Below are 72,089 nucleotides of genomic sequence, written 5' to 3' on the forward strand. Positions count from 1 at the left end.
TCACTCCCAATGCATGCAATCTAAACTTCCCAACATACCCGGAAACCCCCGAACCTCGCCAATAGCAAGTAACCTAGCAATGTCAGTTGGTGTCGGAGATCTCAGATATTCTACTCCAAAGATTTCAATCACTGAATAACAAAATTGTTGCAAACTTTGAATCACAGTGCTTTCCCCAATACGTATGTAATCATCAACTGCATCTGCTGCAACACCGTATGATAATAATCTCATCGCTGAAGTCATTTTTTGTAGGGCAGATAATCCAACTACATGAGTTGCATCTTGTTTTTGAATAAAATATGAATTGTGTGTTTCGATTGCATTCAAAATTCGTAAATACAAAGGACGACGCATTCGAAAACGTCTCCGAAATATTGTAGGTGAATACATTGGATTTGCAGCAAAATAATCTGCAAACAATCTGTCATGACCTTACCTTCTATCTCTGCGTATATACTTGTGACCTACAATAGAACCCCCTATTTTCTTTGAGCTATCACTTGACTTAAGAATCTGAAGCATTCTACTGGTATTCTGCTCATAAGCTGCTAAAAGTGTGATCATATATTCATCATCAGACTCCTCATCAGAGGAGGAGGAAGAAGAAGAGGATGAAAATGAAGTAAATATTATGGATTTCAAAGTATCCATTACCCTCTGTTTTTGTTTAAGATATGATCCTTGTGTAGTTGTCTGGCATATAAATAATAATGTGTTTATATGAGATTTTGGTAAACCAATGGAGGGAAAAACAAATAGCAAAATAATTAGGAACAGAAACGGAGGGAAATCAAAAAAAAAATAATAAAATAAAATAAAGATTACCGGTCGACTGGTCGGTTGACCGGCCGGTCAACCAACCGGTCGCCCCCTACCAGTTCACATCGGTCAGTTCACGTTGGTTGGTTCAAACAGTTCAGTGGTTGGTTCAACACAGTTCAGAAAGGTTTAAAAAAAAAAAAAAAATTCCTCTACCCGGTCGACTGGTCCGGTCGACCATCCGGTTGTCCTGACTGAGATTTGATGAAGGTGAACCATTGGAGCGTGAAGTATCAAATTCAAGAAATGGCTATTTTTTAACTCAAATTTAATGAAATATTAGATTAACCGTTGGAGATGCTCTAATATATGGTTCTCAGAATCCAACTAGAATAAAATATCCTAGTTTTGTTCTATTTATGTCAAGACGTTTGAACCTCCCACTTGTAACTAGTCAGAGAGAGTGAGCAACTAGTCGGAGAGAGTGAGAGAATCTAATATTTAGTTCTATAATAACTCTCAAACTCTGCAGAGTAGTTGAATTCTTATTAGCATTTAAACCATCATGAGCTGTTATAATAAATACTATTAATTATATAACAACTTTAGTTAATTATTATTTAGGGCAAATTACAAACACCCCTTCGAGTTTTGATAAAAATACAATTTTTCCTCTGAGGTTTAAGAAATTACAAATTGCTCCCTAAGGGTCAAATTTTCATAACAAATTAGGAAAAATTATGGGAGAATCTGTATGAAAATAAAAATCTCATGGGGCAATTTGTTATGAAAATATAAATTTCAGGGGGTGGGATGTAATTTCTCAAACCTCAGGAGAGAATCTGTATTTTTACCAAATCTCGAGGGGATGTTTGTAAATTGCCCTATTATTTGTTTATTTATTTTTGTTTGAATTCTTATTAGCATTTAAACCATTATGAGCTATTATAATGCTATTACTATTTAATTATATAACAACTTTAGTTAATTATTATTTATTTATTATTTATTTAGTTATTTTTGCCAGCGACTTGTTAAGACTTCGTTTAGAACATCTCCCATGCATCCTCTATAACTTTAAATATGAAAGATTTGTCCCTTCAACCCATCTTCTAAATCCATCTCTATTTGAGAGGAGGATGACTTGATCCTCTATATTTGGAGGGAGGATGAAAAATAGAAGATTCCCTCCAAAATACTATTCATTGTATATTTTTTATTATATTACAAATAACTTTTAATATGTAAATTTAATTTTTATAAAATTGGCATCATTAAAAAGTATGAAATCATACCTTTAAAATGAGTATAATATTAAATATATTTTACAAAAAATCTAAAATTAAATATTTGTTAATGAACAAAAATTACTTTTTGATGAAGGGATGATGAAGGGTTGTGGTTGGAGTTTGAATGAATAGTGACATGCTCTATATTTACATTTTGAATAAAAAAAACTATTTTCATCCCCTTAGTGAGAGGATTGGGTTGGAGATGCTCTTAGGAAGTGAAGTTTGAGACTTTTTTGATTATTTTAGTCACAAAAAATAAAATAAATTTTTTAATACAATAAGACAAAGCATCACATCCAATCTATAAGTATTATATTATTTCTCTCACAAAAAATAAAAAAACCCAAAAAGTCCAAAGTCTTTCCAAACGAGACATTTTAACCCTAGACTAAAAAAGAACCAACTTACTTCCCAAACAAACCCCAAAAAAGCACGTTTTTTTATTTTTTTGGTAACTGTCTTCCGCCTGACGTTGTTTTTGTCGTGAAGGATATAAATTATAATAAGTGTCCCACACACAGACAAACTCACTCTCTCTCCCTTCTGTCAAATTTCACATTATTGTGATTCATGTCACTATCACATTGTGTATTTGTATTGGAATAATGCTTGGGACCCTTTTTTGGGGGTCACCCCCTCACCCCCTTTGTCACGTGGCGGGTGGTGATTGAAGGAGCAGGAAAAAAAAAGAAAAAGAAAAAGAAAATGTAACCAATAAGAGAGAGAGGGGATCAAAGGAGGTGGGGGAAAAGGGAATGAATCATTGTTGATTTGTATTGAGGTCGTTCGTAAGCCGTGACGCTTGCATACCCTTTTTTTTGGTTTTCTCACTTTGTCGTCAACTCTTTTTTTTTCATTATGGGTTGGTTTGGGAAGTGAATTAGCTTTTTGATTTTTTGGTTTTTTTTTATTATTTTAATCTGGGTTAAAAAGTTTAGTTTGGGAAGGACTTTTTAACTTTTTGATTTTTTTAACTTTTTTTTGTGAGAGAAGAGTGTAATGATTATGGATTGAATGTGATGTTTTGTTTTTTGTAATTAAAATAACCTATTTTATTTTTTGTGGCTAAAATAACCAAAAAAAACCTCAACCAAGGCTTCGTTTTATGTGTTGTTGTTCTTCTCTCTAACATTTTCCTTATATTTCATAGATACATACATACATACATGCTCTTTCTTCTTTTTTGCATATACATTCATATTAGAAATTTTGGCTCCGTTTGTAAAGCTTCTCAAATTATAGTTCTACTCATTGATTTGAATGTGTTGTTTGTTTTGAATTTTTAAATCATAATTTTACATTCATTTCTCAACAAAATATAATCATTACTTTTCAAAACTCATAACCAAACACATAATTCAAAACTCTTTTCAAAACTCAATTCAAATCAATATTTTAATTTTTAAAATATTTTAAATATTTTAATTTTGTTAAGATTTTAAATATTTTAATATTTAAATATGTTACGATTTTTTAAAATTTTAAATTTTTTTAATATTTTTAAATATTTTAATTTCAAAATATTTCGATTTTAATTTTTTAAATTTTAAAATATTTTATAAAAATAAATTCAAACTCTATTTTATAAAAATATTTTTTAATATTTTAATTTTTTTTTGTTATGTATTTGGTTACGATTTGAGTGTAGAGTTGTGAAAATAGTATGCAATTTCGAGTTATGTATTTGGTTATGAATTTTAAAAATAACTTCTTAATTGAGTTTTGTTTTATGTGTTTGGTTACGATTTAAGTGTATAGTTGTTTTTAAATTTAAAATATTAACATTTTAAATTATTTAAATTTTTTGAATATTTAAATTTTTACGATTTAAATTTTTTGAATATTTATTTTAATTTTTTACTTATTAAATTTTTTAGATTATTTAAATATTTATGATTTAAATTTTTTGAATATTTATTTTGAAAAAAATTATTTCTTTTGTAGTATTTTCAATTAAAAAATTGATTAATGTTATTTTCTGTTAATAATAAATTTTTTTAATTGAATTTTAAAAAGAGTTTGGTTATGAGTATTGATTAGAATTTTCAATAGTGTGAAAGTAGTGTGTTTTGTTATGAGTTATAACAATTTAAATTAAATTTTGAAAACTCTTTCCAAAACTCATAACCAAACAAATTTTCTTACTTCACATATCAAATCAAACTTTCAAAACTCAATTCTACACTCAATTCAAAACTCAATTTAACACTCTATTCAAAAATCATAACCAAACAAATTTTCTACATTCAAATCATAATTCCACAACTCACAAACTCAAAATACAACTCATACTCTCAAATTATATTTACAAAACTCTATCAAACGCAGCCTACAATTTTATCCTACACAGCTAACCTATGTTGCAAAAATGTGATCTGTGGCCTTAGCATATGTGAAATTACCTTTTTACCCCTCATTTTCAATTTTTTTATAATTGTATTTCTGTTCGAACCCAGCGCGTATGTCAAAAGCTGCATGTAAGTGGACTGGTATGACAGTGTGTAGTTGAAGAGTGGTTCCATCAATGAAGAAGAATAAAGAGTGGTTTCATTAATGAATCAATGAAGATGAATAAAGAGTGGTTTCATTAATGAAGATGAATAAAAAAATATACATAGTTGACATTAATGCAGGGGCGGAGGCAGCATAGGGTCATCGAGGGTCATGTGTTCTCTCAGTTTTGAATTTTTTATTATTATTATGTATAAAATGTTTTTTTTTCTTAATATATTTTTTGGTTAAAAATTTATTATATTGTTTACAATAAATAATTATTTGATATGGTAAAAACACTATATGGTATTATCCGTATCGTAGTTTAAATTAATAATGTAGTAAAAAATATTATAAATTAGATATAATGAACTAATTATTTTTAAGTGGTTGACATACCACTTAGTGTGATTTGTGATTTTTTGTGTTTTGAGTATCACGTAGGTAACGTCATATGATTCTCTAAGACTGTTTAATAATTTTCATTCAAAACACATCATTTATAAGTAATGTCATCTCTTTAATATTTTTCTATCAAATAAAAATTAAATAGATTTTATAATAATTTGTGTTATAAATGATGTGTTTTTATTTTTTAAAATTAAGAATTTTAATCCATAATTTTTTGTGTTAAAATTACAAACTTACATCATTATCCCACATCGAGCTATTCCATATTATTATAGAATTTTGATTTGTTCTTATTAATAATGAATATGTAATTTTTATGTTTAAATTTATCTCATAAAATTACTGTGTTTGGTTTGAGTTTTCTGTATTAAGTTTTTTGAAAATTAAGTTTTTTTATTTTCGTTTTTTTTTTTTTAGTGAATATTTTAAAAATTTTAAACATTTTTTTTACTTTTTTAGATGCACATTACTTAGATGTGTCTAAAAAGTAAAAAAATTGTGAAAAAGTATTTTAAAAAATTAAGAAATATATAAAAATATAAAAAAATGTACTAAATTCTTATATTTTTTTATATTTTTGATATTTAGTGAATTTTTAAAAGATTTTTTATAATTTTTTTACTTTTTAGGTGTATTTATGTTAGGTGTGTCTAAAAAGTAAAAAATTTACATAAAATATTAAAAAAATTCAGTAAAAACAAAAAAACACGAAAAATAAGAGTGTAAAATTTTTTAAAAATTGTTTTTAAAAAATGAGAACTAAGCAAATCACTAACCTAATTTATCTTAATATTGCTCATGATTTTTTAGTAAAACACGGAACCTAGTTTATCTTAATATTGCTCATGATTTTTTTTAAATAAAAAATCATGATTAATAAGTGCTCCCTAACCTAATTTTCTTGCTTCCGCTACTGCATTAATGTTTTCACCAGTTTGTAATGAAAATTTCAAAAGAGTTTTGACATATGTACAGTTTGTAATAAAGATGTCAAAAAATTAATAAATTTATTACTTTTCACAAATTATATCAAAATATTTTCGTCAATCAATTTTTCCGAATTATTAAATTGGTGAAGTCCAAATTATACATTTTTTTTGGTACAAATATTCTCAGATATACACTTCCGTGAAATCGTTTATATGCAAACCAACAGTATGTGCCAATAGTTTCAGAGTCCGGATCCTCTACCGTGTTAACCTGCAGTGATTCCAGTGACACTTTTAAAACGACGTCGTTTTGATATTTTTTTTAATTTTTTTTTCCAATCTTCTCTTTTCTCTGTCATCTCTCAAATGTAAGAGACCACAAACCCTAACAAACAAAGAGACGAAGAGCAACGGCGATGTGACGGCGGCGAACTTGAGCTCGATAAAATGTTAAATATACCTCTTTAATGACCAAACCAACCCCTAAAACCAATCACCAGTGAAAAATTTTAAGAAATTTCCCGGGCCCATTTTCTTGTATGTAAGGTGTAAGGCACCAAGTTGATGTCCACTTCCGAAGGACATGGCTGGCCCTTTATCACAGCAAGGTGGTCTACCCATATATCTGTGTCTCTCTCTCTCTCTCTCTCTCTCTCTCTCTCCAACTATTTCACACTCAAGTCTTTTGGTCTATCAACAAAGATCCTCTCTTTTTCTCTTTTTTTCTTTTCAAGATTTTCTTATATTCCTGTCTATTTTTATTTAGGACTGATTTGTCATAACTTAAAAAAGATAAAAGGTCAAAAAATTAAAAAGTTATCATTATTCACTAAAAAAAATAAAAAATCAATTTTCTAAACAAAAGTACAACTTTGGTTTGAGTTTTGTGCAGCTGCTGTGCTGTGTTTGTTGACAAAAATGAAATGATTGGGTGTAATTTTGGATGGTTGTTGTTCGGCCCGTGGGGACCATCACGGGTCCCGTTTTAATAATCTGAACCGTTCAATGTGTAGAACTCGTCGAGTACTATATATCTATAAAAAAATGACATTGATCGGATATCGATAACTGCATGATCAAATCAGTTATGTACAACAAATGGATGGTGCTATAATTAACGATTAAAAATAAATAAATATGATCAGATAGCTATCGATATCCGATCAATGTGATTTTTCATAGACATATAGTACTTGACGAGTTCTACACATTGAACGGTTCAGATTATCAAAATGGGACCCGTGATGACCCCCACTGGCCGAACAAAACCGTCAAGTGCAATACTCGAAAAGTAGCCAATAATTTCTTACTCCCATTTCACTTGTGCAGATTGTACGACTGTGGCCCACACCTCTCCAATCTTCTCCTACACACTTCTTTATATAATTTTTTAATACACATTTTTTCATAAAAAGTCAAAAAGTTAACCCAAATATCTATATTTTTTTCCTCAACTTTTTAGTCCAAAAAGATAAAAAGTGCACTTATTTAGGACACCCCAAACAACCCCCTTAATTTGAAAACAAAAACAGTAAATTACTCAATAATAAGCAAGGTTTGTTCCTGGCTTTCATGGCAACCAACAAGTTCTGGGTTTTCTCTTTCTCTTTGAGAGTTGATCTTGGGAATAACCTCATCGCCTCCTCCCCTCGCCTCACCACCGGAGTCATCGTCGACCACCCTCCTCTGCATTTCACCTTCGACTTCGCTCTTCTCTGTTCGTCTCTCTCAAAGATGGGTTAGGTTCTGGAACAAATGAGAGAGAAACGAAAATGAGGGGGAAAAAAAACTTATCAAAATGACGTCGTTTTGAAATCACCGCAGGAAGCGCGGCAAGAAGCCACGGCAGACGATCTGAACACAATAGTTTCATGTTTCCCAGGCATATAGGTGACTTGCTACTTGTACTGTTGTTGCATCGCTTAACCTGATAGCATGTCAAGTGAAGTCACTTGCTCACAAATTACACAACAAATTTTGAAAGGGTAAAATTGTCACTTTATTCATGTTCACTTTATTTATATTATTTCTTTTAATATTTTTTCGTAAATAGTCAAAAAATTCTTCCCAAACATGCTAGTTTTTTTACATCATATTTTAACTAAAAAGTTAAAAAATTACTAAAAAAAACCTATTCCCAATAGGTTATTTGAGTTTTTAGTTATTTTAATCTGATTAAAATAATTGTGTGTAAGAAGATAAGTGGGTTTTTTTTTATAGCTGATTTAAAAATTGTGAGAGAAAAAATAAAATAATTATGGGTTAGATATAACATTTTATCTTATTAACTATTTTAATCTATTTTATCTTTTAGTAAGTTATTTTAGGCTAATTACCTTCCCAAAACACATCCTAAACTCTTAACTCATGTATTTACTTCTTTTTATTTAACACTATACAATAATCAAGGGGTGGTGATAATTTGGCAAGTTCTTGAGATAGAAACTTTAAGATCCCATGTTTTACTTTTCTCGGAGCTAGCCATTCGAGCGAGAGTACATATGAATGGTAAGTCGAATTTTCTAGGCCTGAACAAACAGTATCGAGTGTTAGGAGTATGAGTTTGAATTTCTGCCTGTGTACGAGTCCAGGACTTACTGCTACATGGTTGAGTAGCTCTGTGGGTGAACCTCAGAGGTCACATCTTTGTAGTTAGGCCTGTAATGCTATATAAACAAAAAAATTCATACATAATGATGTGGTTCATTGTGAGCCTTTCATTTCAAAATAAAACACCATCGAATATGAATTTATTTAGGATAATGCTATATGAGACATTTAGTTATTTGTTTGGTAGAAAATTTAGAACCTGTACGGGGAGCAAATATTCCGGCAAGCCCGTACTCCTTTCTTCCGAGCTCCGTTTATGTCCGATCACCTGCGCGCAAATAATGGTGAGCTACCCGGCGGTGTGTGGCCGGAAAAACCCTCCGACGATCAAGTTAGCACACACCTTAGGATAGAGAGAAAGAGGGAGAGAGGTGTTTGAGTGTAAGAAATTCCTTACAAAGTGTTCATCTGTCGCGTATGGGGGGCGCAGACATGCTTATATACCCTTTGCGCCCTATATCCACTCTCAGTCATCTCCTGACGCGTGGCTCCGCTATCCCATCTGTCAGCATAAACCTTGCCGATCATCACCTAATCTCAACTGCCTGCCTACTCAGCAGGAGCTCGGCAGCCGGGCTGCTCTATCCACGGCCGTGCTACGTTTCATACCCAAGCATCTCACTGGATAAACCCAAGGAGGACCGGGCTAGGCGGCATCTCGGCAGAGCCTAGCCCGGGCACCTCCTGGGGTCGGCCTCCCTGCCGATCAAACGGTCTCCTCGGTTGACCACGCCTTTCCGGGCGCCGGTCACTCAGCTTGTCTGACTTCAGCCATCCCCTGATCAAGCAACTCGGTCCAACCGAGCACTTCCTTGCCGAGCTTCTTTTCGGTCCGGGGCGGCTCACACTTGGCCCAATTCCTACCCAGGCCAAGTTCTGGCAGCCCATCTCCGGGCGGATAGTCGATCATCTCGGCCCCATGCACGGTTGGGCTCTCTTCCTGCTCAGCCGTTGCCTCAGCCCAATTCCAGATCATAAATCACCCTCTCAATTGCCCCTTAATTCCGTCCGCGAAAGCGTGACTGGGATTACTCACTTCGACCGAGATAACATTTCTCCGGTCTTAAAGATGCCAAAGCTCGACCGGGCTAGTTAACATAATTGTCTGCAAACTTGCCCGGTTATATTCCTCGGCTGACATCCTTTTCCTCGAAAGTAGCTCGGTTGGCTCTTCGACTCTTCAACCCGTCGCTTCAGTCCTGACGTCGCCATAAATGGGGACACGTGGCGGGCTGCCATTGGTCATCGAGCAGCCAACCCGCCGTTTTTGCCAGAATTTTGAATTTGGGCGGCCTCTCCCGTCTATACATACAGGGCCTCCCAAACTCCATCTCCTCTTACTGCCATTCTATTATACGACCTCAGAGCTCTTGCATCCTTGCCTTGGCCTCGTCTGGCATTCTTCGTGTTCGAGGGAATAGATCCTGCCCTTCACTGTTGAGTTCTTCTACCCCTATTTTGTTGCTATTCTCTTTCATATTACATACATTAGGGCACAAAAACGTAGCTCTTAGGGCATAGGCCATAGAATCCGTCCCAAACCTCCCACTGTTCTTGGTGTTCTTCATCTTCATGAAGAACACTAAAGAACTGGGGCGAACCGGGCTCCTGGTCCTCTTTTGATCCAAAAAACCAATCTAACCGAGCAAATAACAAGTTCGTCTCAACCCCAGCAAAAACCGAGATAATAAAAGGGCTTGGTCACTCAACCGGGCTAACATCTGGTCTGCTTGGGCGACCGAGCTCCTTAGTTAGAATAGACAACCGAGGTGGTTTGGCATTCTTAATGACCGAGCTAAAGTCCAACTCCTTTTGCGCGACCGCGCTTACACTTACACTTGCCATCCTTTTCCTGCAGAGTCCAAGGGGACCACTGTCATTCCTGAGGCTCTCAGGACCGAGCAGCAACCAATTACTACAGTGCCAAACCCCTCAGCCGGGCTGTACCAAGCCGGCCACAAATGGGAAAATTCCGCTTCCTAGTGGATACTCCGGCCGCGCTGGCTGCGTTCAAGGAGGAGTACGGTGTCCCGGCCGATGTCCACCTGGAGCTCGCAGAAGAAGAGACCACACCTTGGGGTAGAACAGAACAATGCCCTTTCACCGTGCTGTCAGTCGTCGAAGGAGGGCTCCGCTTTCCTCTGAACCCACTCATCACCGAGTTCCTACGCCGAACCGGGCTAGCACCCACCCAAGTGTCTACCAACACTTACCGGATAATAAACGGCGTGCACAAGCTAAACAACCGGTTAGGCATTAGCCTAGGTTTAGCCGAGATCCTGCGCCAATACACCCTAGGCCACACCGGCGACGGTCTTGCCTATTATCTCAAGATTAGACCGGGCAGAGAGAAAATCGTGACCGGCACACCAGACAAGGATCTTCACGACGATGATTTCTTCTGGGTGTCTGGCAATTATGAGACAGCCGAGGTACCGGGCTGGATGATTAGCAAAAACTTTGGCAGCACATGTAAGCCGCGCAAATTACCTCGGTTAATACACTTTCTTAATGTTTCTGTACCTTAATCATTCTCTTCCTTGTTTCTTTTGCAGCCATCCAAGCCTTGCAAGCCAACTATAACTTTCCCAACGTAGAAGCAATCAGGACCGCGCTTCGCTACCGTGACCGAGATTGCAACCAATTGCTCGGCTACAGTCCCACATACAAATACTCCGCTCCCCGCCGGAGTAAAGTTACTGATTTCCTCCGAGCTCCAACGCCTCCACCAGATCCAACTCTGCCAGACGTTTCCCTCATTCGCCTGACAGAGGAACAAGAAATGGCCAAGCGCAGCAGAATCAAGAACCTGCTCACCGCCACATCCACCGAGCTGCCGAGCGTTGTAACTCGCTCGCCAGCCGTCGGTCAATCCAGTGGCGCTGTGGTCGCCCTTGCCTCTCAAGCGACCGGGCAATCCAGCCGAGAACCCTCTGCACGACGTGCCGGTAAAAGAGCTCGGGCAGATCCATCCGCCGAGCTCACTACCGAGCATCCATCTGACGCCCCCGTCCCAGTGCTGGCCTGGCGTCCACAGTTGAAGCACCGGGGTCAAGACATCCCGGCAACGGCTTCGATCAAGGCTGACAAAGAGCATCTGCTCACCTTTCGATCTATCCAAAGCTTTTCTACTACCGAGCGACGTGGTCGGCAGCGACCACGTCCCTGACACTCGCTTGGTCAAATCATCAGTGAAGTCTATGGCTAGGGTAAGTCAATGTTCCTCTGAAAATTTCACAAGTGTTTGCCCGGTTCCTTTTCTAATCAACTTTGCTTTTTGCAGGCCATTCAAAAACAACACCTGGTTTTGGAGCGCATCCACAGACTTCGGCCAAAGGCCAATGACACAGCCAGCCAGGTCGAGAGCCTCCAAGCCGAGCTCGGCCGGGCTAAGTCTTCGCTTGAGATGGCCAATTCCGATAACAACAGACTGCTCGGTCAGCTGGATGCGGCCGAGAAAAAACGGGATGAGCTCTAGACCGAGGTAGACGAGCTGAAAAAGTCGAAGAAGAAAGCTTGCCGGGCTGCTAATAACGCCGGCTTTAACGAAGCCGAGCAGCGCTACAAGAAGCAAGTCTTTGCAACACAAGACATCTACTTCAAGGCTGGCTGGAAGTCCGCCTGCGAACATCTCGGCCAGGGCTCTGACACCGACGTATTTGCCAACCCTCCTCCAGCTTCGCTACTGGTCTACCTCGTTCCTTATGCAAATGACGTCTTCAGTGCTTTGCAAGCTGAGGCCGAGGAAGGACTTGAAGAGGAAGACGGTAAGACAGATTCTGAGGCAGAGGAGGCCGAGGTGCAAGAGCAGCCCGGCAATGATGAGCCCGGTGCCCAAGACGCAAGTCCAACCATCAACCTTGATGCTGGCGAGGACGAGTTTACCAATCTCTCCCCCCTAGTTTAGTTTTCTTTTCTTTTTTGTATTTTTGCTTTCAACGCTTCTGATGTAACCGGGCTCTGTCCCCTCCTTTTGTATTGATTTTCTTGTCAATGAAAAATTCAAATTTTGCATAGTGTTTGCACGGTAGTCATCAATTCCATCTTCAGCAAAATATCTCGGTATAAATCATTGTTTGAACAAAACACCTCGTCAACCGGAATTCATAACTTGGTTGAAGTACTTAAGCAGAACAAAACAACAAATTTATAAACCAAAATAAACATCTCGGTTGGTAATAACAAAGTTGAACAAATCATCAACACTTCCAACCGGATTAGATCATCTCGGTTGGGAATCCGAAGTTGGCCGAAACACCAACTTTTCCAGCCGGAGTATATCATCTCGGTTGGGAATCCGAGGTTGGACAAAACACCAACTCTTCCAACCGGAGTACATCATCTCGGTTGATAATCCGAAGTTGGACAAAACACCAACTCTTCCAACCGGAGTACATCATCTCGGTTGGGAATCCGAAGTTGGACAAAACACCAACTCTTCCAACCGGAGTACATCATCTCGGTTGGGGATCCGAAGTTGGACAAAACATCAACTCTTCCAACCGGAGTACATCATCTCAGTTGGGGATCCGAAGTTGGACAAAACACCAACTCTTCCAACCGGAGTACATCATCTCGGTTGGGGATTCGAAGTTGGACAAAACACCAACTCTTCCAACCGGAGTAAATCATCTCAGTCCTTAACATTAAAACAACAGTCCAAGTGCTAAAGCAAAATTACTTCTATAAATTGACAAAAAGAATTACATGCTGTAGTGCAAGCCAAAAAATTTCTTTGCACAAGAAAAGAAAGCAAAAGCTTAAAAATAATACAGTTTTAAGTTGGCCGCATTCCATGGCCGGGGTATTGCTCTTCCCTCTAAGTCCTCCAAGTGGTAAGCCCCCTTGCCTGCCAGACCGGTGATCTTGTAGGGTCCTTTCCAATTTGCCCCTAGTTTGCCTTCTCCTGGCACTAGGGTGTTGCCCATAATCTTCCTCAAAACCCAATCACCAACCTTGAATGGTCTGGGGTGCACCGTCTTGTTGTATTTCTTGGAGAGCTCTTGCTGGTAGGCGGCCACATGGATGAGGGCCTTCTCCCGACGCTCGTCCACTAGGTCCAACTCCAAGGCAATAGCCTCGGCATTCAGTTCGGGCTCGAAACTCTCGCTTCTTAGGGTGGGCATGCCAACTTCTAGGGGTATGACCACCTCCATGCCATAAGCCAAAGCATATGGAGTTTCCCCGGTAGATCGTCGCGGGGTTGTTCGGTATGCCCAAAGGACACTGGGTAATTCCTCAGCCCATTTTCCCTTTGCCTTCTCCAGCCGTTTCTTCAACCCATCCAGTATAGTCTTGTTTGATGCCTCGGCTTGACCATTGGACTGCGGGTAAGCCGGGGTGGAGTTGTGGAATTCTATCTTCAAATCTTCGCAAAATCCTCTGAATAGGCGACCGTCAAACTGGGTGCCGTTGTCAGAGATCAAGATCTTGGGGACACCAAACCGCGTGACCACGTTCTGCCAGACAAACCGCTTCACGTCTTTCTCTTTGATGGTTGCCAAGGGCTCAGCTTCAACCCATTTCGTGAAGTAATATGTGGCCGCGATGAAGAATTTCCGGTTGCCCGGTGCTGTTGGCAGTGGTCCCACTATATCTAGCCCCCACATGGCGAAGGGCCAAGGACTGGTGAGGGGAAGAAGTTCCCTAGTGGACTGATGGATCTGATGGGTGAATTTCTGGCATTTTTCGCACCTGCGGATGTACTTTTGTGCGTCTGCCTGCATGCATAGCCACCAGTATCCCTGCGAAATAGCTCGGTAGGCCAAGGACCTGCCCCCTATGTGACTGCCACAAATGCCTTCGTGAATTTCGTATAAGAAAGGCCTCCATACTATTCGAGTGCACGCACTTAAGATAAGGGCCAGTGAAGGACTTCTTATACAACACGCCAGATGGAGAGAGCCAAAACCGCTCTGACTTCACCCGAATTTTGTGTGCTTCTTTCTTGTTAGTTGGTAGAGTCCGGTCTCTGAGGAATAAGATCAAGGGGTCCATCTAGGAAGGACCTAGCGCGGCGCAGAGTACATCCGTCTGTCCGGCGTTTTCAATGCTTGGCCGTGGAAGAAAGTCAATTAACAGGGGGTTTGGAGAAGTACTATCTACCATGGAAGCGAGGCCGGCCAGCTCATCAGCTCGGCTGTTTTCTTCACGGCCAATCTGTTGGACTCTGATTGCCTCAAATTGCTTGATGTGTTCCCTGACCAGAGCTTGGTACTTCGCCATCCTGTCGTCCTTTGCTTCGTAAATCCCAGAAACTTGGTTAACCACAAGCTGGGAATCACTGTACACCAGGAGCTCGGAAGCCTTCATTTGAATTGCGCTCTTGAGCCCGGCGAGAAGGGCCTCGTACTCGGCCTCGTTATTAGATGCTGGGAAGCCAAGCGCGATAGAATGTTCAATGGTTAGGCCATCCGGGGAGATAAGAACGATACCTAGGCCGGCACCATGACGGTTGGACGCTCCATCAACAAAAAGCTTCCACATTTTCCCCACAAAAAGCTTCCAGCAGTCTGATGGGTCCTGAGAGTTGCGAAGGGCAGTGGGATCACCACTGCTCGGCTGTGCGGTTTCAAGTGCTGTGTTGACCGGTTCCAATTCAGTCCCCCTTGGTGATTCGGCACCGGACTCAGCAAGTTGTTCTATAATGCTCAAGTCCGTGGGCGAATCATCAGGTTGCGGTGTTAAGCCGGCCGCAGGTTCTGGGCTGTGTGGGTCAATTGCTTCCCCCCTTGGTGATACGGGACCGGACAAAGTGGATGGGTCGGTGATACTAAACTCCGTCATCGCATCCCCGGGTGGTATAACCGTGCAAACTGAGGGTGCTTCAATGATGCGCGCAAACTCCGCGTCGCTACCTCCTCTAACAGGTTGTACCTCGGTTGGCCTTGCGTGCATCTCATCATCTGCCACAGTAATATCGACCGGGCATACCGGATGAGTGCCAGGTGAGAACTCGGTGATGAAGTCGGCCAAAGTCTGAGCTTTGATAGCAATGCGCGGCTGGAACTTCACATCAAACTGGCCCAACTCGACCGCCCACTTAAGAATCCGACCGGAGAAGTCTGCTCGTTCGAATAAAGCTTTGAGAGGGAACTCGCTCAAGACGATGACGGTATGGGCGTGAAAATAATGCGCCAACTTCCTTGAAGCCATCATCAATGCCAACGCAAGCTTTTCCAGTGGCAAATATCTCGTCTCAGCTGGCAGCAAGGTCTTGCTGACATAAAAAATTGGGAAGTGCTTGATTCCTTCAGTGCGGACTAGCACCGCACTGACCGCGTGCTGGGAGACGGCAAGGTAAAGGTAAAGTTCCTCTCCCGGCTTTGGCGTAACCAACAGTGGCGGAGTAGACAGATATTCCTTGAGCTCGGCCAAAGCTCGGTCACACTCTGCATCCCATGTGAACTTTAACTTCAATGCTTGAAAGAAAGGGCGGCAGCGATCTGATGACCGACTTATAAACCGATTAAGCGCGGCGGCCATCCCGGCTAGATGCTGCACGTCCTTAGCCGAGCTGGGCTGCTTCAATTCTTGCACGGCTCTGATCTGAGTAGGGTCTGCTTCGATGCCTCGGTTCGTGACTAAGAACCCCAAAAATTTTTCGGATCCCACGCCAAAGGCAAACTTGGACACATTCAAGCGCAGCTTGTGCTTCTTTAGAATGGCAAACATCGCGGCTAAGTCGGACAAATGGTTTGCTTCATGCCGGCTCTTTACCACCATATCATCGATGTAAGCCTCCATTGTCCGGCCGAGCAAAGGAGCAAACATTTTGGTTACCATCCTCTGAAAGGTTGCCCCGGCGTTCTTCAAACCAAAAGGCATGACTCGGTAGCAGAAGAGTCCCCTTGGAGTCGTGAAAGAGGTGATCTCCCGGTCAGGCCCGTGCATGGCAATCTGATGGTAGCCGCGGTAGGCATCCAAGAAACTGAGCCTATTGTGTCCAGCCGTCAAGTCCACTAGCTGGTCAATGCGCGGCAAAGGGAAGCTGTCTTTGGGACAAGCTCGGTTGACTGTCTTATAGTCGACACAAACTCGCCACTTTCCATTCTTCTTCGGCACCACTACTGTGTTGGAAATCCACCGAGGGTAATGCACCTCCTGAATTGCTCGTGCCTCAAGCAGGTTTTTCACCTCCTCTGCAACTACCTCGGCGTGGTGCAGTGCCGATCTCCTTGTTCGCTGGATGACTGGCTTTGCTCCAGGGAAGACATTGAGGTGATGGCACATAAAACTTGGATCGAGGCCAGGCATGTCGTAAGGCAACCACGCGAAGACCTCGATGTTGGCCATCAGAAACTCAACCATCTCGGTCCTCTCTACGGCCGTGAGACTTGAACCGAGCAAGAAGAACTTGTCCGGCTGTTCTGTATCAATTCGCACCTCAACCAATTCCTCAGCTGCCTTGTCTTCAGCCTTGGTACCCACGTCGTCCAAGACACCCTGGTCCTCCGGTCCCTCAATCATTTGAACGAATCCTTTGGCAGCCCGGCTCCCGTTGACCGCCACGATGCACTGCTTGGACATGACTTGATCGCCCCAAATCTCCTCGATTGCCCCCATAGCCGAGGGGAATCTCATCACATGGTGGTAGGTCGACGCTACGGCTTGTATAGCATGAAGCCATCCTCTTCCAAGGATAAGGTTGTACGTCGAAGGCACTTGTAGCACCCAAAACTCAACTTGTTTGACCACAGATCCCGCTTTGACCGGCAGGATAATCTTTCCCAAAGGCCATTCTGGTTGTGAGTTGAATCCAACCAGTGGCGAGGTGGCCGGAGCCAAGTCTGTCTCCCGGAGTTTAAGCTGCTTGAACGCATCATAGTACATGATCTCGACCGAGCTTCCCTGATCGATCAAGATCCGCTTAACATCAAAGTCCTTGACTCGTAGTGTTACTACTAGGGCATCGTTGTGCGGCGTTTGGATACGCTCTAGATCCCTTGAGGTGAAACTAATCACGTCTTTTTCGTCAGTCTTCCCCCTTTTGATGGCAGGCTGTACCGACAAAACTTCCCTCATATGCTCTGTCTTTTTTATCATGCCCCGAAGTTCGCAAACACGCTCCGGTTCCACGATGCCGTGGATGACATTAATAACTCCCTGTGGTGGCGCGTCTCGGTCATCCTGTCCCCTGGGATCGACCGGAGCCTGATTCGGCTTTACGCCACCATCAATGTAAAGGTCTAGATGCCCGGCCGCAACCAGCTCTTCTAAATGTTGCCTCAAAGGCAGACAATCCTCAGTCCGGTGGCCTCTCTCCCGGTGGAACGTGCAACGATACCGCGGATTATAGCCCTTTTGTCCATCGCCCAACTTAGCAGGAAACCAGACATACTCCTCGTCTCGGATTTCACTAAGTATGCGATAAATTGGAATCTTGAAGACCGTGGTTATGCCAGTCCTTGCCTTCATCCTTCTGTTTGCGTCCGCTACATCATCTCGGGGGTAGTTATCCCGGTCATTCCAACGTCCACTACCCCAGTTTTTACGGTTCGAGCCACGGTCCGATTCCTCTGCTCGGTCACTTGAGCGGCTGGACTCTTGCCCAACTGCGTGCACTTTGCCTGCTGTCTTCTTGTCTGTTGCTACCGGAGTGGCCTTCACGGTAGAAGCTGACGCGTCATCCTCTACTCGGATGTGTTCATTGCTGCGCTGCATGAGTTGGCCCATGGAGGTCGGCTGGTGCATGGTAAGCGTGTCCCGCAGTCTATGTCCGACCGGGAGACCACGCTTGTATTACGTGATTGCAAGGTTGACCGAGCAGTCCAAGATCTCGTTGAAGGTTTCCCAGTACCTTGAGTTGTATACCTTCAGTGTGTCGCTCGGTTCCATCTTGACACTCAGCAAATGATCGACTTCCTTCGGTGTCTTAGTGTTGGTTTTGAAGCGTGTAGCAAACGCCTCGGCCAGCTGATGCCACCTTTGTATGCTCCCTTCCGGCAACCTCTCGAACCACTTTAAGCCCAGCTCGCCCAAACTTGACGGGAAGATTAGGCACATAAGTCCGTCATTGCGCCTATGTCCGGCCATAACCTGTCGGAAGTGGCTCACATGCATATATGGATCGGTTTTTCCGTCGTAAAGTGTGAACTTTGGCTGGTGGAAGCCTGTCGGGAGCAGTGTTGTTTCTATTTCCAGGGAAAAAGGGGTGGCACTCAGCCTAGCCAAGTCTGTATCTTCAAAGAGTGGCACTGCTTGGCGGGGTGGAGGCATTCCGACCTCCTCGCTGGTGTGAACCCCGTAGGATAGCCGCTGGAAAGCAGGTATTCTCCGGGCTTCGCGCCGACGAGCCCGCTCCTTTAAGACCGCCTGTAAATCCTCCGACTGAGCAGAGTAAGAGTACCTCGACGTCGTCACCGGACGTGAGGGTTTGTAGGTGCTGTCTTGCACGCTAGACTTTTCTGCATGCGCGTCGGAATCACCAACCTGGTAACTTCTGGTAATAGATATGGACTGAGTATGCCGCTGACTCTGGCCGCCTGAACGACGGGATGGGGTGCGCTCACTGTGGTCTCCCACTCCAGCTACACCCTTCCCTTTGACATGTCGCTTCAGATCCTCCATCTCCGCCGCCATTCGCCGGATGACAGCGTCCTGATCCCTCAACTTATTTTCCAAATGTTTGGCGTGTGAGTCTCTCCTCCGCCGGTGACCGTCTGGACTCCGTGAATGTCCATGACTTCCTCCACGCTTATCCCGCGCGTCTACTAACTGTCCTCCTGTGGGTGTCCCCAAGTCCGCCATTGGATGGATGGTGGGAGGACCTTCTCTCCTTCGGGTGAACTCCGGGGTAGCTCCGTCTATGGCGGACAACGGAAACTCGTCGTTGTTCGCCATGGACGGCGATCAGATGAACCTGGAAGACAAGGTTTTGTCTGTCAAGTTTCCCACAGACGGCGCCAATTGTACGGGGAGCAAATATTCCGGCAAGCCCGTACTCCTTTCTTCCGAGCTCCGTTTATGTCCGATCACCTGCGCGCAAATAATGGTGAGCTACCCGGCGGTGTGTGGCCGGAAAAACCCTCCGACGATCAAGTTAGCACACACCTTAGGATAGAGAGAAAGAGGGAGAGAGGTGTTTGAGTGTAAGAAATTCCTTACAAAGTGTTCATCTGTCGCGTATGGGGGGCGCAGACATGCTTATATACCCTCTGCGCCCCATATCCACTCTCAGTCATCTCCTGACGCGTGGCTCCGCTATCCCATCTATCAGCATAAACCTTGCCGATCATCACCTAATCTCAACTGCCTGCCTACTCAACAGGAGCTCGGCAGCCGGGCTGCTCTATCCACGACCGTGCTATGCTTCATACCCAAGCATCTCACTGGATAAACCCAAGGAGGACCGGGCTAGGCGGCATCTCGGCAGAGCCTAGCCCGGGCACCTCCTGTGGTCGGCCTTCCTGCCGATCAAACGGTCTCCTCGGTTGACCACGCCTTTCCGGGCGCCGGTCACTCAGCTTGTCTGGCTTCAGCCATCCCCTGATCAAGCAGCTCGGTCCAACCGAGCACTTCCTTGCCGAGCTTCTTTTCGGTCCGGGGCGGCTCACACTTGGCCCAATTCCTACCCGGGCCAAGTTCTGGCAGCCCATCTCCGGGCGGATAGTCGATCATCTCGACCCCATGCACGGTTGGGCTCTCTTCTTACTCGGCCGTTGCCTCGGCCCAATTCCAGATCATAAATCACCCTCTCAAAACCTATAGCATTTTTTATTTATTTATAATAATGTAACATCACATCATTCTTGTTAAATTTTTCGTATGAATTTTATATATTTAAAATTTTCCGTTTATTTATTTAAATTTCACACAACTAGCTCGTCGATCATTTATTTTTATTGCAAGACAATCATAAAAGCATAAATTAACGAAAAAAATTATCAATAAATAATTTATATTTTTTTTTTCTTTCATTAAAATAATTTATATTTGGACAAATTAGACTAGTTGATTTTGTACTTTGTCAGTTGTGCCAATTTTAATTTCTATAATTTTAATTAGTTTGATTTAATCCTGAATTTTGAATTTTGTCTTAATTTAAGCGAATTTTAATAACATTAATTGAATTTTTGACCAAATATGGCATCAATTTTTTGGGCTAAATTAGTAACAAAAAGACAAAATAGACTAAAAAGTTATAATCATTTCATTTTTTCTCTCAAAAAAAAAATCGAACAAATTTTTTAATTTGAGCAAAAATAGCCAAAAAAATAAAAAAGTGAACTAAAAAAATCACATGCCAAACGACAGTGAATCTCAAGTAAGCTTATTTTGATGTGTAAAATGATAAATTCACTGCAACTCTCCTCCTCCTCCTCCTCCTCCTGCGGGAAGCGATGGACCTCGTACCATTTAATTTCATGCAGCATAGGTACACAAATAGCTCTCCTCCTCCTCCTGCGGGAAGCGATGGACCTCGTACCATTTAATTTCATGCAGCATAGGTACACAAATAGCTCTCAAGGTGGAGCAATGTGCAATTATGACTTTGCGACAAACACACTTATGTTGATGTGCACAATACCTAATTAATTCACCACAACCATCATCCTCTTTCTCCTCCTCTTGTAACCAGTGATTCTTGTACCATTTCATTTCATGTAGCACAAGTACAAAAATAGCCCTCAAACTCAAGCTGGAACAATGTATGACTTTGTTAGAGACACAAAAAATTACAGAATAGTTGATGCAAAAGAGACTTTCTAGCTCTTTGTAGCCTCAAATTGAAAAGTTTCGTGTGTGATAGACTTTTTAACTTTTTTGACTTTTGTAAGAGAAAAAATAGATTAATTATGGTTTGAATTTGATGTTTTGTTTTATCAATTTTTTAACCCATTTTATCTTTTTGTGACTAAAATAGTCAAAAAATTCAAAAAGTTTGACATGCCAAACGAAGGCTTAATTGGTTCTTTTTGTGACCGTGGACTTTCACCTTGAGTGGTGTTCGGTACCAAGCAAAGAAGAGATTTCTCTTGGAGATAAGAATCCTATGAAAAGGCAACAAACATGAATTATTAACATAAAACTTGTAACGGATTCGTAGATTCGAATTGAATCAATTCAGTCCAGTGTAAGCTCCACGTGTAATACCATTTACTTTGGAGTCTCCAAAAAAATGCTAGGTGAGAAACTAACCCTTCATTTGTGTTTCTCTCTCACACACACATATATATACCATTTTAAAGAATGAATGTGTTGTCTCTATAACACCAAATTAAATGAAGTAAAACCTGGTCCAAACACCACAACTACAGACATAGGATCCATTCACTCAATCAATTTTTGTTATGTTGTTCTTGACGATGATGATGGTTGTCATTTCCTTTCCCCTGTTAATTGCTGGCCATCAATCACAAAGGTAATTTTTTTTGTTGCAACAACGCTAAAGACTCATATTTTGCACCCACAAATACATCTATAATGATGTTGTAAAAGTAGTAAGTCTCATATAATTGAGTATATAATCAATTAAAAACTAACACTTTATCAAATCATATCATTGTCGGTTAAATTATGAGAAATTTTTAACGGTCTCAAAAATTTTCTTTTTTTTTTTTGGAAAAATAACCATTGCCATGTTAGTTGTAGGCCATCAGTCACAAAGGTTTTTTCTTTTCTTTTTTTTGAGAAAATCACAATACAGTGAAATTTTTAAAAATTAATTATAAATTAATGAAAAATTTATTATTGTATACTTTAATATTTATAAAATTTATCATTAATTTATAAATATTTTTTTAAATATACACTGACATTTAATCTTCTCTAATTTTTCACCAAAGAACAAACCTAACTTGTGAAACATACTTGTTTTCATGAATCCGTTTTAGTGTAGTTTTTGGTTACCATTGATAATTTTATAAAATTTTCAAAATTTTCTTTTTGATAATCTGTGAGATCACACATTATTGGGCTCAAAACTCTCGTTGTCAACTTAAATAGGAGTGCCACCTTTGATTTGAAATATATTGGCTGTTTAGTATAATTTTTTATAAATTAAGAACAAGTTATTTTAATAATTTTTTTATTTTTTATGAAAATATATGTAGAAAAATAGAGAGAGTGATGTGACAATTTATAGTGACTTTTTCACTTTTTGACTAAAATTAAAAGTTACCAAACAAGGCCTAAAAATTGATAATAAAAAATAGAAATTAAATGTATTTCTCTGTCTGCTTCCCAGTAATTAGTTTATTTAATTATTTTTATCTTGTAAGATGTAAGCATAAATTACACAAAACACTTTAGTACAGTTTTCAAAAATAAAAGATATACGATACCAAACAGTCACATAGTTGGCCATTCATAATGGCATAGATAGTTTTTGATAAAATTAGAAATTAAAAAATATGAATTAAATACTATAAAAATTGAATATTAAACTTTTTTAAGTTGACAAATTATTTGATAAAAATTTCAGTGTTAAACTATTGCAAGTTTAATATATATATATATATATATATAAGATAAAATTTGAAATTTATTATTTATTATTTTTTAATTTTTAATTTTTTCTTTCAAATTTTATATTATGTTAGTGAGGTGACGATAGCGGTGACGTCGGCAATGGTGTAGTGATTGTAATGTTGGGATAATGGTGGTGGCTATGGCAATAGTAGTGATAGTGGTGACGATAGTGAGTTGTGATAGTGGCGGCGACAACATATGGTGGTGGGGTGTGATGATGATAGTGAAATGATGGCAGTGTATAAGGGAGTGCACAGTGCAGTTCAGTGTGGTTTAAGGATAAAACTAAAACTAAATCGTGGATAACAGATTGACAAATTTACTATCCGTAACCAAACCGTGGTTTACGCAGTTTCAACCTATTAGTTGAATGACTAGTTCCCAAAAAAAAAAAAAACATGTTAGTTAAATGAAGAATAATCTTAAATAATTATCAAATATTTACATAAAATATAATACTAATTTACATAATTTTTTTTTTTATATATAAAACACTAATTAACTAATTTTACATAATATTTTTTATATATATAACATTGATTTGAACTAAATTTCACATCTCAAATCGCTCTCACACTAATTTTTACTTTGAAATTTGATTAGAAGTATTAAAAAAAAAAATATGTATTAAGTATGAAAGGACAGGGCGATTTTCAAAGCAGATTATAAATTTCAAATCACAGATCAAACCAACCAACGGTTAGCGGGTGAATTGGTGTGGATTAGACGGTGTTAGTGGACTGGGCGTGTGTTAACAATGGTGGTGGAAGTGCTGATAATAGTATTGGAGAGATAGTGACAGTAGTAGTAGTTACAATGGTAGGGTAACGGGGTGACAACAATGGTGACGTGATTATATATAACAGTACTAGTCAATACTAATACATAAACAGTTACACGCTAAGAATCCTGCTGCTTAAATTTTTTTTAACTTTTAGGGTTGGGATGTCCTAAAAAAGTGCACTTTTTGACTTATTGGTGGGTTTGGGTTGAGTTTGATGTGATGTGTTAGAGAGGTGATGTAATTTAAATAAGATGATGTGACTTAAATAAGATAGTGACTTTTTAACTTATTTAGTACATGCCAAACTAGCCCTTAATCTATATTTTAAATGTTACTTAAATTTGTAAGTCATACATTGTGATTATCAAATGACTTTATTAATCTTCACTTCACAAATTTAGTTTTGGATACTGAATGAATTATCAAACACCAACTTATTAGAGATAAAATGAAGGGATTCATGATGAGAGAATTGGTAATGAGGGGATTAAGGCCTCGTTTAGGAATAGGTTATTTTAGTAATTTTTTAACTTTTTGGCTAAAATGTAAGGAAAAAAAAACCTAGTTGCTTCGAATAAATTTTTTGACTTTTTACGAAAATATGTGAAATAAAATAAGATAAATAATGAGAAGGGGGTAAAATGACCGAAATGGCCTTATAGCATGTCAGGGTACCTGTGGATGCGTCAGTGGCCTCTGCAAATTGTTGGATGTGAAATTTGCTTTCTTGGACAACGCACTTGACATAAAGCCTACAGAATAGGAGGGTTGTGTGCTGTAATGTTGTTCAACATTTCGCCAAATTATACTATAACGATCAAATTTTATTTCTTTTACAGAATTCTACACGTGTCACGTAATATTATGTAAATAATATTTACGTTAATATACATAAATATTTTATGTATATAGGATATGGATTGTACTTTGTGTATTATAATAATTTTTTATGAAACATCACATTTTAAGTTAAAAATAAAATTTTTTAAATTTTTTTTTAAAAATCCAACAAATTATGAGAGTGTTTGGGAACTTGGCTTTTCAGTTTTTTTTTTATTTTTTTAGTACAACACAAATGTCTTACAAAACCCAAAAAAACAAATCTCTCACAAAATATCACATCAAATTCCATACTATTTCAATTTTTCTGTCACAAATATCACATCCAATCACAAATAAAACCCAACTATCTTCCCAAACACAAAGGGTCTGTTTGGTGTGCCGTTTTCTAACACATACGTTTTTAGTTTTCTGATTATATTTACAAAAATTTAAACAACTCAAATATAAACTTGTTTGGTAAATTTCAATTACATAAATCAGTGGTCTCTGTTTATAAATTTGGCCACAAAATGTACACTTAAAAAATGTGTATCCGTTTTGAGTGATTGAGTTTTTCTTTTTTTTACCACCCAACACTAGCCACCACCCGTCACCATTTTCCACCACCGTCTTCCGCCACCACCACCTACCACCACCACTCACCACCCACCTGCCACCACCACCCACTTGCCACCACCACCCACCACCCGCCACCTACCTGCTACCACTGCCCACCACCCGTCACCACCACCCACCACCACCCACTTGCCACCACTCACCACCACCCACCACCACTCACCATCACCACCACCATTACCCACTACCCACGTGCAACCCATCTGGCACTAGTACCCACCACCACCACCCACTCGCTATCACCCACCACCCGCTACCGTCACCCATTCACCCGCCACCTGTCCACCACCACTCACCACCTACCTGTCACTCACTACCCATCTGCCACCACCACCCGCTACCCGCCACAACCACTACCCACTCGCCACCACCTGCCACCATCACCCACCCACCCACCACCACCACCACCACCACCACCACTTGCCACCCACCTGCCGCCACCACCCACTCGCTACCACCCACCACCGTCACCCACCCACCCCCCATCACCACCCTCCACCACCACTCGCCACCCACCTGCCGCCAGCACCACCCACCACCGTCACCCACCCACCCACTAGTACCACCCGCCACCACCCACCATATACCCGCCACCGCCACTACAACCACCACCACCACCACCCACTCGCTACCACCCACCGCCCGCCACCATCACCCAACCACCCACCACCACCTGTTACCCACCACCCATCGTAAACAGACATCCATTCTGTTTTCAGTTTATATTTAAAAAAAATTAACAAACTGTAATAAAAATTTGTTTGATAATTTTTTTGGTTGAAAATGAGTTTAAAAATTTGACAAAAAACCTAAATAAAAAAAATGAGGAAACGTTTTCAGTTTTCAATTTTTTTCAATTAATTTTTTTATCAAATATAATTTATTTCCAAAATTTGTTTTCAAGTAATGTTTTTCTCAAATAAATTTATTTTCAATTAATTTTTTTTTCCAATTAACCTTTTCGATCAAATATTTTTTTTCCCAACTAATACTTTTAAATTATTTTTTTAATAATTTCCATTTCTTTTTCAAATTTTTCCGAATTAGTTTTTTACCCAATTATTTTTGTCCAATTAAATTTTTCATTCAATTATTTTTTTAATTAATTTTTGGTCAATTATAATGTGTGTGATCCCATTGTCATAAATAACGAAAATAAATATAAAAAAGATTTGAAAAAAAAAAAGCAACCAAATTGCTAACCAATTATAATTGATTGCTATAAAAATATAAAAATATAACCAACCTAATCGTAAACGTTACCAAAAATATAAAATGCAGTAACATGACCTAATAACGTACGCGTTACCCAAAAAAAAAGTAATAATCAAACCGTAATTGGTAAGCATCTTGAAATCATAAGCAACCTAAAATCATAACGAAGTCAGTATTCGATAATTGTACAAAAACAGTAACATACATGGTCATACATAATTGCTAACCAATTATGTATGTAAATAAAAGTCTCCAATTAATTTCAAGACAACATAGTAATGACATGCATCACATAACATGTCCACCTAACCAGCATTTCGCCAAATTGCAACCAATTCTGCCTTGATACGCACCCGCAACTGCGCCATCTCAACGTCATCATCTCCAGGCATCATCGCATCGTCAAGGGCAGCCAAATCGTCGCGGTCACGCATGTTCGGATATCGATACTCGGCCGCATTGCTGACAGCAACAATAATCTTATCGTCCACACTATTTCTGCGTATGAAATTATGCAAAGCCATGGACGCTGCAACCAATGGCACCTGCACTTTACGAAAATCAAATCGAGGCATGTCTTTTAGAAATCTCCACCTCATCTTCCATGCACCAAATGTACGCTCAATCACGCTTCGCAAAGATGAGTGAGCGCGGTTGAACAATTCATCATGGTTCCGTGGATTGTGCCTTTGAAATTCCGGTTTGTGGTATCTGTTGCCTTTGTATGGTGCCAGAAAGCCCTTCTTATTGCTGTATCCACTATCCACAAGGTAATAGCGACCTGTGAAAGTGCACATGTAAATGACATAATACTCGTCATCAATGTTCACATGAAAGGGCACTTCTTCCGTACATTTTTATCATGGACATTGTAAACACTGCCATACATAAATTACCACATGGTCAGTGGTTCATCAAATTTTGTTTTTCATTACAATGGTAACATAAATCAAATTTATAATGGGAATATAGTGATATAAAATAAATTGGTACATTTTGACATTTATATTACTGAGGTTAATTATATTTGCATATAATGATGGATGTTACCTTTATGTTGAGCTTGTTTGATACATATTTTCTTGTCTTGCAAAAAAAATTCCCGGTCATGCATTGAATTCTAAATATATCTTTACATTGTTATTTACATACAGATGTTTACCAAAAAAGAATTATGCTACAACAATTGTATTGTGGATTCAGATGTACGTACCGTCAGTTGCAGTTGGAAAATTGTATTGTGGATCCTCCGTTACGTTGCTTAAAACCCGGCTGTCGTGCATGCTGCCCTCTCACCCGCACGACACAAACACAAAGCACATATTGAAATCACATACCGCCAAAATATTATGGGTGTGACACCCCTTTCGGCTGAAATATAGGGCTGCTTCTGACTCCTTTATGCATGCCAGTACATGTGTCCCATCCAATGCACCTAAGCAATCCTATATATGAACCGAAAAAATTGCAATTACAAAAAAATAAATCGACCATGTTTTTTCAAATAATTTTGAATAACGTTACAAATCTTTTCCTACACCTTGAACGGCAAATATTGTCTTTGAGATTGCAAAATAGGATCCCTGTGCGTCTGGAAATTAGCAGGGGGCCTGCAGTGAACGACCGTGAATTTTTTCATTGCTTTCAAGACGGTATGAAAGTGCCGTGAAATAGTTTCACCGGAATGTTAGAACCGTTCTTGTAACTCCCGGTTTGGCAAGTTTTTTAGCACATGAATAAATATTGCAACACTCTTATCGACATGCAAGTCGTGCGGCCGCTCGGGTACACGCAACCCAAAGTCATTTACCAACGTCGTACATAACCGAAGGAACACCTGTTTGGGCATGCACAATTCGTACCGGAAGCGGCCACTGTGACCCTCGTATAATTCCGTAATCCAGGCCCTTCCCGACAATATGGAAGTACGGCATGGAACTTTAAGGACGTATGCCTTGTAGTAATCAGTTGCAATTCTGTAGGCTTCAATGTAATTTAAATTCATCTGCTCATGCCACTGTCTTGCGAGAGCTGCGACCCCTTCTAACATTTCATCCATCTGTGTGGGGTCGTCATCGTCGTTGTTCATACCTACAACATACAAGCATAAAACATTATCAACAACTGCCGAAATGAAGAAATATCAAGCACATGTGTTTGACCATGAAAGTTTAAAAAAAAAAATTGTTGTACAGCAAAAGGAAGTAACTAGTGTATATTTATGTTCAAACCCCTACCATGCATGGCATAAAGAACAAGCTGAAAAAAATAATTATTTCAATTAACTTTTCTAAAATTAAAAGCACATGCAATACTTTGTAATTTAAAATTGAAAGGAACATGAGATTTTCATAATTCGCATCATGTCAGTGGTTCATCATTTGTAATAAAAATTATTATTTTTAAGTGTTGCAACACACATGTTCCAGCCTATACAAACAATTCGGGCAGCTTATATAAACAATTCGGTCAACACACATGTTCCACCCTATATAAACAATTCGTGGAACACCAATGGCACCTGGGCAATACATAAACAATTCAGAAAATTAAACACTTCCCTACAACCATTATACCATAACAAAACATAAAATATAAAATAGATGGTCCAAGGTTTAATCCAACCCTGCAGCCATTATAGCATAACAAAACATAAAAGACCACAAACATATCCCGACTGTCCAGTTAAGGTTCCGTAAGCCACAGGCACGACCCATGCCCAAACCATCTTCAAACCACAATTCAACTAAAATTAAACACAACAAAGGAAAAAAAAAGTTCAGAATTCAACTGAAATTAAAATCAAAGTCCTTCATTCAGCAGATTTAAAATCGAACTCCTTCATCCCGCAGCAAACTCGCAAGAGTGACACCCCCACTCCTATCTTTGTCTTGTTTCTTCGCTCGTAGCCACCCGATTATGCCTCGGTCCGTGGGAATACTCATTACCATTTCCCGATTGTTCGGAACCTCCATAAGCATGACTCCAAAATGGAGAAGTTCATCTTCAAGCTCTAGTCCCTGTATTTCATACAGCCGTCCAACAGCCTGTCCCATAGTAATACTGTGGCCCCCGACGACGTGGTTGACAGTTAATTCCTTGCTCTGAGTCTTCACAGAATTTAGCAAGTCGTCCATGCTGCTTGCCAACGCTTTAGCTCCCGTAATGCGCTTGTTTTGCAATGCTTTCCCCGAGGAATGCTTCCGCTTACTTCCACTACCCGTGGCATTGATGTGCGCGGAGTTCATCATGGCTGCCATTTCCGATGCGCCTAAGTCATTGCTGTCACTTGAAAATTCTGGACTGTCCGACTCTCCGTCCAACTCCATTGGGTTACGAGTCTCGTCGGGTGTCCATGCATTTTTTCCCGTAGCCGCAGCGCCAGTGAAGACGCGCTCCATCAAGTCCGGATGGTCCAAGGTTTTGGTTCTGAACTTGCAACATACATTGTCAATCTGTAAATCAACACAATGTAACTAGCATTAGCGTACTGTCATTGAGTAAAAAGCAATGCAACATGGTGCATAAATCAGTAAAGTTTGTTAATGCTACAACAATGGCTGACAGTAATGTAAAGTATGTTACAATGAACATATTGACAAAAAAGAACAAGAATGTTGTAAAGTATGATGATTGCTACCAATCAAGGAAAAACGAAGCCTAATTTATTTTCAATAAAAGTGAAGAACAACATAACAATGTAGTGCTTCTCCTTAGAAGAAAAAACATCTATTCTATTTTACTATATGAAGGACTCAACTAAACAACTTTTGAAGCTATATAAGAAATTTTATGTTTGCCAATTGAATGAATAAACATGTGACAACCAATCCAATAAATAGTAGCTAATTAGTTCTCAAAACCAACCGATATTTCTCACTCGACAAACTGCCCCAAAATTCAAATATGCATGTACAACCCCCCCCCCCCTTTGTTCAATAGACTACCCTGTACCACAATGTTAACACTTATAAAGAAAGATCAATGCATTACGAATCTGGAAAACAAGAGCAGGTAAATTAGGTCATACTGTTACAAAATTGTGTGCCAAAAATAAATGGTTTTTATTATACAACAAGTCCTTATGTTTTGGGTCTTCAACCTACTTCATATGGAAAGTGAGCTAACACCAATTTATTGATGTTTTCCAAATATTTACAGACATAAAAATATAACAAAAAAAGAAATTGGTGCATGAGGAACAGCATAAGGAGAATAGTGGCATCAAACCACACCAACAAACCTAGGCCAACTCTTTTCAGAATAAAAATCTGAGACAAGAAATTTTAGTCCAGAACTCTTTGTCCAGAATTTATTTCGGATTTCAGAATTTATCAGGATTGTAGGCCAAGTAATATTTCAGAATCCATTTCAGTCCAAAATTTCAGATTTCATTTGATTTCAAAATTCTTTTTCAGAAACAAGAATTCATTTCAGTCCAACGATTTCATTCCAGAATTTTAGAATTCGTTTCAAATTCAGAATTTCAGATTTCATTTGATTTCCTAATTTCAGAATTTCATTAACATTAACAAACATAATTCTTATGACTTCAGAAATTCAGAAAAACAAGAATTTTAACATTAACAGACATAATTCAGAATTTAAGAATTCTTTTCATTTCAGAAGGCTGATAGATGGTCCAAGGAATAAATTCCAGAATTTCAGTATTCATTTCAATTCAGAATTTCTTTATCTGATTTCAGAATTTCAGAATTTCATTAACATTAACAAACATAATTTCATTTCAGAAATTCAGAATTCCAGAATTTTGTGCTGAGACAGATGGGTACATTACAAATAAAACCTGTTCACCATCCCAAAAATATTTCGTAATCCAAACCACAGCATGCCATGTTAGGTAAAGTTAGAAAATTGAACGTTTTAAACTACACTGGAAAACATGATACACATACAAAAATTGAGATATTAGTTATGCAATAACGGACATGAAAAAAAAAATGTAAACCGTTACCTTTTCCATTTTAGCCCACCAATCAGCCGAAGCGTTGAACAGCCCAGTTACTTGGTCAAAGTCAATTCCAGTTGGTCCTTTCCGGCAATCCATTAGCTTACACCACGCACGCCACTCAGTCTTCAACAGATTGTACTTGTTTTTAAGTTGTTTGAGGGAATGCAGCCACCCAGTTGCTGCCTCAAATGTCTTAGACAACGAACGGTACCCGTTTGGAGTGATTGACATGTGTGGCCGGTTTCCTGCTTCAATTTCCTTCACAACCAGTTCCAACAAAATCCGTGTCGACTCCCCATCCCAAGTTGCTTTATGATAGGGTTGTTGGCGTTTCCCTTTGCCGAAAGGGGTACGAGGTGTAGATCGATGTGACACCATGCGACTAACAATAGCGTGACATGGGAACCAACGTAAAAATATGTATACACTAACAATTGTGCGTATTACCAATATGAGGAACACATTTTTATGTCAGAAATGTGGTATTAGACAGAAAACATAGCCCAATAGATTCATTTAAAGACATTAGTACTTGAAACAAAAACAAACAGTAGCGGAATTAGATGTAAAATACATGTTTACGAACAAAACATACATTCATAATTTTTTTTCAGTCACAAACCATAATGCGCTTAAATTGTATTAGGGTACGGTTGCTACCATGGTTACATATATCACATCCGAAACAACAAAATAATGACGACAATGTAAAGGACACATGTCACTACTGTAAGCACACGCAAAGTTTGTTCAATGTCACGGAAACGACCCTCAAAACGAGCGACATTCTGTGTGTCATTCTCAGCTGCCCTTTGGCGCCCAAATTCGTCACACCACCCAATCCAACTGACACATGGCTGAGGTTAAAAAAAAACATTAGTGACGGTTTAAGAAGGAAATGTAAAAGGAAACGTGCTTGTACTCACCACTCCACGAGGGCATTGGTAGTACGCACGACCAGGGTTTCTTGCAGAACGGGAAATCTTTACAACACAATGCCCGTACCCACATGCACACATACGGGTTGGTTGTGCTGATGTGGCAGTTGACATAAATGAGGCCATGGTTTCTTTCGTGACTTTTTTCGGGACATGACAAGCGCAGCAAGAGTAGGTCAATGGGTGTGACACTTTTGTTAAGGACATAAATTTGTTATACGAAAATGGGTAACAAAATGGAACAACCCCCCCCCCCCACGTCACATTTAAATCCCGGAATACCAATGGACACCCCTTTTTTTAACCAAATATGTATATATTAACAAATAAAAAAATCAACTTGAAAAGGATAATATACCAAACTCTCCAGGATATTACCAAAAGTGGTTGATCACTCAAACATCATGCAAGGCAATAAATCCATGTTATGCAGTCAAGGGAAGGCTAAAATGTAATGTGTTTAGCTAGTACATCTCAAATAAGTAAAATAGTGCTACAATTTCTCAGAAAATAAATGTGTTTGGCTACTACATCTAAAATTTTGAACTCACTGTCTCCTAATTTACCTTAATCAAAAGATTCATTAAAAAGTTATTAATATTAGGATTCCGACATCACAAAAAACATTTTAATCCTTACCATATATAAATAATGTATCCCTATTTTTCAGGAAATCCTAAAGACCACAAAAATTTTAAAATAAAGTTTGTGCATATGAGAGCACATGGGTCTAATATCCATGGTTTCTGAATGACTAATTAGATTGGTTGTCATGGTGTGATCCATCACACAAAATTAAACCATTCCAATCCCATTCCATAATCCTATATTGTGCACATGAGTCAATTCTTGCTTGAAGATCAAGTATTTAGAAATTATTAATCCATTGGAAGCAATGAAACTATGGTTGGTGATTTAAGAACTATTGGATTTATAATGTATTTACTTCATTACACACTCTCATCATGAATCACAATGCTAAAAAACTTTAGGCCTCAAGGCCTAAGCCACTGAAGCAGTGGCTGTAGGCCCCAATTTGAAAGAGGCCCCATACTTTTTTTCTCAAACAGAAAAGAGTAAAGCCATGCAACCTTAACAAAAGACCCAACACTTAACAAAGAGCAAATTAAAAAATAAATTTAAAAGTAATTGGTTTGTTCAATCATGAAAATAAACTATGGCATAGATATAAAAATAAAGTTTACAAGTGCAAGTGGTGAGACAAATTGAAAACGGAAAAGGAAAGTGGTGAGACAAATTTTTTTAGGGGAGACAAAAAAAGAGCAAACGAAAAGGAAATTTTTTGTAGAAGACAAATTGAAATTGGCAAGTGGTGAGACACACAGACACACACACACACACACACAGACACAAACACACACACACACACACACACACACACACAGAGTTCATCCATATACAAAAAAAAAAGAGCATACAAGTCATGGTTATCAGATCCACACCCCCCCTCCCACCACCCAAAACCCGCTAATTTGTAAAGTGGTGTCGGTAGTTCAAAGGAAGCCCTAAAACCCCAAACATGGCAGTGTGCAGGGTAGTTCCTGAAAATATTGCCCAAATCTGAATTCCATCGACAGATTGAAATATGGAAGTGGTCAGACAAAGCACGAGACACACACACATAGACACAACGCAACAGAGAGAGAGAGAGAAACAAAGTTCATACATATATCAAAAACAGACCATACGCATCATGGTTACATTCCGAAACAGAAACAAGAGATGCTGAAGCGAGAGAGAGAGAGAGATAGAGAGAGAGAGAGAGAGAGAGAGAGCGAAGAAGAGCCTACTTGCAGCTGGGGGAATCGTCGGGGGATGGACTGCTTCTCCGTCGGCCTTTGCGGACTGTCGTCGTCGCTTCGTTTTTCTTTCTCTTCAGATCAGAGCTTCTACTATCTTCTGGCGTTGAACGAAGAACCCTCTTCATGTTGATGTAGCTGAATAGCTGAAGGTAGTACACCCTCTCTGATAATAGCTCTGAAATGATTCGTAGCTCTGAAATGATTCCTATCAGTGTTTAACATAAAGGGAGGGTGAAAACGGAATAAAGAAAATCAAGGAGGGGCAAAACGGTCTTTTTACACCGCATCTGCCACCCATCACGTGAAGATACTGTACATAGGTGTGTAGGGTGAAATTTATAGACTTTTTGACTTTTTTAGTAACTTTTTGACTTTTTGGCTAAAAATGTAAGTCGCCAAACGAGGCCTAAGTAAAATTGTGTTTGTTTTGATGATAATTATTAGTGTAAAAATTGTTAAATTATTTTTATATAAAATAATAAAACAAATAAAAAATGCAAAAAATTAAACATTAATAATAATAAAAAAATACCCAACATGTAAAAAATAAAAAAAAAATTTATAATCCCCTCACTATTTCTTTAATACCACTTTCACCTCCTTCATCGCAATCCCCCTTCCAACCTCCGTTTTAATCTCATCTTCCATCCTAATCCCTTCCCCAACTCTACAAACAAACACAATACTAAATAAGCTCCACCTCCATCCTAATTCCATCACACCCTTTACACCTCAAAACAAACGGACGTGAATGAATTATCAAACTCAACTTATTAACTCCTGAATAAGGCACGCATTTCAGATGGACATGTAGCCATTTATTTGTATGAACTCTTCTTCTACTATATAAATTTTGCTTCCTAGGCTCCTCAATTCTCAACTCTAAACTCACTCACTCTCTCTCTCTCTCTCTCTCTCACATGGAAACCTCAGCTGCTAAATTTATTTTTGTATTTGTTTATGCCCTCATCATCACACTCAGCACCCTGCAAGAAACAAATGGAGTTTTAAATGGAGAGACTCAAAAAATGATAAGTGAGGCTAACAAGAATGGCCCTTATCTAGGGTTGGTTATTCCAAACCTATTTGAGATGAACCCTCTTCTTCAATCTCCAAGCTTCACATCTTCCAACCTTACCATAGATTTTCAAGGCAAGTGTTCCCTTGAAAATAAAAAAAAAATTCCTAGATCACTCCATTTTTCTCTAGCTTCAATTACCTTTTCTTACTTACTTTGCATTTCATGTCTCATTTTATTTTATTTTTTTCTGAAGGAAGGAGATTTCGATTCGGAAAAATTGATGAAAAGGATGTCATATTGGTCATGACTGGACTTGGCATGGTACGTAGTTTTTTAATTCTCTTTGGAGAGTTCTTTATACACAAATTACAGCACAAAAAGTAAGTTCAAAGTCCATTTTATGATTCAAATTCATCTTATTGCTTGAGTCACGCTTAAAGTGAATCAAGGTCATAAAATTCACTTTTCCATGCATTTTTCTGTGTTCCAGTTCTGTACACTTAACATTTATGTTCTTTTTTTTTTCTTTTTTTTTTTTATAAATAATTTGGCATGTGTGTGTATATATATTAAAGATAAATGCAGGGATAACAACACAGCTATTGGTGAGTTTATTTGAAGTGGAAGGAATAGTGCATTATGGAATAGCAGGGAATGCAAACCCAAGTCTGAATATAGGGGATGTTACCATTCCTCAGTATTGGTCCCATACTGCTCTTTGGAATTGGCAGGTAAACCCCTCCTCCTAACACCAACACAATACCTAGCTAGCTTTAAGTTGAAAACTTATACTGCGAAGGAAATCAAATAATATTGCAGAATGTAAGTTTGGAGATCAAAGTCTCTAACTAATCTTGTATCTCTTTTGGCAGTTAAGCCGATGTCTTAACTTGATAGTTATTAGTTAAAATAGTGAGACTCAATATTTTATGTTGAATTTTTATCACATAATCACTCCTAAGATTGGGGAACCCCTCACTCCAAATATTGGGAACCCTTAGGTGAGTGCCGGCTTGATCTTGGCTTTCGCCTCTTTGTAACCCAAAAGAAATAGAATAATGTTTGGGACCCCCTTTTGGAGGTCACCCCTCACCCCCCCTTTGCCACGTGGCGGGTGGTGATTGGAGGAGCAGGAAAAAAAAGAAAAAGAAAAAGAAAATGTAACCAATGAGAGAGAGAGGGGGTCAAAGGGGGTGGGGGAAAAAGGGGAGATGAATCATTGTTGAAAGAAATATATATATATATATATATGTTCGATGGTCATAACATTCAAAATGAAATGCATAGTATTTTTAGTATATTTGGTTTGAGTTTTGTGGATTAAGTTTTTTAAAAATTGATTTTTTTGGTTTTCGTGTTTTTTTGTTTTTAGTGAATATTTTTTAAATTTTAAACATTTTTTTTTATTTTTTTAGATGTACCTTATTTAGATGTATCTAAAAAGTAAAAAATTTGTGAAAAAATATTTTAAAAAATTAATAAATACATAAAAATACAAAAAATGTACTGAATTCTTGTTTTTTTTTTTGTATTTTTGGTATTTAGTGAATTTTTAAAAGATTTTTTTTACAATTTTTTTACTTTTTAGGTGTATTTATGTTAGGTGTGTCTAAAAAGTAAAAAAATTGTTTAAAATATTAAAAAAAATAAGTAAAAACAAAAAAATACAGAAAACAAAAAAGTAAAATTTTTTGAAAAGTGTTTTTTGAAAAGCAAAAACAAACAAGTTAATTTTTTTTTTTTTTTTTTTATGTGCGCATGAAGTAGGGCTAGGTTGGAAAAAATTGGAGATCAAGCCCAACATAGTTTTTTTACGAGCTCAGGGCGAACTGGACCGCGGGTCAAAATCTTAAGCATAAGCGCTACACAATGGGTTTGACTCAGATGGACTTGCAGGGGTTGAGGGTTGCTGATGTGCCTTATGGCACAGTAGTCCTGCTGTGAAGGTTTGTAGAGGTATTTATCGAGTGTATTTTGATGATTTGAACCGTTCAGATTGTAAGGTTTGTCGATTTTATCATCCATATAAAAAATCAAATTAATCGGACATCTATAAACCCATGATTAAGTCCTAATTGTTTTAAAAATATTATTAAAATCATGGTAACCGTTTATTTTTTGAAAAACAAATGTCCTATTATGATAAGACTACAAATGTCTAAATTACTTGATTTTTTGTATGGATGATCTATTCGACGAATTTTACAATATGATTAGTTTGAATAATCGAAAAAGACTCGAGACACACCTTAATAAGCCTCACAGGAACTTATTGTGCCATAAAACATAGCAGAACCCCCAATTCGGACTTGCAGACCGAACAGAGTAGGTCAATGGATCGCCTCTTACAAGTTAATAGGCCAAGTTCGTTGGCTTAGCCTAACAAAGCAAGATTTAAGCCTTATTTTTACATTAATGATCTATTTTTCCCATTATGTTTTCACAATTTCTGATGGGCTCAAGGGTTGGCCTGCTTCCCACAGGCCAAGATCGTAGGCAAGCCAATAGATGGGCCCACGAGGCACTGTCGTTAACCACACTCTTATTATATCATTCTATAATAAATATTTATTTGTATTTAGAATTAATTGTTTCTATTTTACAACTTAGAAGAAGATAATAATAAAATGATTGATTTCATTTGCTGCCATTGTTTAGGTTTTACCCCACCTTTATGTGAGAGCTTTTGCATTCTGTGCACTGATTTTCTGTGTAAATAATAGTTGTCTTTACTAAACTCAAAACTTGAAATGATGCAGAGGTATGGAGATGGGCCTGAAGATGAACTATCACTGGAAGAGAATGGAGACTACACAAGAGAAATTGGATACATAAAGTATGCAAATTATGCAACAAATGTAACAGAATGCAACTTACATGACAACTTCCTCAACAATGTTTGGTACCAACCAGAGGAAGTTTTCCCCATTGATGGAACTCCTGAGGAAAGGCAACATGCCTTTTGGGTCCCAGTTGATTCCCATTACTTTGAATTATCCAAAAACCTTGAGGTAAGCCTCCTCATAATTATTCTCTTTTTTTTTTTTTTAAAGTGTCCAGTTGCACAGTTCAGAGTACCATATGATATTGTTTACATGGTATTTTTAACAAATAAAAAATTAGAAAACATACTAAATAAGATATCTTTGTGTCCTAACTACTTAACAAATGTGAATTGTTGCACTTTTAGTTAGGAGTATCACGTGGACAATGTCACATGATACTTTGGAATTATTGAATAACTATCCGTCCAGTTGGGCCCTTGAGACTGAGACCTATTTTAATAATTGAATCTGCTCTTTTTGTAATTTTTGTGTATAAAATTCATACATTATGTTATTATAGTTTTTTTTTTTTTTAAAAAAAAATAGATGGTAAGTATGAGTTTTGATAATAACCTGTCGATTTTGTTTGAAAATAAATATAATGAAATAAATAATTGTGATTGATAGATTAATTTGATATATTTATTTACTTATATTTTTTTATGAATAATTTAGGCAAAAGACCTACAATAATTAATGAATGGATCAAAAACAGCCATGGCCCACGAACCTAATTGGACTATCTAGCTGTACACCAAGACGGACTCGGAATAGTATGCTCCTTAACGAAATAAAACAAGGAAAGGCTATGGTACATCCACTATTTAGAATTTATCATCAAAAATTTGTTTTTTAGTTTAAAACCGGAGATTCTGGCCATAAGTCAATTTCTTAATTTTTTAGGTCATTAGGTCAAAATTTTAATTTTTTTGAGCCAAAATATACAATTTGTTCAAAAGGATAATTATTTGTTTAAATCAATCTATCTCTTGAAATCATCTAATTTGTCTATCAGTTGAAATTTACCAAACTATCTATCTGTTAAATATCACACATTTCACTATCTCACCACCATCACTTTCTGCTGCCAACGACTTTTTTGGCCAATTTTTTGGCTACTTTTTCGGCGCCGGTGAAATTTTTCGACGACTTTTTCTAGCGCCTGTGACTTTTCCGGCATGTCCTTATTACCAAATAAGATTTTACCTTGAATCTAATGCCTTACACCCTTTTTAAATTAGACTTTTCACCAATTTTCTCTTAAAAATATTGATACAAAAATAAAAATACTGTGTGTTTTAAAAGAATTTGTTGTTTTTATTTCTAAAAAACACTTTCCTCTAGGATTGTAGGGTCTGGGTTGTGAATAGACTCTGGGCCCAACTAATCAGTTATCTATGAATTATTATTGTTGATTATCAAATTAATTGAATATCGGTAGTCATATAATTAGATCAAATTTATTTTTACAAATAGATAATCTATTCTATAAATTATACACAATGCCAAAAAAAAAAAACAAAAACAAATGTAATCCAATTTCATGACTATTGATGTCATATAAGATAAACGATCTACGCAGAGAGCACCATATGATAAATGGTTGAAATTATCAAAATGAACCCAAAGTGAGCACATATCACATGAGCTCCCTCTAGTCCAATTCGTAGACTAGAGAAACTAATTCCAAAAATTATAAAAAAAAAAAATTGAGAAAATGAAAAGATAACTAAACTGGTTCTAATTGTGTGGATTGCATAATGAATTTCCATTAACAATTTTTTGAAGTGTACAGAATTCAATCACAAAATCAAACACAATAACCCTCTCACACGAGTCTGATTCTATTACCATATTCTGTGCACATAAAACCCCAGCAGCTGACTTCATAAAACCATCTACCTTGTTTGATCATTTAGAGTTTGGAACTAGAGGGCTGCATAAACTCAACAACATGTTTGTCTGAGACACCAAAGGTGACAAGAGTCCTAAGAGGAACTAGTGCAAGCATATACCTAGACAATGCAGCTTATAGAAACTTCATATATGGAAAATTCAATGTGAGCCCAGTTGACATGGAGAGTGCAGCTGTGGCACTCATTTGCCTTCAACAAAGAATACCTTTCATCACCATCAGGGCTCTCTCCGACTTGGCCGGTGGCGGTTCTGCCCAGTCCAATGAGGCTGCTACTTTCATTTCTCTTGCTGCTAACAACTCTGTCACAGTTGTTGTGGAATTCATCAAGAATTTATTGTCAGCCAATTACATAATTTCAAGTGCTTAGATGATCAATCAGAGAGTTTGATTCTAAGTAGATTGTCTTGCTGCTATTATGCTTAATAAGAGGCATAGTATGGGACTCACTCATGCTTTACTACTGTTTTGTGTGTGTGTATGTGTGTGTGTGTGTGTGTGTTTGTGTTGAATGTTGTATTTTCATAACTTGTTCACTTAACTAGTGGTGGATGAACAATAATTGGCTATGTATAACTTCGTTGATTTTGGGCTAAGGCCATTTTAGGTTTTGTGTTCAAAATTTTCGTTTTTTCTTTTTAATTAATAAACTTAGTAAAAAGTTACGGAAACATTCATGGTTTTTATTTTGTGAGAAAGTGATTTTAAAAAATTCAAGAAACAATTTAAAATTATTTCTTAAAAAATGGTTTTTCTTTAAAAAAAAATTCTCAAAAACAATTTGCTATATAAGTTTTTTATATAATGTTTTGTAGTATCTATTTTCAAGAATAAAAAATGAAGAAATAAAAATGATACCAAACACATCTAATTGATCCCTTTCTAAGATTGAGGATCAACAAGTGGACTACAAGCCACACAAAGAACCCCCTTCCCCCGTGAAGCACCAAAAGAGCTTGAAAAGCTCAGTCAATGAGTAAAAGTCACCACATATTTATAGTCACCGAGTTCTTCATAAAGTTAATCCAAGTTGAAATATGTTTCCTTGCAATTCAATCCAAAACTAGTAAGAAAACACTCAAAACAAAATTTTAAGAAATCAAGATCAATTTTAAGTTTTCTCAGGAATCCGAACCCAACCATACAAAGAATGGGAGTCTAGTTGCTCAAACAAACTATAGTACTAATTTTGACGCGAATAAAAAATATCCAAGGCGGCGCCTAAGTATGCTCGAGCGCTTACACCCGATCCCACACAGACAATAGTAAAAAAATTCCTGCAGCAGTCCTACGCTCAAGCGCACAAAATTTCTACCCGAGCGCATCTAGACAACATAAACAAGCCAAAAAAACACCACCAAATCGAAAAATGATTTAGACCTTTAGAAAAAGACCTCTAATGGAGCTCTAATTTGTCTTTTTCTTCTCCCTTTTTGTCTTTTACTTCACTGTTTGTTTGTTTGTTTTTTTTTTTTTTTTTTTTTTTTTTAAATTTCTGGACAGCTCTGTACTGCAGAAGCTCTAATTAGAGCTCTGCAGCAGCTCCGCCACCAAATCAACAAGTTTTAAGGTACCAGATTGCTACAGAATGAAGGACTTTTTTTGTGCATCAATCACTTTTTTATTAGATCAATGACTTTTTTTTGCACATCATTAGCATTTTTCATAGAACGAATAGGATAGTTTTTTTCTTTAATCATTTGCTTCCCAATTTCTATTCGATTAATTAAAAAGATTAAATTCTCTTGAGAAATTCAATGGCACTGGCTTCCCTCCAGTGAAGCCCACCATGGGTCCCTTTTCAATAATTTGAACCGTTAAATGTGTAAAAATACCTGTACAAAATCGCATTGATCGGATATCGATTGCTATCTCATCGGATTAGATTTTCTGTCAACCGTTTATTGTTTCACCGTCTATTTTTTTTATCCAAAACTGATTTACTTATATAACTATTAATATCCGATTAACGTGATTTTTTAAAGGCATATAGTACTTGAGAAATTCCATATATTGAACGGTTCTGATTATTGAAAAGGGTCTTGTGGTGGAAGAAGCTTACAACTAAATAACATTAAGATAATACAAACCAATTAAAACTAGTTCAGTTGATCAGAATTCTTACATCTTAATAAGATGTTAAAAGTTTAAATCTTGTCAGACACAAAAAAAAATAAATTAAAATGATGCAATCATGCAAGATAGGGTATTCAAAGCATAAAGGTCATATGTAACCAGTAATTGGTAAACAATGTGAGAAAAACAAGTGACCCTTAATATATATAGATCTCATAGAGATTTCCCTTTGTTTAGAGCTTAATAAAGGTGTTTACGTATGTACAAACCATCTTCCAAGTTTTTCTGAATTTCCTGTATAAAGCATTACTGCATTACTTGCTATATATCACCAAAAACATATATATACATATCAAAACTATAAGTCTTTCTTTTTCTTTTTTTTGTTTTGATAACCGGTTGTTCTAATCAGCTTGCATGCACCTCAGCTAATTCTTGAGCTTCATCGTCAAGTACTTCTGTCACCTCTTATCTCATCATCCCCTTCATCCCAAACCTTATTCCCTTCTCCCACACAAGGACCATATGTCCTATTACACACAAAAAAGTAAAAAATGTTAACCAAACTCAAACCAGCAAGAACCCAGTAGTAGTAATCAAAGTGAGCCTTGTTAATATTACTCGAAACCCAACTCTCCTTGCCTCCCCTCCCCGTCACATCATTAATCGTATTCATTATAGCACTCGCTAACAAGTTTGCAATCGACATTCCTACCCCATTGAGAGTGGTAGCAATGCTCGACATACTTCCGGGTAGCTCCGAAAAGTAGAACTCATTTTGCCCTATGCCATTGAATGCCTCAGCCAACCCACTCAAGACGTACTGAGGCACTAACCAAAGCGCTGACATGTTCACCACGGCATGTGAATTGTCAGAGTACCCTTCCTCGATCGCTTTAGCCCTCCTGATGCGCTCCACGATAGCAGCGACTACCATGGATAAGACGGAGAAACAAAGCCCGATACCCATTCTTTGTTTGGGGCTTAGGTACGCGGGCTTTCCCATGACTTTGGAGGCTAGGGGGAGGATTACACGGTCATAGAGAGCGATCCATAGGGTTAGGGAAATGACGAGGAACATGCCAAATGAGCCTGCTGGGATTTCAAAGTTCGGAGTGATGTGGCGGTCCATGGATGATGCTTGGAGGATCGGAAAAGAGTTTTGACTGATGGTTATGGCGATCATGATTCCGGTTGACCACAATGGGATGAGCTTGACTAAGGATTTTAGTTCTTCTACTTGATCTACTGTGCAAATCCAACGGTCTGAAGTCCTTCCATCGGGGGATGAGTCTTGCTGAGGATCTCTTATTATGCAAGCTTTGTTTAGGAACCTAGAGAAAAAGATATTAAACAGAAAATAGAGATTATCCATGAGAACAATATTAATTTCATGGTTTAATGTTAGACAATTATTCATGAATATGATTTTGGCCAATAGCAAGAGGGTAAGAACTGAAAAACATTAATCATAAACAACTACCACTTAAAACTAACATTACTTGTCGCAATAGCAATTTTTTACATAAACATAAAGAATAAATTGAAATTATTTGGAGGGTTGGAAAAAAAAAAAAAAACAGCGCATACAAAGACTAGCATAAGTTCTCCAAATGAGTCCCACAAATCACATCTACTTGAAAACCTGAGCAATTTAGGAAGCAAAGGTCTCGATGGTATCGTTTTCTTTTTTTGTGTTTTCAAAAACAAAAACAAAAACAATGAAAAGTTTGAAAACATTCATTGTTTTCAGATTATTCTCATTGTTTTTTTTTTTTTTTGGTGACAAAATACTTTTCCAAAATATTTGAAAACGTTTTTGACGTTTTATTTAAAAATTGTTTTTTTACCAAATAAAATTCATAAACATACGTGTTCTGTTTTGAAAAAAAGAATAAGCCAGATCATAAAGAAATTTTGCTTGTGTATCATTACTCTCTGCTTAGATTCAGAAAAAAGCTTTGTACAAGATGGACAGACTCATGATGTGGACAATTGAACGCATGATACCTTAGATTCTCGCTCGGAACAACCAGCATTGATCCCTTTTTGTGGTAGTACGACACATTCGAGCTCTGCGACGATAATTCAAAATGCCTGTTCTTGTAAGAGCCAACAATCACTTGAAAAAACCCAACAACCAGGCTCGATTTCACCTTCACCTTGACATAGAAAGGAGAAGCCAAAAAGAACGAAACAGACGACAAGAACATGAGCATTGCAGGAACTCCAAAACCCACTTGCCACCCTACATTATCTTGAATATACACAATACAACTCATTGCAATAAAAACTGAAGATGCGGCTGTAACATAGTACCAGCTGAAATAGCTCTGTAAGGCACAGCAAGTTTCTAGGTTTTCATGTTTTGCTAGCTGGTCCGCACCAAAGGCTAGGGAAGAGGACCTGATGCCCCCGGCTCCAATGGACATGAGCCCGAAAGAAGAACATAGGAGAATGAGTTGGAGAGGTGTCGCGGAGGTGCAGTTGTAACTTGATTGGTCGCATGAAGGCGGCCTTGCTTGTGGAATCATGGTGGTTAGCCACAAAAGAATCATCCCCTGCAAAGTAAGAACTTGACCTGATATAGATCACAGTTGCATTTGAAATTACCTTCATTTTTTGTTTTTTGTTTTTTTTATAATGAGATTTTTTGGGGGGTATTAACATCATCTTAACAGTTAGTGGAGTGCAATCTCTAACTTATCATAAGCCTATTAAGTCAATTCAGTCCAATAATTAAAAACCGCATATAGCTCTTGACAAAACAAAATGACTTGGCTCCGTTTAAAAAGAGCAATTTGGGACTTTTTTTTTACTATTTTAGTCACAAAAGACAAAATAAACTATTTTAGCCACAAAAAACAAAATATTACATCCAACCCATAATTATTACACTCTTCTCTCACAAAAAAAAAATCAAAAAAATCAAAAAGTCAAAAAACATTTTCTCAAACCAAGCTTTTTAGCCCAGGTTAAAATCGCCAAAAAATAAAAAGCAAACTCACTTCCTAAACCACACCAAAAAAATGTTATAGATAGTCGACAACAGAGTAGAATGACGAAAAATGATTTAGCTAGTCAATGCCACTTGCGACAGAAACCTTAATTGTTTTGGTTTCCAGTCCAATAATCAAAAACTGACCCACGGAAAATCAACGAGATAACCACATGAATCAACAAATATATATATATATATATATATTGGGGACTATTATCATTTTCATCCCCTACCCTGAGTTCCCCTGTTCTTGGGGTAACACATAAGTCACTAAATCACCACCCACCCCTCATGTAAACTAGATGCTAGGGAAGCAATGCTCTATTCTATTTATGGGCTTCACAAAATGGTGGGTCATATGATTTAAACCAATAACTACTTATTTGGATCAGTACCTAAATTTGCTTGAAGAAATAACACAAAATGGTGGGTCATGTGATTTAAACCAATAACTATTTATTTGGATCAGTACCTAAATTTGCTTGAAGAATCTTGAATAATTTCTCAATGCGCGTATAACAATTTCTAATACGATATAGATGGTTCCCTCCCCTAATATTACAGTTGCGTATCAATATCGGTGGCTACAGAAATTTTTTCAACGGGTGAATGAAGAATTTAACTTCTACAAATTCTACATGCATAAATAAAGGAAAACTAGCATATTATTATTACTGTACTATGCACGGGTATAAATAAATAATTAAAATTTAATTTTTAAATTAAAATAATAATATAAAATTTATTTAAAATATGTAGTAAAAATGATTTATAATCAATTAAATTTTATTCTGATGTTATTAATTGTGTATTCTAAGTTCTTAATAAAAAAAAACTGTATGTCATAATTTAATTGGTAAAAATTAAAGAATAAATTACAAAAATTATATTTACGATAAAATATAAATACATTTTGTTTTACAAGTTTTGTAATTTTAATTTACTATATGATAGTAGTAAATTACATTAGTTAATATACTAATTTTTTCTTATTTTGTAAAGTCTAAAAATTTGTCTACTCAAAATTATAAATTGTCGTATGTCGTTACTTTTACATAAAAATAGATTAGGATTGACGTGTGTTGTTTGACTAAACATTAGAAGTGACCTAAAAATTACTCTAATGTGACCTCTCCCTAATCACAAAAATTGTCTTTATCAATTTGTAACCAGTATGAGCTAGTTTGATAGTTTTAATATTGGATTAAATATTAAAAACCAGGCTAGAAAATTTAGTTTGAGTCAAATTTTTTTTTTTCCTTCAACAATTCTTGATTTAGACCTACAATACATCATATTTTAATAACTCAATATCATAAAAAATAAAAATCTCAATATTTACGGTGCTTTTTATCGATCAATAAAAAAAATGTTATATAAATAATAAGAGGTTTACATATGAATAAATTCTAACGTAAAATTTTTACTTTAAAATTTTAAGACCTGCACATTTTCTTTGACTCTATAACTAATATTCGAGATAGCAACTAAAATAAATTTCAATCATTATTATATGAAGAGACATATATGATAAGAGTTTGTAGTACACAATTTTAAAATGTAATATTAATTCAAAATTTTGAGTATGGAAAAAATATGTATCCAACTTTATCTTATGTTTGATTCATAAATTTGAGTAGGAATTTGAAAAGAGAAAGAAAAAAGATAAGTAAAATATAATTATATTTTAACTAATTTTACATACATTTTATTTTTTCATTCAAAATTTTTACCCAAAACCATGAACCAAACACATCATCAGTGTTTGAAAGGAATTTTGAATCTTTTATTGTATCGAGATACACACTATCATAAAAAAAAAATTTAACTTTTTTTTTTAAAAAAAAAAAAAAAAAAAACCTATATAATATTTTGTGAGACAAGCAAATTCTTAAAATGGATTATCAATCACATTATAAGGGAATAAAAGCTAACCAATAATTTTTTTTAATTATTTAAAAAATTAAACATCAAGAAAAAAAAATTATGAAAGATGTGAATTAATTCCTATATATTAGTGGTACAAAAATCTAAATTTCAAAACTAATCTTTTTCAAATTTCTAAATTTAAATTTTTAAATGTATTAATTAATACTCTTTTTGAAATGTGTAAATCAAGACATAATAAGATTTTTTTTAAATGATTCAATAAGAACTAGAAGATTTATTTAAAATTTTAAAACTGATTAGTTAACTTTTCAAATTTCTATATTTAAAATTTTAAATGGATTAATTAATTTTTTTTTTAGAAATGTGTAAATCAAAGCATAATAAGATTTTTTTTTTTTTAATGATTCAATAAAAGGTAGAAGATCTATTTAAAATTTTAAAATGGATAAGTTAACTTTCTTTTTCAAATTTCTAAATTTAAATTTATAAATGAATTAATTAACTTTCCTTTTTAAATGTGTAAATTAAGGCATAATAAGATTTTTTTTTAAATGATTCAATAAAAGTTAGCCAGTAATTTTTTTTTTGAATTGTTTGAAAAATAAAAATTTTAGAAAAATAGTATGAGAGTTTTGAGCTTGATTTTTTAAAAATAATTTAATAAAAGTTGGAAGTTTTTTTTTAAAATTTTAAAACTGATTGGTTAACTTTTCATTTTCAAATTTCTAAATTTAAATGGATTAATTAACTTTTCTTTTAAAATATGTAAATCAAGGCATAATGAGATTTTTTTTTAAATGATTCAATAACAGTTAGCTAATAGAAGATTTTTTAGTTATTTAAAAAAATAGTATGAGAGTTTTAAACTTCACAAGACTCTTCTGATTAAAAACTTCATTTTCCTTAATATATAATATAAATTATATATAAATATACTTTTTAGACTCATTTTCTAAACCTAATGATGTGTAAGTGATATGATTGATTGATAATTGAAGAAGATATAAGAGAGAATGTTACATTTAATATCTTAATTGATTGACACACTGGGCTTGAAAAATGAATCTAATTTTTTGTCTTAAATAATAATGCTCATAAATAAATATAATTTTAATATTTTATGTATTTATTAAATTTATTTTTGCATTCTTTACATTTTATTTACTGTTTAAATCTATCTAGATCATACACATCTAAAACATAAAAAAAAGATTGGCCAATACGTAAAAACGAAACAAAATTAATTTTGTAAAAATCCTAAACCAAACAAGTTTCGAGGTTTAAATTTTAAAATAAATTTTCAAAAATCCTAAACCAAACAATTTTAAAATTTTGAGTTTTAAAAAATTAAACCGACGCAGTTCTTCTAATCTACCCGGCAATTGACCCCACACCAATAAATGGTGGTGTCACACCATTTGCATAAGATTGAAAAACAAAAACAAGTTAGCGTCAATATGGTTACACGGATTACTCAAGAGTTATGTTTTCGACATTTATTTCAAAAACAAATTAGCATCAATTTTACATGGATTACTTACTCAGAGTTATGTTCTCGACATTTATGGTGTGTTTGATTGAGAGATTTAAAGAAAAAAATTTTTTAAAAAATAAATAAATAAATAAATGTGTATGACACTAAATAAAATGTAAATATATTTTATTTACATTTTATTTATTATTTATATTTTTTTTTAAATCTCTTTTCAAATCTCTTGACCAAACACAGTATAAATATTTCCGAAGAAAAAAAAAAGAAGAGAAGAGACTCGAATAAATAAATAAATAAAACTTTTATCTTATTTTTTATTGAGTGATGATTGAGACCCCCTCCAATCACCATCCCACCACCCCACACACACGTGGCAGGTGGTGATTGGAGGAGAAGGAAAAAAAAAAAAAAAAAAAATGGGTCAAGCGAGTGGGGAAAAAAGGGTCCAAGTCATTATTTTTTTTTATTTTTTATTTTTTATTGTGCAAATCCAAATATTCAAAACAAAACAAAAGTCAGAGAATTCCACAAATACAAAAAATAGTAATGACAATAGTAGTGATGTAATCAACACACTTGTGATTTGTCTGAGGTGCTGTTTGCCATTTAGCCATAAAACAAGGGCCAAGAAACACGTATTACAATTCGTGGAAAAAGACAAATATATCCTTGTGTTATAGCAATAGTTTATTATTCCCTACGGATTCATGTGATGGATTGAATATTCACAATTTAAATGTTCAATAAATCAAATAAAAAATTTAAGAACAAAAAAAAAAAAAAAAAAAAAAAAAAAAAAAACACCATTTTTTGTGTTTGAAGCAATGATGTGTGCATAGAAAGAAAAGAAAAGAAAAAAACTGTAAATTTATTCCGAGTATAGTAGGAATTACAATTAAAATGAACATAAACTCACATTAATTTTTTCTTTGCATTTTTCTTCGCAATTAAGAGATTAGTCTCTTGTCAAGGTTCAATTGTGTGGCTTTGGACCCACATTAGATTCTTCTTAATAATTTAAATCATTTAATTTATAAATAAATTAATTTTTTAAATAAAAAATTAAATTAATCATATATTGACAATTATCAAATCAAATGACATTATTCCTAAAAATAAAGAGACTATACATAATTTTAAAAATAGACCATTTATTATTTTTTCTTAAAATATTAGTGATCAATCAATTTAGGACTTTTTTTAAGTGGGCAACTTAGACCTTACACTTACGCCTTTCTGTTTGCTGTCCTGTTTTATGTTTATACCTTCCACTTATACTTTTTGTGTTAGTTACATATGGTATGCAACCTTAAGGGGTTACACACCATAACAGCACCCATCAATTTAAACTTTCCTTTCCACCGGTGGTCCTTCACTTTTCCTTTGACCTTAGCTTTCACATCAACATTTGCTAGATCTGTATACTTAATAATTTTAATAAACAATATTCAAGACCCATTGATTTAAACGTCCATATCACTCACTCGTGAAGTCTTCTAAAAAACTGAAAGGGACGGCAATTGATTTGCACAAAGATGAACACTCAAATCAATAATAAAGCAAGAAAGAAAGTGAAGGAAAATAAACAAATTTTCCGGGAAAATTTAGTTGATATACTGAAAATGGAATTGGAAATTTACCAGGAAACTGACAATGGACCCGAACCCAATCATACGGAACCGACCCACGGAGGAATCAGCCATGACCGCCCCGAGAACAGGCATGAAATTGGTGGCAGCTGACCAGAGAAAGAGGATGTTGGAGCCAGTGGGCATGTCCATGTTATATTCATTCATCAAATACATTATCATGTTTGGTATTAACCCATAACTTGCCAATTTCTCAAATGCCTCATTTGCTGCCCAATAAAAATAAAATAAAATTAACAATGAAAATTTACCACTTGAATGAAATAGGTTTTTTAGAAAAACCAGGGAAATTTACCATGCTACAATTGTTGTGTAGGATTTGTTTAGGAAGAAAAAGCCCGGGACTTGTTGGCTATTTTAGTCAAAAAAAATATATATATATATATATATATAAATTTTTTAGTTTAATAAGACAACACATCACATCTAACTTATACTCATTACAATTTTTTCTTTCACAAAATTTAAAAAAAATCAAAAAATTCATTCCAAATGAGACTTTTTTATTCCCGACTAAAATAATTAAAAAATAAAAAAATCAACCCGTATCCTAAACGAAACGAACCCGTAATCTATTTTGTTATATAAAGTGCTCAATGCAGACGGTTTGTTACAGTCTTTTGTTTTTTCAAATACCTTTAATTAACTGCAAAAATTATATATCCAATAACTATTAAGGCCCCGTTTGGCGACTTACATTTTTAATCAAAAAGTTAAAAAGTTATCATTTTAGTCAAAAAGTTAATAACTCATACAAAAAGTCAAAAAAAAAAATTTCTCTCTACTTTTTGCACATCTTTTCGTAATTAGCCAAAAAGTCATCCCAAATAAGTGGGTGTTTGAGATTTGTTTTCTTGTTGACTTATATCTACTTTTAGTGATTTTTTTTTTTTTTAAAAATTCAAAAAGATTTAGACTTTTAAATTTTACTGCATGACGAACTGGGGGGGAAAAAAATCAAAACTTTCAGAAAAACAAAAAAACAAAAAAGAGGTGGCTTGTTTATGTTATCCCAAATTCAATAATTATCTGTTAAACTTTCTAAAAATTTAGAAATTTAAAAGATGCACAGTTACAAACATGGGGCACTGACTGCCAGATAAGTTTTAAAAAAAATCACAATTTGTTTCCAGTGGATTAGAATGTTCTTGTGAGAAGAGCTGTGAATCCCAAAACCAAATCAATCAGAATTTACCGCTTAGAAAAAATAAAACAAAAATAAAATAAAATAAAATATACAGGGTATGTTTGGTTTGTATTTGAGAGATGTGTTTTAGAGATAAAAAGTACGAAAAGTTGTTTGGTTTGATTTTTTTCAAAAGATGTTTTGGAAAATTATTTTGAGAGAGAGTTTTGGAAAAAGTGATTGATTTGATTTGTGTGAGAGAAATTTGGAAAACTTGTTTGGTTTACAAGTTTTGAGAAATTTTTTTAGAAAAATTTGTTCGGTTTGATTACTTTTAAAAACTTATTTGTAGGAAAAAATTTTCAAAAACACAAACCAAACGAACCCACAATATTTGAATCATTAATTAAAAGTAATGATATTATAAATAAAATATATACACAATGTTGCGTTAAAGGTGTGAATCTATGACCTTAAAATAAATAAAAATCATCAATACGGGTTTTAAATAAATAAAAATTAAAAAAAGAAAAAAAGAAAGAATGAAAAACCACTCTGCCATGATGAATAATTCTGTATAAAACTTTTAAAATTGAAACAAGACTCTACAGCTCCTCAAATTCTATCACAATTAGACTCTAAACAATTGAAAAAACAAAAACCCAAATTAAAAGATCCAATTCATGTATGTATGTATGTATTGTATTGTATATACATACAGTGAATAGTTATATATATAGAGAGAGAAGCACAGACCTATGATGAATGGCATGGTTCTTAAGCCACCCTTTTGGGTGGGGGTGGTGCCCAATAGAGGCTGTGTAGCCATCTTCTTTTCATCAGAATAACCAGCACTCTCCATCACTGTTTCCTCCTCTGCAGCTTCTTCTGCTAACCAAATCTGATGAGAGAGAGAGAGATGGATTACTAGATAAATGGGTGGTTTTGATTTGACTTTAATATCAGGAAGAGATGTCGGCAGGGTATGATGCATTTGTTAGGGAAGTTTATTCTTTGCTCCTAGGTAAGCCGACGTGGTGTTTAAACTTTATTGTTATTAATTGAATTACTAGGATTTATTATTATTATTTTTTTTCTCTTTTTAAGAGAGAGTTAGATTAGATAGTTGTTGTACGGAAAAGAAATAAATCTTCTCGTATAATTCTGTTAATTAAGTTTATGTTCCTCCGTACGACGTCGCTTTATTGCCTGAAAACACAAACATGAGCTAGCCGGCGGATGTGTGCCGGAAACCTCTCCGATGCCTAAGTCAGTAAGCTTGACAAATAGACAAAAGCTCTGTGTATTCAGAAAATAAAGTTATGTTACCTCTCCAAAGGTGATGTTTGTGAGCTTTTATAGGTTTTGCGTAGCACAATCCTAGTAGGACTTCTACTCCTCCATGCAGAGTCCTCCTAGGATTCATTCTCCTGAAAGATAATGCTTATCCTTCAACACCCCCCTCACTACTTAAACCAAGTGAGATGGTTTTTACCATGGCCGAACTCCAACAAGACCGAAGTAATCATGATCACGCCGAGCCACAGAGTAGACTGAACTATCATTAGTTCGGTTCTACCTTCAGTGTTCCTACTCCAGTTCCTCCATTGTCAATAGTGTTAAGTCTAAACCGATCTAACTTCTAGCAAGGCTTTTAGACCGAACTAACCATACTGTGCCTTAACCGATATAATTTCAACGCATCCTTAAACCGGTCCAACTACAAAGTGTCCTTCAACCGGACTAATATTAAGAGTAACTCGGACCGGTCTACCTTCTGGACTTGAGATCGGGCTAACTTTAAGCCTCTTAAAGACTGGAGTAACTTTATGGCCTTCTTACTCAACCCTTCATACTGAGGCCCATAAAGGCCCAGCTCGGCCCAATTTTGCATATAAATTACCCTCTCAATTGCCCCTTAATTCCATCTGTGTAGCATGATCGGGATTACCTGTCTATAAACCGGGCTAAAGTTTTACCTTTTCTACCGAGCTAAAAAAACCCTTTAGCCTTTCCAGCCGAGCTAAAACTCTCTCAGCCGAGCTAAACCTAAGCCGAGTTGTGCTTGTCCGGTCACAACGTCCCTTCAATCTCAGAAATTGAATCGATTCTTATCCCTATGACACGTGGCATGCTGACATTGGCTTACTGCAGCTGTCGTGCCGCCCTCGTACTCCGCAAAATTTGAACAGTTCTCGCCTTTTGCCCCTTCTCTTTCTACAAAACAACCCTTTCATCCTTTGAATCACCTTCATCGATCATTTTTACTGTTTTCAAGCTCTTCTCTCTCTTTTTGCCTCCATTGCTCTTCAATCTCTAAGCTCGTGTTCTCCATTGTTGCTGCTCTCATCTCCAGTTCTTGCCTCTTTATCTGGTAAGCACTGCACCTCTATCTTGCTTTCCTTATTTTCGTACTTTGTTTTGTGGTCTTTGCATTTGCTTTCTTTCATTCTTGGCACACTGTTTCTGTTTTTGCAAAACATATATTCTTGCTCCACCTTGCGTTTTCTAGGAAAAACTTCATAAGAACCTCATGAACTTCATGAAGTAATCTATAAAACAGTGTTTGATCCACAATTACCATATAACCGAACTAAAAAAGTAGTTTATAGTTAATGTCCTTCTATCAGAGACTTTAACCGAACTAGCACTCCATGTTGGTACCAGTAGTTTGAATAAGTCAAACCACTTCTTGATAGACCTTAGCCGAGGTAAACGAACCGAACTAAGTCCAAACGTAGCATAATGAAACCTTATCGTTCGACCGAGCTAGGTCTTTGGGGCTAAGCCAGCTTTCTAAGTTTTTAGACCGAACTCAAAAAGCTGCCCCTAGAGGCTTAACCGATCTGACTGAGCCTTCTCTTTAACCGAGATAACGAATGTCTTTGCCAAGACCGAGCTATTGAACCGCCCCCTTAATCCAAGCTACTAAGCATCTTGTTGAAACCGAGACAGATCATGTAGCATCCCACACAGCCGAAGTAGGACTCCTATTCTTGCTTTTATTTTGTAGTACGGTCCAATGACCTGTGCTTAACCCCTTTGTTTTCCACTTTGCAGACTTAGGTTGCCTAGGCACTCCACTGCGTGCCCAACCGAGCTACTGAGCACAATTTTGCGACCGAACTAATTTATCCCTAACTTAAAAAATAAATGGGGAAGTATAGGTTTTTGGTAGAAACCCTTAGTGGCCTAGCCGAATTCTGAAGGGATTACAACATCCCTGACGACGTCCAGCTTATTCTGGCCGAACAAGATACCCTTCCATGTGAAAAACAGGGCTATGTACCTTTCACCCTCCTATCAATAATAGAAACCGGACTAAGATTCCCCGTTCAACCCTTGATTTGTGAATTTCTAAGACAAACCAGAATATGCCCAACTCAGCTTTCCACCAATTCTTACCGTATAATAATGGGTATAGCTGAACTAAACCGCCGAGCCAGTCTTAACCTCGGTCTAGCCGAAATATTCCACCAATACTTCATTGGCTCCAAAGATGACGGCTGGGTCTACTACCTTAGGATACGCCGTCGCAGAGAAAAAATAATAAAAGATACGCCGGATAAGGACTTAAACGATGATGACTTTTTCTGGGTGTCTGGCAATTTTGAAGACCAGCAAACCCAGATCCCTGGCCGAAGTATAAACTGGAATAAAGGAGAACCTGGTATAATTACTTCAGTTTTTGGTATGCTTTACTTTATTTCGGTTACCTGCTCCTGAACCGAACTAATAGTTTGTCTTCTTTATGCAGATTTAGCCTATCTTCAATCACTTTACAGCTACCCCAATCTAGGCACTCTCCGCGCCGCACTACGGTATTCAGAACAGAGTTGGGCCAAGCTGTTAAATTTTGAATTGACATATAGATATAGCGGCCGCCGAAAAGCGAGAGTGACCGACTTTCTGCTAGAGGAGGCCCCCGAACCGGACCCAACCTTGCCACAAATTAGACTAATCCCACTGGCTGCTGAAGAAGAAATGGCCAAGAGAAACAGAGTCAGGGCCCTCTTGACCGAGACAAACAGGGCTGAGGTACCACCACCAAACCAAACTCAGGAGACCGTGGTGGCCCTTCCTTCTCAACAGCCTTCTTCATCACGCCGAACTAAACGCGCCCGGACTACGCAGACCAAACAACGATTAGTTGATGAAGACGAAACCACCCTACCACCGAGCCACCCACCGAGTCCGCAACCAGAGCCATCTGACCGAGCTACCTCCAAGTGGGCACCGAAGCTCACTTATCAGAACCGAGATATTGAGGAGACTGATTCGGTGGTTGCTGAGAAGGATCACATACTGGCCTTCAACCTTGCCAAAAGTGTGTGCCTTCCAAAGGACATGGAGCACCACAATCAGTTAAACACCGAGCTGAAGGCCATCCGGTCTTCAAAAAAATCCATGATCCTGGTAGGTAGCACTCTCTGTTGCTTTTGTACCTTTCTAATTCTTCCGACTTTCAGCTCGGCTAAAAAGGAAAGTTTCTATTCTATTGCAGGCCATTTAGAAGAACCATATTGCACACAAGTGGGTGTTGGAGCTCAGGAGAACGTCAAGGGAGGCCATGGCAGAGGCCGAAGCCAAAACAGCCGAGCTCAAACAAGAACAAGTGAGGACGGCCGAGCTGGAGGCCGAGGTGACTCGTCTGACCGGCCTGTTGCTTCGGCCGATGCTGACAGACAAAGAGCCCTAACCGAGATGAAAGATAAGCATTTGCGGGAACTGGCGAAACTTGAGGGTGTCAAGGACGCCGAAATAAACGCTTTGAAGAAGAAAGCTGAAGATGCCGAGGTGAAGGGCTTCAAGGAAGGCGAAGCTGCATACATCCAGCAGTGTGAAGCTGCGAAGGACTTGTTCTTCAAGTGCGGCTGGAGGGGTGCCGTGGAGCAGCTCGGTTGCGGTCCCGACACTGAGGTCTTCAATGCTCCTCAGTATTTTATTCCGCCCACACTGGCGGAGTATGCAGCCGATCTACAGAAGCAATTCCTTGAAGCGTCTGACGACGACGACGATGAAGAGAATGAGCAAACTGACACTCCGGTAGTCAACGAGCAAGGCAACAGTCAACCAACTCGGTTGGAGCCAACGTTTGAAGACCTAACTGTTGAGCCGCCGACTGACACCATGCTGCCAATTGCTATTGAGACTGATCTTCCATCTGCAACCGGTGTTCAGGTTGATATTGAAGCCGATCTTGAAGACCTTTTTAATTAATTTGCATTTTTTTCTTTTTCTTCTTTTTGCTTCGACTTGTAACCGGGCTGGGAGCCCTTCCCTTGTAATTGCTCTGAACTTTGATCAATGAAAATCATCTTCTTTTGTGCTAACTGTTATTCCGGTTTGATCTTGTATGCTTTCTAACTGCAACTCGAACCATACTATTTTTCGGCCGAGATACTTTATTTCGGTCTTTCCTGTGCCATCTGACTGACCTTACTAGCCAACCACTCTTTAGCCGATGTCCTTACTTCGGCTGAAGAGTACTAAGAGTTGATTTAATCCAGCCAACCATTCATTTAGCCGATGTCCTTACTTCGGCTAAAGAGTACTAAGAGTTGGTTTAATCCAGCCAACCACTCTTAGCCGATTTCCTTGGGTTTAATCCAACCAACCACTCTTTTAGCCGATGTTCTTACTTCGGCTAAAGAGAACTAGGAGTTGGTTTAATCCAGCCAACCATTTTTTATCCGATGTTCTTACTTCGGCTAAAGAGTACCAAGTGTTGGTTTAATCCAGCCAACCACTCTTTAGCCGATGTTCTTACTTCGGCTAAAGAGTACCAAGTGTTGATTTCATCCAGCCAATCACTCTTTTAGCCAATGTCCTTACGTCGGCTGAGGAGTAACAAGAGTTAGTTTAATCCAGCCAACCGCTCTTAAGCCATACCCTTACTTCGGCTGAAGAGTAATAAGAGTTGGTTTAATCCAGCCAACCTTTAAGTTAGTTTTTCCAGCCAACTTAGAATAGAATGTTTGGTTATTTTGACCAAACGTCCTGCAGCCTGGATCCTTATCCTGGGCTTAGGAGGAGTGTTGGTTTAATCCAGCCAACCTCTAAGTTAGTTTTTCCAGCTAACTTAGAATAAAATTTTTGGTTATTCCGACCAAACGTCCTGCAGCCTAGATCCTTATCCTAGACTTAGAAGGGGTGTTGGTTTAATACAGCCAACCTCTAAGTTAGTTTTTTCAGCCGACTTAGAATAGAATGTTTGGTTATTCTGACCAAACATCCTGCAGCCTGGATCCTTATCCTGGGCTTAGGAGGGGTGTTGGTTTAATCCAGCCAACCTCTAAGTTAGTTTTTCCAGCTAACTTAGAATAAAATTTTTGGTTATTCCGACCAAACATCCTGCAGCCTGGATCCTTATCCTGGGCTTAGGAGGGGTGTTGGTTTAATCCAGCCAACCTCTAAGTTAGTTTTTCCAGCCAACTTAGAATAGAATGTTTGGTTATTCCGACCAAACGTCTTGCAGCTTGGATCCTTATCCTGGGCTTAGGAGGGGTGTTGGTTTTTCTAGCCAACCTATAGATTAGTTTTTCCAGCCAACCTTACTTTTGATGTCCCTAACTCACTAATACAATCTCATACAAAAAACAACTATGCTGAAAAGAATTGACTTTGTTTTATTGAGAGAAAGGAAAGTTACACATACTCGTAAAAAAAGCTAAAAATAAAATAGTTTGACATTGGCAGTGTTCCATGGCCTTGGAATGGCTTTGCCGTCCTCATCTTCCAGGTGGTATGCCCCTTTGCCAGCTAATCCGACCACTTTGTAAGGTCCTTCCCAATTAGGCCCTAACTTGCCATCTCCTGGTATCAAGGTGTTTCCCATCACTTTGCGCAGTACCCAATCTCCGATCTTGAATTGTCTTGGATGCACTGTTTTGTTGTATTTCCTGGATAACTCTTGTTGGTATGAGGCAATGTGAACCAGTGCTCTTTCTCTTCTTTCTTCCGCAAGGTCGAGCTCCAATGCTATGGCTTCTCTATTTAAGTCTAGATCAAAATTTTCGCTTCTAATTGTGGGGAGGCCAACTTCCAGTGGGATTACTGCTTCCATGCCGTAGGCTAAGGAGAATGGTGTTTCTCCTGTTGATCGTCCAGGTGTGGTGCGGTAAGCCCATAAAACATGAGGAAGTTCCTTCGCCCACTTGCCTTTTGCCTTCTCTAACCTTTTCTTCAGTCCATCGAAGACAACCTTGTTTGATGCTTCTGCTTGGCTATTTGCTTGAGGATATGCTGGTGTAGAATTGTAGAACTCTATCTTGTATTCTTCACAAAAGTTTCTAAAGATTTTGCCATCAAACTGGGTGCCGTTGTCCGATATGAGGGCTTTAGGTATGCCGAATCGCGTAATGATATTTTGCCAGACGAACTTCTTCACATCTTTTTTCTTGATTGATGCCAATGCTTCTACTTCCATCCACTTTGTGAAGTAGTCTGTTGCTGCGAGAAAGAACTTCCTGTTGCCGGGTGCTGTTGGAAGTGGTCCTACTATGTCCAAGCCCCACATTGCGAAAGGCCATGGGCTAGTCAATGGTATGAGTTCTCTAGTTGGTTAATGTATTTGGTGTGCGAATTTTTGGCATTTCTTGCACTTCTTTACATATTTCTCTGAGTCTACCTGCATGTATGGCCACCAGTATCCTTGCAAAATGGCCCTGTAAGCTAGCGATCTTCCTCCTTGATGGCTTCCGCACACCCCTTCGTGTATCTCGAATAAGAATGCTTCTACTTTACTAGGGTGGACACACTTTAGATAAGGTCCTGAGAAGGATTTTTTGTACAATGCCATAGATGGGGAGAGCCAAAATCACTGCGACTTTGCTCTAATTTTGTTGGTTTCTTTCTTTTCTTCCGGTAAGACGCCATCTCTTAAGAACAGTATGATGGGATCCATCCATGAGGGGCCTAGCTCGGCACAACATACCTCTTCTGTTTCGGGTCTTCAATGCTTGGTCTTGGTAAGTAGTCGATGAGCAACGGATAAGGGATGGAAGTATCTGCCATTGAAGCGAAGCCTGCTAGTTCGTCTGCTCTGCTATTTTCCTCCCTGCCAATCTGTTCTATCCTTACTACTTCAAATTTCTTGATCTCTATTCTGACCAATTCTTGATACTTGGCCATCCTATCATCCTTTGCTTCATAGTCGCCAGAAATTTGGTTTACCACCAGCTGTGAGTCGTTGTAGACCATTAGTTCGGTGGCCTTCATGTAGAATGCTGTTTTGAGTCCTGCAAGAAGTGCTTCATACTCCGCTTCGTTGTTTGATACTGGGAAGCCAAAGTTGATTGCTTGCACCACAACCAGGCCGTCTGATGAGATGAGGACTATGCCAAGTCCTGCACCATGCCGGTTGGATGCTCCATCCACAAAGAGCTTCCACATCTCTCCAACGAACAACTTCCAGAAAGTGAAGGGGTCAGATGATGTCGTGGGGTCAAGAATGTTGCTGGTGTTTTCTTCAAGGTCCACGCTCGCAATCAGCCCTTCGCTATCTGATTGTACCAAGTATTTATTTGTTGGTGAGTCTTGGTTCGGTGTAGCTTGGTTTGCTTCTTCCTTGCTATCTTTAGTCTGGTCTGCCATGGGATCTGATTGAATATCCTGTACCAGGGGTTGCGCTATTCCGGCGTCGATTTCTATTCCTAGTTTGGTTGTACTAGTCAGGTCGATTGGGCAGATATGATGACTTCCTGGGGTGAATTCTGCGACAAAGTCTGCCAAAGCTTGGGCCTTTATCGCGGTCCTGGGTTGGAACTTGATGTCAAATTGTCCCAACTCTACTGCCCACTTTAAGATTCGCCTAGAAAAGTTTGCCCTCTCAAATAAAGCTTTTAATAGGAAAGCTGTGAGGACGACTATAGTGTGGGCGTGAAAGTAGTGTGATAACTTTCTTGAGGCCATCATCAAGGCCAATGCCAGTTTTTCCAGTGGCAAGTACCTTGTTTCGGTACCCAGCAATGTCTTGCTGACATAATAGATGGGTAGATGTTGAATTCCTCCCGCACGGACCAACACTGCGCTAATTGCGTGCTGAGAGACTGCCAGGTACAGGAAGAGTTCTTCTCCAGGTATTGGGGTCACCAGCAATGATGGAGAAGACATGTATTCTTTCAAGCTTTCCAGATCTTGGTCGCATTCTTCGTCCCATTCGAACTTGGTTTTTAGTGCATGGAAGAATGGTCGTAGTCTGTCCGATGACCGGCTTACGAACTGATTAAGCGCAGCTGCCATACCGGTGAGATGCTGCACTTCTTTTACTGAGTTTGGTCTCTCCAAATCCTGGATTGCTTTGATCTGAGAGGGGTTTGCTTCTATACCCCGGTTGGTCACAAGGAAGCCCAGGAATTTGCGAGATCCTACCCCGAATGCACACTTGGATGCGTTGAGGCGCAACTTGTGCTTCTTCAGGATTTCAAACATCTCTCCTAGGTCCTTGAGATGGTCATTCTCATCCTTGCTCTTGACCACCATGTCGTCGATGTAAGCCTCCATTCTTCTGCCTAACAATGGTTCAAATATCTTGGTGACCATTCGTTGGAATGTTGTCCCTGCATTTTTTAGGCCAAAGGGCATGACCTTGTAACAGTACAGTCCTCTTGGAGTTGTAAAGGATGTGACCTCCTGGTCTGATTCATGCATGGCGATTTGGTGGTAGTCTCTGTATGCATCCAGAAAGCTAAGTCGGTTGTGCCCCGCCGTTACGTTTACCAGTTAATCTATCCATGGTAGAGGAAAGCTGTCTTTTGGGCACGCCTTGTTGACTGTTTTATAGTCGACGCAGACACGCCACTTGCCATTCTTCTTTGGCACTACGACTGTGTTGGAGATCCATCTTGGGTAGTGCATTTCTCTAATTGCTCCTGCCTCCAGCAGGTTACCTACTTCTTCCGCCACTATCTCGGCATGGTGGAGTGCCGATCTGCGTGTGCGTTGGATGATTGGTCTGGCGGATGGGTGGACATTGAGTTGGTGACAGATGAAGTTGGGATCAATACCTGGCATGTCGTATGGCGTCCAGGCGAACACTTCGATGTTAGAGGTCAAAAATTCCAGCACCTCTAATCTCTCAGTGCTGGACAACGACAAACCGAGCAAAAAGAACTTATCCGGGTTCTTTTCATCTATTCTTACCTCTACTAAGTCCTCCACCGCTTTCTGATCAGCTGCTTTGCTGACATTTGCGAATAGCTCATTGCTCTCAGGTTCTTCCACCGAATGACATATCCTTTGGCAGTGCGGCTGCCATTCACCGTGACGAAGCATTGCTTCGACATGATCTGATCTCCATAGACTTCTTCAATTACCTCGGTATCGTTGGGAAACCGCATTACTTGGTGGTAGGATGACGCCACTGATCGCATGGCATGTAGCCATGTTCTGCCCAAGATGATGTTGTAAGTGGAGGGGACCTTCAATACCCAGAACTCCACTTGTTTCGTCACACTTCCTGCTCTGACTGGAAGAATTATTTTGTCGACGGGCCATTCTGGCATGGAGTTGAATCCAATTAGGGGAGATACGGCAGGCGCCAAGTCTTTGTCTTGTAGCTTTAATTGTTTAAATGTTTCATAGTACATGATTTCACATAAACTACCCTGGTCAATCAGAATCCGCTTGACGTCAAAATCCTTGACTCGGAGAGTGACGACCAAGGCATCATTGTGAGGGCAATATATCCGTTCCAAGTCTTTATCCGAAAAAGACATGACGTTTTTGGCCTCTGTCTTCCCCTTCTTGATGGCAGGTTGGGCACTTCGCACCTCTCTAAAATGTTCAGCCTTTTTGATTGATCCCCTGAGCTCGCATACACGCTCAGGTTCAAAGACTCCATGTATCACATTGATAATGCCTCGAGGTGGGGCGTCGACTGGCATCCCGTTGGGGTTATTATGGTCCTGGAGGGCTGGTTGCGTCCCTCCTTCAATGTATTTATCCAAGTGTCCTGCTGTCACTAACTCCTCCAGGTGCTGTCTCAATGGCGTGCAATTCTCAGTGCGATGCCCCTTTTCTTTATGGAAGGTGCACCGTGATCTTTCGTCGTAGTCCTTCTGCGCTTCCCCTAGTTTGGCTGGCCATCTGACGAAAGGCTCATCTCTTATTTCACTTAGAATTCGGTAGATCAGTTTTTTGAATACCGTGGTTATGGCTGTGCGAACCCTCAACCATCTTTTATCCTGGTCCTCTCCGTTGTCTCGCCTGCTACGTCCGTTTCTGTTCGGACGATCTACCGCGTTGATCTTTGCCGAGGTCTTCTTTTCTGGCACTGTGGTCGCGCCAGATTTTGCTTTGGCACATGCGCCATCCTCCTCCACCCTGATGTGCTGATGCACTCTTTCCATCAGGGCTTCCATTGTGAGAGGCGGTGTCATGGTGATGGAGTCCCTTAGTCTATTCCCGACTGGTAGGCCTCTTTTGTATTGTGCAATGGCGAGATTGGCGGGGCAGTCCCCAATCTGGTTGAATGTCTTCCAGTATCGACTATTGTAGGATCTTAGCGTCTCTTTTTCACCCATGTCGATGGAGAGCAGCTGGTCAATCTCTACCAGGGTTTTGGTGTTCGTTCTGAACCTTGTGACAAACGCCTTCACCAATTGTGCCTAGGAGGCTATGCTGCCTTCTGGAAGTTTTTGCGAACCAAGTCAAGCCTAGGTCACCAAGGCTTGATGGGAAGAGGATGCACATTAAAGTCTCGTTTCGTCGATATACCGCTATAACCTGGCGGAAGTGGCTTAGGTGAATGTAGGGGTCCGTTTTCCCCTCGTACGTGGTGAATTTAGGCTGAAGGAAGCCTGAAGGCAGGGGCGCGTTTTCGATCGCCGGAACAAACGGCGAGGTCTGTAGCCTTGCTAATGCTTTGTCCGTCGGTTCGTAGGCAGGGCATGGTAATGGCATTCCAACCTCGATGCTTCCATGCGATCGAGGAGCCAATCGTTGAAGGGCAGAAACTCTGCGAGGGTCGCGCGTCGTGGTGTCCTCTTTCCATCGTGCCTTTTCTTCCAGCATGATCTGCAAATCGGATGATCTGGGCAACTCCGTCTGTTTGGATGATGTTTGGTGCGAGTGTGAGGGTCGGTAGGTACTTCTCTCTGTGTAAGACCTCAATGATCTCGTTCTCTCAGACCTGGAGTAACGAGTTCTGGAAGTTCTAAACTGAGTATCGCCTGTCCTGAGGCTTTTACTCTTTGCTTATGATGGTGTGGAATGCCTTCCATGGTCTTCTGAGCGGCGAGGGGGCGTCTTGTTTTTGCGCCCCTCTCTTGTCGCCACTCCTTTTCCCTTCATCTGGCGTTTCAAGGCCTCCATGTCCGCCGCCATCTTCCTTATTAATTCGTCTTGCTCCTTCCCGCGGTCCTCCAGAACTTGAGGATCAATCCTCCGCCTTTGCCTGTCAGGACTTTGTGAACGAGAGTGATGGGGGCTGTTAGCCCGCCTCCCCCTAGTATCCCTCCTGGAGTTATGTCGTTGGGGCTCCAAGTCCGCCACGGGAAGGATAGAAGGTAGTCCTTCACGCCTTGCACCCCCATCTGGTGTTTGCCTGTCGATGGCTGACTATGGTAATTCTTCATTGTGCGCCATTGTTCCTAAAGAGGTAAAGCTTGATCAAGAGGTTTTGTCCTGTCTGTTCTTTCCACAGACGGCGCCAATTGTACGGGAAAGAAATAAACCTTCTCGTATAATCCTGTTGATCAAGTCTGCGCTCCTCCGTACGACGTCACTTTATTGCCTGAAAACACAAACGTGAGCTAGCCGGCGGGTGTGTGCCGAAAACCTCTCTGATGCCTAAGTCAGTAAGCTTGACAAATAGACAAAAACTCTGTGTATTCAGAAAACAAAGTTATGTTACGTCAGTAAGCTTGACAAATAGACAAAAACTCTGTGTATTCAGAAAACAAAGTTATGTTACGTCTCCAAAGGTGATGTTTGTGAGCTTTTATAGGTTTTGCGTGGCACAATCCTAGTAGGACTTCTACTCCTCCATGCAGAGTCCTCCTAGGATTCATTCTCCTGAAAGATAATGCTTATCCTTCAACACCCCCCTCACTACTTAAACCAAGTGAGATGGTTTTTACCACGGCCGAACTCCAACAGGACCGAAGAAATCATGATCACGCCGAGCCACAGAGTATACCGAACTATCGTTAGTTCGGTTCTACCTTCAATGTTCCTACTCCAGTTCCTCCATTGTCAACATTGTTAAGTCTAAACCGATCTAACTTCTAGCAAGGCTTTTAGACCGAACTAACCATGCTGTGCCTTAACCGATATAAGTTCAACGCATCCTTAAACCGGTCCAACTACAAAGCGTCTTTCAACCGGACTAATATCAAGAGTAACTCGGACCGGTCTACCTTCTGGACTTGAGATCGGGCTAATTTTAAGCCTCTTCAAGATCGGAGTAACTTTATGGCCTCCTTACTCAGCCCTTCGTACTGAGGCCCATAAAGGCCCAACTCGGCCCAATTTTGCATATAAATTACCCTCTCAGTTGTCTTTTAATAAATAATATAGAGTAATATTTCTTTTATGTTATGCTTGATCATCATGATTCATGAAATGAAAGGGAGAGAAATTCTAAGAATAATGTTTTGAATTTTTAATTTGAGAGTTTTAGGGTTGGTTTGGGAAGTGGGTTGGTTTTTTGATTTTTTAGTTTTTTTGGCTATTTTAGCCTGGGCTAAAAAGCTTTATTTGGGAAGGGCTTTTTGACTTTTTTGATTTTTTTTTGTGAGAGAAGAGTGTGATGATTATGGGTTGGATGTGATGTTTTATTTGTTGCGGCTAAAATAGCTTATTTTGTCTTTTGTGGCTAAAATAACCAAAAAAGCCTATAAAATCCCTTCCCAAACGGTGCCTTAATATAACTGTAATGATGTGGAGAGTGTATATGAAGAGGAGCCTACACTTCTCTTTTTATGTCTCTTCCGCCTCATTAGAACTACCACTAGAATTATGTATCATTGCTGGAAATCTTAATATACACCTAAAAAATTGGTATCATATGCATTTTTAATTATGTTATTTTTTATTTTAGTTGTGATCAATTTTTTTCTTTTAATTACGATTCATGAGTTTTGTAATTATGTCACATATTATGTTTAGTTATGATATATTTTTTTAATTATGGCTAAAAATATAAAATTATACAAAAAAATTTTTTTAAAATTATAAGATGCATGCTTACCATAGCGGCTTCGGATGGAGGGAAGAGAAATGAGGTGGGCCCATCACAACCGTCGGATCAATATCCACCTTTTGATTGTGAAACACTTTGTGCGAGGCGTGGAGTAACAAACTTTGAACGAAATATTTTTAATAGAAAGCGACGTGGATCGCAATGAGGAAGCCTGCGGGATATCAGTGGACACGTTCGTAAGCGGTGATATCAGTTAAAGTTTAGACCCACCGTTTGATTTATTGCTTATAGCATTGTTATTTAAGTTCAAAGTTAGATTTAATTTTTAAATTTAGTGTTGTGATTATTAATTTAAATATTAAAAATAATATATTTTTATATTTTTTTAATTATTAATTAATTATATTATTTACACACCATTAGATTTATACAATAGATTTAAAAAGTAGACTTATATATTATTTTCTTATTAGTTATATTAGTTGCAAGTAAACCAAAACAAATATAAAATTGAGATTTCGTTTGGAAAAAAAATTTAGTTTGATTTTTTAATTATTTCTGCTTGATTAAAAAAGTTTCGTTTATGATAAATTTTTGATTTTTTTTTTATAGTTTTGTGAAAGTGAAATGATTATAATTTAAATGTGATATTTTATTTTATTAATATTTTATTCTATTTTATCTTTTAATAGATTAAATTACGAAAAATGCTATGGACTCCAAGTAAATTACTAAATAAATTATCAAACCTCTCACATAGGTGTGGAACCTACACACATGTGATTTGCGTGGATCCTACACTTACGTGAAATGTTTGATAATTTATTTAGAGTCTCTAACATAACTCTTAGGGTGTGTGTGTTTGGACGGACTGGATAAAGGGGGATTGTAATCCATCGGACTATTAGTCCTGGGATACATTGTCTGCAGACTATTTGGTTGGACTGGATTTGTATCCTATATTTGTTTAGTCATGGGATTAGATGTCTGTATTGGATTATTTTTAGTGAATCCAATATTTGTTTGGGATATTATGGAAAGGGTTTTTTTTTAAGGTCCCTAGTATTAAGATTTTATAGCATAAAGGACATTCAATATTTTAATAATGTCTAAGATCCCTCAAGTTGATTCAGAGAAAATTCACGTCACAGAGAAAATTGGTTCAGAGAAATTTTGAAAATTTGTCTGATCTTCCCTAAACTTCCCATTGTAAATTTCTCTACCCTTCTCTTCTCCAAATTTCTACCTTCCATATACTTCCTACTCTCTCAGAGAAATTTCTCTTCCTTTCCACAAAATTACATCTCTAAAGAAATTTTAAATTTCTTTGCCCTCCTTGCCTCTCCTGGACTCAACACTGCAGAGAAATTAATTTCTCTGACTTCACCGGCCTTCAATTGATCAAAATGAATCCAGAAAAATTTAAAAATTCAGAGAAAATTGGTCAAAATAAACCCAGAGAAATTTGAATTTTCTCTGGGTTTGAGTGTAGAAGCTATAAAGATTTCAGTAGGAAACCGTGTGATTATTTCGATATGTGATGAACCGGCTAAAGAAAATCACCAATGCATACACTTGCAGATATGTGTACATCACACATCTTAGTTGAGTTACTCATATATATATATATATATATACACATTAAAAACAAAATATATATTCATCATAATTACAGCCAAAGAACTAGTTTCCCCAAAACACAGAGAGAAAATAAATATAGATAGATAAACTTGTGTTTTGGAAATATATATATATATATATATATTCATCTCTCCTGTTTTGATCACTTTTTTCTACCTTTGCACATTGAAGTTCCGTACCTCTTTTCCTCCAAGAACACTCCATTACTGAAGCTTTGCGCCTCTGCTAAGATCTAGATCCATAACTTCGTTGCAAGATCTAAGTTAATGTGGGATAGATGCCACATACATACATATATATATATATATATATATCAGCCTCCTCTTGTCTTCTTTTTCATAATCAACCACAAAAACTGCTACAAAACCCCTCTCTCTCTCTCTCTCTCTCTCTCTCTCTCTCTCTGTATTTTGATTTTGTTTTGTAATGGCAACGATTAATCTTCCCACGAGAATGTCCGCCTTGAAATCGGAAGCCACCAAGCTCTCTGATCGATTCTCATCTGCCAAACACTTGACCGATTCTTTAACGAAAAAGAAATTGTTGCGTACGAAAGAGAAAGAGGGAGTGAATTTTCTCTATGATATATGGGTGTAGGGTTAAGGGACCTTAGGCATCACAAAATAATATTGTGGATCTCTTTCATCACAAAAAATGAGAGAGGGACCTTAGACTAATTTTTTCTTATGGAAAAGGATAAATGCTCAAATGACTATTTTATCATTTTTAATTATTTACTAAGTAATAGCAATATTAAACATAGCTTTGATATTTCAATTATTTTTAACTAGATTAAATAAAAATTTATTTTATTTTATTTTTTGCACAATTAAATAAATTTATTTTAAAAAATTAAATAAATTAAATAAAAATAAAAATATATGTTATTTTTTCAATTAAAATTTTAAATAAATTTATTTTAAATAATAATAATAATTAAATAATGAAATAAAATAAAACATCTATTAAAATTTAAATAATGAAATTAAATAAAATATAAACAAAATTTTAAAATAAAACATCAATAAAATATCTATAAAAAAATATTTTAAAAAATTAAATAAATAAAACAAAAATAAAAATAAAAATTAAATAAAATTATTTTATTTTATTTTTAAATTGAGACATTTAAATTTTTTTGAATTTTACTAAATATAATACATAATTAAATACTAGAGGGCAAAAATGTAATTTCATTATCTAATCCCATGGGATGAGTTATCACATGATTTTTATCCCACCCTCCCTGTGGATAGGATAGTCTCATATTTGTGGGACTAATAATCCAGGAGGACTATTAGTCTAGAGCAAAATTTTTCAAACAAATAATGGACTATTAGTCCGGTAAAAATCTCACACTCTATTCCTTCAAAACAAACACACCACTAAATTAGACCAATCACCTTTTCAAATGAAGCCCAACCTAACTAATGTCACTAATTCCCTTAAAATTGGGGTTCCATATTCGACTCCGCTTTTCTCCCGTTCATAATATGAATCATAATGCCTGGGCCTAAGGTTGTTTGTCCATATTACCCATACAAAAATAACGTCAATTTCATAGTCGTAACTTATTTAGGCCATGTTTAGTAAAGATTATTAATTAATTTTTTAGGTTAAAATTTACAAAAAAAAATAAAATAGGTTAAAATAGTTAATAAAATAAAATGTCACATCAAACTTATAATCATTTCACTTTTTTCTCACAAATATCACGCCTAATTACAAAAAAATATAACTATCTTCTCAAACACAAAAATTTTAGCCTACTAAAATAGTCAAAAACTAAAATAACTTATTAAAATAGCCAACTTCCGAAACAAGGCCTTAATTTATTATGTTATCACACAAAAAAGAAATGATCTATTTTAAAAAAGAAAAGAATTCTCTCCAGTTCAGACTGTCATCACGAATCCCATTTCGATGATATGAACTATTCATTTTGTAGGACTTTTCATGTATATCATCTGTAACAAAAATTAAATTAAACAAAAAAATAAATGGTAAGTGTATGACCTTGAGTAATTGCCCAAGTGATCATGAAGAGAGCACTTAAGTGCTAAGGTGAGTGAAGTTTCATATTTGAGTTTATAAAAAGATGTTAGCCCGCATTATAATCTAATTACTAATACATATTAACCACTTTCTTGTAACAAAATAATATATATACTATACATGTGAATATTGTTGATACATTAGAAAAATTAACATAAAAAAAAAAAGGAAAAAAATTGCACCAAACACAAGAGATACTTGTTGTACCTCATCAAATTGAATTTTTTTTTTTGCACAAGTGTCATTGATTTAAAGTAAAAATTGCATAAAATGTAAATGAAATATTTAAGACTTACTTATAAGTCTTTTTTCAAATACTTATGGTAAGCTAAGTCCTATGTAATTTGTTATAGAGTCTCAAGTCCTATTTAGATAAGAATGTATTCCACAAGATCCTACATAAACGTAGCGTGACGTGACACTTATATAAACGTAACGTAACGTAACACCTAATAAACGTAACGTAACGTGATACCTATATAAACGTAACGTAACGTGACACCTACATAAACATAACGTGACACCTACATAAACGTAACGTAACGTGTCACGTTACGTTTTGCAAACTCAATGAGTTTTTATTTTTTTAAATTAAATGTGAAAATGTTGCTGGTTTATGTTGGTGTCACGTTACGTTTCATATAAATATGATCTATGGCAACATTAATGTTGCCATAGATCATAGATGTGCAGACCAGTTTCCGCAATAGAGTAAGATGGAACTTTGTGGACGAACCCTGATGCACCAATGGGTGAAGGCCTGCACAAAGAACAAACACTACAAAAAAATTGACTTTTTGCGACGGTAAAATACCGTCGCTAATACTCCTAATGCCGTCGCTAATACTTTTTGCGACGGTAAAATGACTTTTTGCGACGACAAGAGGGGGGTCGCAACTGCAGGGGTTGCAAAAGAGTTTTTGCGATGGTAAGTGCCGTCGCTAATGTTTTGCGACGGCATTTTTTACCTTTTTGCGACGACACCGTACAGTCGCTAATAACGTTTGAAATTTCTTGACTTTTTTGCGACGGCCCTATTTTATCGTCGCTAAAAATGTTATTTGAGACGGCAAAAAATACCGTCGCTAATAGTCTTTTTTTAAAAAAAAAACACTATTTTTTGCGACGGTGTGGTGTCGTCGCAAAAAGTATAAAAAATCTGAAATTTTCTATTTTTTGCGACTGTTAATGCCGTCGCAAAAAATATTAAAAAATAATAAAATTTTTATTTTAAATAATAAAATTTCTATTTTTTGTGACAGTATAATGTCGTCGCAAAAAGTAAAACCTATAACAAAATTAATAAAAATATTAAAATTTTCTATTTTTTTCGACGGTGGTGCCGTCTCTCACTCTCTAAGAGCTGATTATTTACATTCCATTCACAAAAACATCATAACATAAAATAAAAATAAAAATTGATCAAACCATCAAATTCAATATTTTACAAAGAATAATTAAACTGTACATGTTCATAAAAGCATATTTAAATTATAAAATTCACCCAAATCCTAAAAAAAAATAAAATAATAAAATAAAATCTAAAATTCACCATTATTTTCCATTATTTAAAAAGGCCTACAATGAGAACTTTCGCTTTTGGAGATTATAGGGCAGCCCAAATCCAAGCATTCAAAACAAACAATAAGTCTTTCGAAAGGGAAAAATATAAACATGTAGAGGATATTGCATTAGACAAATTGATTTCAACTGCTCCAATGACGTCTTCCAAGTAGAAATGGCCATCCTCTAACTGAGATATAACGCCCATGACCCATCCTCTAAAGAAGGAAGACAAGAACCTTTTAGATGAACAGCCAGTAGAAACAACAGCAGTGCTTTTCCCGGAAAAACCAACATCAAGTATGTTGAAAAATGCATAAGCACCAAATCAGTTCCATAGAAAAAGTTTCAGTGTGGACACAATTATGGCTCTACTGTTAACTACCAGGTACATAAAACTTGAAAAAAGGGCAAGGGCTCAGTATGCATTGCCTTTGGGTTCCAATATTTAACAATATCTCATTCCTACAGTCATGTTTTACGCACTCAAGCGTCATGCAGCTTATTTCACAAATTTCCACTGGGTTACGTAATTAACGTCGATGCTAGTTTATGTAAAGGTTAATTAAAGAATTGACCTCTAAGAGTAACTGAAATGGTGGCTAATAAAAATTGATAGCAAAGACATGAGTTATATAAGAAAAATTTGATAGGGAATATATGAAATGATAGAACCACAGTTATCCCTGCAAGACTACCTAGAACCAACACAAAATAAAAGCTTACGCACTTTGGTTGTGCAGTTGTTCCAACAATTAAATCAGTTTGAGCCCCTCCATTACGTGCATCCTTGGAATTTTCGAGACCTGCAGACAAAAGCCAAATCCAAGTCAAAAAATAAGAAACTTAAGAGCGCAACTTTTTTGGTAGGATGCAGTGTGAATATGTAATATTGATATTGATGTCATCCAATTAAGACAATTTGTTACAAGTTTTTCATAATCTAGTTCAAGGCATTAGGCAGAGAAGAAATCATGCATTATAGAATTACCAATGAGCAATGAAATGTGTAATAACCCTTCTTTCCCCAACATCCAACATCCAACATCTATAAAGGACTAAGAAATTTGATTGGTGGATTTGTTTAACTGTTATCTGAACTACTTCAGCAGAGGTACCTGGCCAAGTGGTTCATTACTTAAAAATAGTTAGATTCCTATCAGTTCCACCTTACATGTTTTTTAAACTACAACAAGGAAATGTGTTTTAAATAACACACTCATCGCACCTCAATATGACTAGTTGATCTGAGAATTTACAAAAACAACTCTCTCCCTTTTAAGTGTTTGCAATCCATGATTTGTTGTTCCTTAATAAACATAATCAGCTAAGCAAAATAGATACTTCCAATTGACATCATTGCATAGAAACTCTGTCTGAACAACTAACCCATAAATAAACCACCAATCTATAGATCAATTTGGCTCCTTGATCTTACCAGAATCTAGCATGCATTGTGACCAACCCAAAAACCAACAACATCTGGGTATATGATAATGAAATCCAATGTGACTCTGACACAAAGTGTCA

The 72,089-nt window shown here is 37.5% G+C and overlaps 5 protein-coding genes across 5 annotated transcripts in view; 1 reads left to right on the plus strand and 4 right to left on the minus strand.

The window, feature by feature from the left end:
- Positions 1–246, minus strand: part of LOC145802631 (uncharacterized) — a 614-nt gene extending 368 nt beyond the window's left edge. The window contains exon 1 of the mRNA XM_082895390.1: positions 39–246. Coding sequence (XP_082751516.1) covers positions 39–246 — 208 coding nt within the window. The remainder of the gene's footprint in view (positions 1–38) is intronic.
- Positions 247–26,564: 26,318 nt separating this feature from the next.
- LOC114265415 (uncharacterized) lies at positions 26,565–27,871 on the minus strand. Its single transcript, XM_028206239.2, has 2 exons — positions 27,640–27,871; positions 26,565–27,207 (listed from the first exon to the last, which is right to left on the minus strand). Exons 1-2 carry the CDS (start codon positions 27,707–27,709, stop codon positions 26,732–26,734), a joined length of 546 nt encoding a protein of 181 aa, XP_028062040.2. The 5' UTR covers positions 27,710–27,871; the 3' UTR covers positions 26,565–26,731.
- A 1,155-nt stretch (positions 27,872–29,026) lies between these two features.
- Positions 29,027–31,485, minus strand: LOC145802136 (uncharacterized). Its single transcript, XM_082894793.1, has 2 exons — positions 31,402–31,485; positions 29,027–29,881 (listed from the first exon to the last, which is right to left on the minus strand). The coding sequence occupies exons 1-2, from the start codon at positions 31,408–31,410 to the stop codon at positions 29,252–29,254; spliced, it is 639 nt and encodes a 212-aa protein (XP_082750919.1). The 5' UTR covers positions 31,411–31,485; the 3' UTR covers positions 29,027–29,251.
- Positions 31,486–34,991: 3,506 nt separating this feature from the next.
- LOC114265414 (bark storage protein A) lies at positions 34,992–40,526 on the plus strand. Its single transcript, XM_082894791.1, has 5 exons — positions 34,992–35,315; positions 35,438–35,501; positions 35,756–35,911; positions 37,940–38,191; positions 39,925–40,526. The coding sequence occupies exons 1-5, from the start codon at positions 35,080–35,082 to the stop codon at positions 40,288–40,290; spliced, it is 1,074 nt and encodes a 357-aa protein (XP_082750917.1). The 5' UTR covers positions 34,992–35,079; the 3' UTR covers positions 40,291–40,526.
- Positions 40,527–42,174: 1,648 nt separating this feature from the next.
- LOC114265413 (protein NRT1/ PTR FAMILY 1.2) lies at positions 42,175–52,171 on the minus strand. The gene is made up of 4 exons (XM_028206237.2): positions 51,911–52,171; positions 50,020–50,237; positions 44,007–44,557; positions 42,175–43,330 (listed from the first exon to the last, which is right to left on the minus strand). The coding sequence occupies exons 1-4, from the start codon at positions 52,146–52,148 to the stop codon at positions 42,445–42,447; spliced, it is 1,893 nt and encodes a 630-aa protein (XP_028062038.2). The 5' UTR covers positions 52,149–52,171; the 3' UTR covers positions 42,175–42,444.
- Positions 52,172–72,089: the final 19,918 nt, after the last annotated feature.

This window comes from Camellia sinensis, chromosome 11, assembly GCF_055761805.1.
Source record: "Camellia sinensis isolate YWXY chromosome 11, ASM5576180v1, whole genome shotgun sequence".
In the NCBI taxonomy this organism is placed as follows: domain Eukaryota; kingdom Viridiplantae; phylum Streptophyta; class Magnoliopsida; order Ericales; family Theaceae; genus Camellia; species Camellia sinensis.

Bases quoted from the DNA above. Each gene is read 5' to 3' on its own strand.
- LOC114265415 (XM_028206239.2), bottom strand. From the start codon at position 27,709: ATGCACGACAGCCGGGTTTTAAGCAACGTAACGGAGGATCCACAATAC. The intron at 27,208-27,639 runs GTACGTACATCT...GCACTTTCACAG, and splicing joins TTTTCCAACTGCAACTGACG to GTCGCTATTACCTTGTGGAT.
- LOC114265414 (XM_082894791.1), top strand. From the start codon at position 35,080: ATGGAAACCTCAGCTGCTAAATTTATTTTTGTATTTGTTTATGCCCTC. The intron at 35,502-35,755 runs GTACGTAGTTTT...TATATATTAAAG, and splicing joins TCATGACTGGACTTGGCATG to ATAAATGCAGGGATAACAAC. The intron at 35,912-37,939 runs GTAAACCCCTCC...GAAATGATGCAG, and splicing joins CTGCTCTTTGGAATTGGCAG to AGGTATGGAGATGGGCCTGA.
- LOC114265413 (XM_028206237.2), bottom strand. From the start codon at position 52,148: ATGCATCATACCCTGCCGACATCTCTTCCTGATATTAAAGTCAAATCA. The intron at 44,558-50,019 runs GTAAATTTCCAA...CTTACTTTGCAG, and splicing joins GGTCCATTGTCAGTTTCCTG to GGGATGATTCTTTTGTGGCT. The intron at 43,331-44,006 runs GTATCATGCGTT...CTTTTTCTCTAG, and splicing joins GTTCCGAGCGAGAATCTAAG to GTTCCTAAACAAAGCTTGCA.